Here is a 72,089-nt window from a genome sequence, read left to right as displayed (position 1 = left end):
TAAAACCTTTTCTCATCAGATCCAATGTGTATTTGCCAATTGGGTTTGCCATTTACCAGTGTTCCTGCTAGCTTTTGAAACTGCCAATCCTGGTGGACTGGCAACTGTTTACTCTAAAAATTACCAATCCATCCTAAGTTTTGTCAATCCCACTTTCAAGACATAGAAAATCGTATGGAAATTTAACTATTCAACATCATGTTCAATGCAATGACGTCATCTCTGAAGTAACTTAGTTAGATCTACACGTCATTCACACAAAGTACAGCCTCTTTTTTCTTAATATTTTAAGACAAATATAGCAAAATGTTATTAATTCTTTTAATTAAAAATAGACACTGGAAAATCCTGATAGTAACAGACAGGCTGACTTTGTTTAAAGAATATACTATTGTCAACAAACATTTATAAAGGACTTTATTTGCCAGTCCACAGGGACTGGTAGTCACATGAATTACTGGTCCATGCCTAATTCTACCGGCAAAAAACTGGTAATTATCGGAAAACGAGAACTTACTATAATAATTTACTATAATAATATCCTAATAATGTACTCCAACCTTACGGTTAATGCATCAATAGTGCTCAAGCTGCATGTACAAGAATAGCAGACAGATGCTTTAGCCATGGGTTTGTGGGCCACACCAGACAGTTTAAAGTGCCAGCTGTTCACTATAGGGTGATTGAAGGGAGCGTCATGGACAGATAAGAATTAGGGGTGAAGGGTCGAGTTGACACTAAGGGGTGAGTGTTGTAAACATGAATGAACTTTTAAAGCTGATATTAAAACTATATGTCAATCTCTGATGACAAATGCACATGTTATTTTAGGCCACAATACATAATTATTACATTTTCATCAGACCACTCGATCCACTCAGTCTACTTAGGACACGGACCTATAAAACAATATATGTTATACAAGTCTGTGCTAACGATCACCATAGGTTGCTGGGTACCTATTCCAACCTAGAATTCCCACAGGGTCTCAAATGTTTAAACAATTAAATACATATCAAGCACAAAAGCAAGTTACCTCTTTCAGTCCTGAAGTCCTGTTTTGCCCAAAATGTCTTGCGAGTATCTGCATCTGAGGAGCAGTCACTGCCTGATGATGCAGGACGGTCCAGGGGGATGGACTCCGATTCAGATGACCTGGTGGCAGGAGGGTAAGGTGCTGGTGCTGGTGCTGGTGCTGGTGCTGGTGCTGGTGCTGGTTCTGGCGCTGGTGCAGCTGAGACGTCAAAGTCAGAATCCAGTGACCTCCTCTCGACCTCATTGACAGGGGGTAGTCCTGGGAATGAACAAAGCACCATACTATGAATGGTTGAAATGAAATAGGACCTTTAGTGTGATTAGTGATTGCATCATACACAGAAAGTGGAAACACTTCGTAGAGAGAACAAGACAATGTCAGAACTAATAACATAAACAGCTGGGCAAAAGAAAGTATAAACTTGAAAATTCGATTTGACAAAAAAATAACAAATATTATAAAAAATTTGCCAGTTGCCAAAACACTGCAAACTTCAGTTCCAAACCATAACTTGGATAGCCATATCAAATCCATCATCATCAAATAGCCATTTCTTGTTTGTTTCCTCTGCTTTAGTCAGAATTACCATTATGTTTCCCAAACAAAATTTACACGAAATAAGATATAATAATAAACATCTACACGAATATACATGTGTTTATATTTCGACAGCATAATGCATTATAGAAACAATTATATAGTTTAGGATCCACAGGCTCTTTCTAGTTGTTATAAGATGTTTCCTTGAACCATGGATTCATTGTGTTTACCTCTGCTCAATGTCAGAATATTGTGGCCTTGGACTCAAAAATATCCTAACCAAGGAATATATTTTGACTGCTAGTTTAATGCATTGTTGTGCTAAAAAGAATCAAAATTATGTTTTCAAGTATAAAATAGGCTAAAACAGAATTTGAACATTTTCACCTCAAGCTCTGGCGTGCCCTGGCTGTTGTTTCAGCAGGTTGCTTTACTTTGTAACTCCCTGTACATGCACGTGCAGAGGTTGCACAATTTGATTTAGATGAGAAGTAAAGCCATGCTTCAGGCTTGTGCATTATTGTGTAAAGAGCCCCTGTGGTGTAAATAGATTTGCAGTCTGTGTGTCAGGGATATGGATTCAACCCTTGAGGCTCCATGTCCGTAAAGTGTCTTCTGGCACGCTACAAGAGCAGGAGATAATGGTGTTTTCATGTGACACTATCCAGCATTTACCTGTCCCCAGATGAGGCTGTGCATCTCTTCTTGGAGTCTTACTGTCTGCTGCTACTGGTGTCAGCTTGGTGTCTTGTCCCTCATCGGAGGTTTCAGAACTTGGCTCTTCAGGCAATGAGAGATGGTTCTCTTGGGCAGAATCTTGACTGTCTATGGCTATGGAGTAAATGGTGGTCTGGTATTTATGTTTTGTTCAATTCTGAGTGAGTGAATGTTGTTTCATGACTGAGTAAATACTCCAGCAATATCATGGTAACTAGACTTGCCCAGTTCTGTTTGGTTTATTTGTTGCTAATGCCACACTCAGGAATATTTCAGTTGTATGACGGCAGGCTGTGAACAATCACAACTGGGCTCAAACCAGTGGTGGATACTGAGCGACTGCCCTTACCATTTGACTATGATGACATACAAGCAGTCAAGTCTTTGAGCACCTGATCAATTTAGTCGCCTCTTACGACAAGCATAGGCCGCTGCATGCGGGGACAAATCTAACCCGGAACACCTCGGGGAGATTTCATCTCTGAATCTGTTTGACCTCTTTATCACACCAATTATAGTGGGAAGACCAGTGGGAGAAACTAACAGTTTTATAAGGACTATATATAGTCCTTATAATGATAGCACATAGTAAAACCCTTACAAATGGAACATTGTTACGAGTCCTCATGACACCTTAACTATTGGGCAGTTTGACAAGGACTACAGGACTAGTGGCAAATTCTAACACTGGATCATGCATCTTAACACCACTGTGAGGGCGTCTTTACACTACTGTGAGGGTGTCTTTACACTACTGTGAGGGCATCTTAACACCACTGTGAGGGTGTCTTAACACTATGTGAGGGCGTCTTTACACTACTGTGAGGGCGTCTTTACACTACTGTGAGGGCATCTTAACACCACTGTGAGGGTGTCTTAACACTATGTGAGGGTGTCTTAACACTACTGTGAGGGCGTCTTTACACTACAGTGAGGGCATCTTAACACCACTGTGAGGGTGTCTCAACACTACGTGAGGGCGTCTTTACACTACTGTGAGGGCGTCTTTACACTACTGTGAGGGCGTCTTTACACTACTGTGAGGGCGTCTTTACACTACTGTGAGGGCGTCTTTACACTACTGTGAGGGTGTCTTAACACTACGTGAGGGCGTCTTTACACTACTGTGAGGGCCTCTTTACACTACTGTGAGGGCCTCTTTACACTACTGTGAGGGCGTCTTTACACTACTGTGAGAGTGTCTTTACAATACTGTGAGGGCGTCTTTACACTACTGTGAGGGTGTCTTAACACTACGTGAGGGCGTCTTTACACTACTGTGAGGGCGTCTTTACACTACTGTGAGGGCGTCTTTACACTACTGTGAGGGCATCTTAACACCACTGTGAGGGTGTCTTAACACTACGTGAGGGCGTCTTTACACTACTGTGAGGGCGTCTTTACACTACTGTGAGGGCGTCTTTACACTACTGTGAGGGCGTCTTTACACTACTGTGAGGGCCTCTTTACACTACTGTGAGGGTGTCTTAACACTACGTGAGGGCGTCTTTGCACTACTGTGAGGGCGTCTTTACAATACTGTGAGGGCCTCTTTACACTACTGTGAGGGTGTCTTAACACTACTGTGAGGGCGTCTTTACAATACTGTGAGGGCCTCTTTACACTACTGTGAGGGCATCTTAACACTACTGTGAGGGCGTCTTTACACTACTGTGAGGGCGTCTTTACACTACTGTCTGTGAGGGCGTCTTTACACTACTGTGAGGGTGTCTTAACACTACGTGAGGGCGTCTTTACACTACTGTGAGGGTGTCTTAACACTACTGTGAGGGCGTCTTTACACTACGTGAGGGCATCTTAACACCACTGTGAGGGTGTCTTAACACTACGTGAGGGCGTCTTTACACTACTGTGAGGGCGTCTTTACACTACTGTGAGGGCGTCTTTACACTACTGTAATGGCGTCTTTACACTACTGTGAGGGCGTCTTTACACTACTGTGAGGGCGTCTTTACACTACTGTGAGGGCGTCTTTACACCACTGTGAGGGCGTCTTTACACTACTGTGAGGCCGTCTTTACACTACTGTGAGGGTGTCTTAACACTATGTGAGGGCGTCTTTACACTACTGTGAGGGCGTCTTTACACTACTGTGAGGGCGTCTTTACACTACTGTGAGGGCCTCTTAACACCACTGTGAGGGTGTCTTAACACTATGTGAGGGCGTCTTTACACTACTGTGAGGGCGTCTTTACACTACTGTGAGGGCGTCTTTACACTACTGTGAGGGCAGTGGGGTAGCCAAGTGGTTGAAGCCCTTGATGCTATTCCCCACATGGGTACAATGTGTGAACTCCATTTTTGGTGTCCCCTGCTGTGATATTGCTAAAACTGGTGTAAAACCATTCTCTCCTACTCACTCTCAAACACCACTGTGATCCTCTGCCCCCTTACCTTGCAGGCTCAAAGACAAATATCATGAGGCTTCATGTGGTTTGGTAAGGATAATGTGTAAATCTAGTAAGTGTGGTGGGGGGAGGTGTTGGTGGTGGTTCTTCAATAAAGAAATAACAAACATTCGTATGGAAATATTATTTCCCATTACACTTTACCCTGTCTGGACCAGGCGAAACCATCAAGATACCATGACATCCAATCAGCCAGATCACAGAATAGACCACCCAATCCTCATTTCAGACAAGCAGGAGGTACAGAGGAACTATTCTTCACACAATCAAGATATGAAGAAAATTACACAAAAAGTTGGTTGGTTGGTTTGTTGTTTAACGCCGCACTCAGCAATATTTCAGCTATATGACGGAGTTCTGTAAATAATCGAGTCAGGACCAGACAATCCAGTGATTAACATCATGAGCATCGATCCACGCAATTGGGATATGATGACATGCATCAACCAAGTCAGCGAGCCTGACCAACCGATTCCGTTAGTCGCCTTTTACAACAAGCATAGTTGCCTTTTACGGCAAGCATGGGTTGCTGAAGATCAATTCTACCCCGGATCTCATGGGTCTACACAAAAAGAAATACACTGTGTATACCTATTCCAACCTAGAATTCCCACAGGGTCTCAAATATTTAAACAATTAAATAAATATCAAGCACAAAAGCAAGTTACCTCTTTCAGTCCTGAAGTCCTGTTCTGCCCAAAATGTCTTGCGAGTATCTGCATCTGAGGAGCAGTCACTGCCTGATGATGCAGGACGGTCCAGGGGGATGGACTCCGATTCAGATGACCTGGTGGCAGGAGGGTAAGGTGCTGGTGCTGGTGCTGGTGCTGGTGCTGGTGCTGGTTCTGGCGCTGGTGCAGCTGAGACGTCAAAGTCAGCATCAAGTGACCTCCTCTCGACCTCATTGACAGGGGGTAATCCTGGGAATGAACAAAGCACCATACTATGAATGGTTGAAATGAAATAGGACCTTTAGTGTGATTAGTGATTGCATCATACACAGAAAGTGGAAACACTTCGTAGAGAGAACAAGACAATGTCAGAACTAATAACATAAACAGCTGGGCAAAAGAAAGTATAAACTTGAAAATTCGATTTGACAAAAAAATAACAAATATTATAAAAAATTTGCCAGTTGCCAAAACACTGCAAACTTCAGTTCCAAACCATAACTTGGATAGCCATATCAAATCCATCATCATCAAATAGCCATTTCTTGTTTGTTTCCTCTGCTTTAGTCAGAATTACCATTATGTTTCCCAAACAAAATTTACACGAAATAAGATATAATAATAAACATCTACACGAATATACATGTGTTTATATTTCGACAGCATAATGCATTATAGAAACAATTATATAGTTTAGGATCCACAGGCTCTTTCTAGTTGTTATAAGATGTTTCCTTGAACCATGGATTCATTGTGTTTACCTCTGCTCAATGTCAGAATATTGTGGCCTTGGACTCAAAAACATCCTAACCAAGGAATATATTTTGACTGCTAGTTTAATGCATTGTTGTGCTAAAAAGAATCAAAATTATGTTTTCAAGTATAAAATAGGCTAAAACAGAATTTGAACATTTTCACCTCAAGCTCTGGCGTGTCCACTGACCAATGATTGATCAGGAAAGCAACATCTCGGAGATGTCATTTGGTCTCACACAAGTAAGACCTCCTATGGAAGTCAGTATTAAAAAAATAACATATTTTTTGTGCCTCAGACTCTAACAAACTATTCCAAATTTTCAATGATGAATGATGTGACACCAGTTCCTCATGCTCTAACAGTGTTCGAAATAAGTGCCTGCCCTTAGGCCTGTGGCAAGTAGATCTCGTGTCAGGCAACTGAGTAGCAAATTTGTTTGGCTTCTTATGGCCTGCCATAGATTTATGTGTCGTTTCATTTGTCACAATAAGCTGCAGTTTTATATATGAGGGTGTGAAGGATTTATTCAGGGCCTGAAGCTTCTAAAGTCTGTGGGTCCTGTTGGCAGCCAAACAATTTCAAACACTGTTGATGCTGGGGGATGCTGGGTCCTTGAGGTTTGTCACATAGTATCTGAATCTAGGGAGCCCTACATCCTTAACATTAGCATAAGGGCAACAGCAAGGATCCCTGGACTTTCATCTCAAGCCGGACCCTGGCTGTTGTTTCAGCAGGTTGCTTTACTTTGTAACTCCCTGTACATGCACGTGCAGAGGTTGCACAATTTGATTTAGATGAGAAGTAAAGCCATGCTTCAGGCTTGTGCATTATTGTGTAAAGAGCCCCTGTGGTGTAAATAGATTTGCAGTCTGTGTGTCAGGGATATGGATTCAACCCTTGAGGCTCCATGTCCGTAAAGTGTCTTCTGGCACGCTACAAGAGCAGGAGATAATGGTGTTTTCATGTGACACTATCCAGCATTTACCTGTCCCCAGATGAGGCTGTGCATCTCTTCTTGGAGTCTTACTGTCTGCTGCTACTGGTGTCAGCTTGGTGTCTTGTCCCTCATCGGAGGTTTCAGAACTTGGCTCTTCAGGCAATGAGAGATGGTTCTCTTGGGCAGAATCTTGACTGTCTATGGCTATGGAGTAAATGGTGGCTTGGTATTTATGTTTTGTTCAATTCTGAGTGAGTGAATGTTGTTTCATGACTGAGTAAATACTCCAGCAATATCATGGTAACTAGACTTGCCCAGTTCTGTTTGGTTTATTTGTTGCTAATGCCACACTCAGGAATATTTCAGTTGTATGACGGCAGGCTGTGAACAATCACAACTGGGCTCAAACCAGTGGTGGATATTGAGCGACTGCCCTTACCATTTGACTATGATGACATACAAGCAGTCAAGTCTTTGAGCACCTGATCAATTTAGTCGCCTCTTACGACAAGCATAGGCCGCTGCATGCGGGGACAAATCTAACCCGGAACACCTCGGGGAGATTTCATCTCTGAATCTGTTTGATCTCTTTATCACACCAATTATAGTGGGAAGACCAGTGGGAGAAACTAACAGTTTTATAAGGACTATATATATAGTCCTTATAATGATAGCACATAGTAAAACCCTTACAAATGGAACATTGTTACGAGTCCTCATGACACCTTAACTATTGGGCAGTTTGACAAGGACTACAGGACTAGTGGCAAATTCTAACACTGGATCATGCATCTTAACACCACTGTGAGGGCGTCTTTACACTACTGTGAAAGTGTCTTTACAATACTGTGAGGGCATCTTAACACCACTGTGAGGGTGTCTTAACACTACTGTGAGGGCGTCTTTACACTACTGTGAGGGCCTCTTTACACTACTGTGAGGGCCTCTTTACACTACTGTGAGGGCGTCTTTACACTACTGTGAGGGCGTCTTTACACTACTGTGAGGGCCTCTTTACACTACTGTGAGGGCATCTTAACACTACTGTGAGGGCATCTTAACACCACTGTGAGGGTGTCTTAACACTACGTGAGGGCGTCTTTACACTACTGTGAGGGCGTCTTTACACTACTGTGTGGGCCTCTTTACACTACTGTGAGGGCGTCTTTACACTACTGTGAGGGCATCTTAACACCACTGTGAGGGTGTCTTAACACTACATGAGGGCGTCTTTACACTACTGTGAGGGCGTCTTTACACCACTGTGAGGGCGTCTTTACACTACTGTGAGGGTGTCTTAACACCACTGTGAGGGTGTCTTAACACCACTGTGAGGGTGTCTTAACACCACTGTGAGGGTGTCTTAACACTACTGTGAGGGCGTCTTTACACTACTGTGAGGGTGTCTTTACACTACTGTGAGGGTGTCTTAACACCACTGTGAGGGTGTCTTAACACCACTGTGAGGGCGTCTTTACACTACTGTGAGGGCGTCTTTACACTACTGTGAGGGCGTCTTTACACTACTGTGAGGGCAGTGGGGTAGCCAAGTGGTTGAAGCCCTTGATGCTATTCCCCACATGGGTACAATGTGTGAACCCCATTTTTGGTGTCCCCTGCTGTGATATTGCTAAAACTGGTGTAAAACCATTCTCTCCTACTCACTCTCAAACACCACTGTGATCCTCTGCCCCCTTACCTTGCAGGCTCAAAGACAAATATCATGAGGCTTCATGTGGTTTGGTAAGGATAATGTGTAAATCTAGTAAGTGTGGTGGGGGGAGGTGTTGGTGGTGGTTCTTCGATAAAGAAATAACAAACATTCGTATGGAAATATTATTTCCCATTACACTTTACCCTGTCTGGACCAGGCGAAACCATCAAGATACCATGACATCCAATCAGCCAGATCACAGAATAGACCACCCAATCCTCATTTCAGACAAGCAGGAGGTACAGAGGAACTATTCTTCACACAATCAAGATATGAAGAAAATTACACAAAAAGTTGGTTGGTTGGTTTGTTGTTTAACGCCGCACTCAGCAATATTTCAGCTATATGACGGCGTTCTGTAAATAATCGAGTCAGGACCAGACAATCCAGTGATTAACATCATGAGCATCGATCCACGCAATTGGGATATGATGACATGCATCAACCAAGTCAGCGAGCCTGACCAACCGATTCCGTTAGTCGCCTTTTACAACAAGCATAGTTGCCTTTTACGGCAAGCATGGGTTGCTGAAGATCAATTCTACCCCGGATCTCATGGGTCTACACAAAAAGAAATACACTGTGTATACTACTTACCAATCTGATCTAAATTAGAAACATCTATTCCAGAAAATGCGAAGTTTGGAGATATGGGGCAGACTTGCCGATCCTCCGAGTTGCCTGACTCCACCTCTGTAGCCTCTCCTGTATGGAGGGACTCATCAGGAGATGGTGCTGTGGGGGCAGACACAAGAAAACATGTGTTGCAGAAATGTACCCCAAAAAAGACAAAAGAAATCTGGTTCGGTTGGACTTTTAGAGTCAGGTGGTGATAAAAATATAACATGTTTCATGCTTATAACAGAACACAGCCTTAGATACTAGTATTTTATTTGTTTATTGTTTAATGCTGCATGCAGTGTTTTTTCCAGCAATATGGTCAAGGCCTGTAATTAAATGAGTCTTGACTGAGTGACCAGTGATTGATATAATGAGCAATGTCTCATGCTGTAGGTCACAATGACATGCAATCAATTAAGTCTGACCAGTGATCATCCTCTCCATTTAGTAGCCTCTTACAGCAAGCATAGGTTGCTGGGGACAACTGAACTAACCTGGAATCCCCATTGTGGAACTGAGTCTCATAGGAGGTCTTACTAGATAGTCACAGGAATTCTTTACTCATGCTCCAGACTGGTGACTTACAACACTAATACTTTCTGACATTAAAATATATACATGATTTATCAGAGTACTTATTGCTCACCAATGTAGTCATCAAGTGGAGAAACTGTCCCTGGAAAATAAACAAATGAAATAACAATGTTTGTATATTGTGGTATTATTCAGCATTTCTAAAGTCTATATCATTATGAGACACCTTGAAAGAGTTCAAACACATTTTTCATTTCAGAAAACAAAAAGGGGCATGACAGGGGTGTAATCCCCACATGTTAGCAGATGCCCATACAAGTGTTGCTTGTTGGAATGGTATTTGTGTGATGCTAGCCCCCTCCAATGACTGCAGTAGGGATGCTGTTCAAGTCTAGGGGCTGCTAATTTCTACCCCTGTGGTTCAATGTGATCCATGGCCATTGGTCTGCTGCCATTTCCAGCAGCAGTCTAGGTCTACACCTTGTAGTAACTCCTATTATGTGTTAGTCTACTTATAGACTGAAATACTTTGAAACATTAACAGACAACACCGTGTTTGAACCACTTGAATTGCACTATTTAGGGCTGGGTTAAGTTCTTAAGCGTAGAAAGATAAATATAAATTTGGTGCTGACACCAGGTAGCCTAATACATGGAGGCAGATCTATCCTGTTTCTCAAAAAAAAAACCGATCGGCGCGAATCTTACCTTCGTCTTCATGTCATATGAATCTAGATCTAGGCCTAAGCCTATCAACTTAGGCTCTAAGTTAAAGTTTTGTTCACTGCTAACTATTGCTTTGTTTAGCTTCATTTCTGATCTCATCTAATCATCTTAAATTTCTAATAATTTCTGCCTGTCGCTAGACTATGTACTTTTAATATAATATACGATAAGGAACGTTTGTTTTCCGTCTTTCAAATAAAACAAGCGGCCATCAGTGGGATCACCATCTCATCACACCAATCACAGATTTCTCTTCGTGACATGAGATTATAAATGCTGGGTTATCACAATAAAACACTTACCACCACAGCAAACTGGTAGACAACGCTTTTTACGCTTCTTCTTCGGCATAGTAGCGCCTGGAACAAATACTAGCGTTCACGCTGAAAAAACACGACTTGCCTTGGCTAGCGTTGTTCCCGCAGTAACAAATGACCTAGCACAGGGAGAGGTCATGTCGATATCAACCAATGAGATCCTTGCGTTTTGATCATGTGATATCTTCAGCGGTACTTTTAGACTTACCTCCCTTTTCTTGTCACAGGTCAATGCCACGTCATCTTGTTTCAGAAAAACGAACAGTTCGGATATTCGATGATTCGTACCCTCAGCTCCCCCATGGTGAGGTTTGGTTGCTTATAATATCAGCCATTGGTTTGTCTTGTCTAAACTTGATTATTTACAGCAGAGACCATGAAATGACGAACGTCTGCCAGGACTAGACAAGCCAGTAATGTGTATAAATATGACAAGATGGTGATCGATAGTAACCTTCAATAGGCAAGGAGTAGCATAGTCCAACTCTTCCCATGTAGGGATTTTGTTACTGTGTTGAATTGTTTCCCCTCGTGTATACGGCGATTGGGCGCGGGGTATAGGACTGATATCCATTTTAAGTTCGTCTGATAAAAATCCTTGGGATGTTGCGTTTATATGTAAAAGTGAAATTGTTAATGTAACCAATGAAGATGTGTTTCATTTAGGGGTTATTCAAGTGAAAGACACGGGCAGTAATTATTCAATTCCAATATACACATGTGTCTACGAATTAACTTCCGGTTTGTCTACGAACTCACTGTGAATTGTCTCTCCGAGTTGGGGGAGTCTACGAATTCACCGCATCCGATATGTCGATCAGCCAGATTACAGAGTGAGTGAGTGAGTTTGACATAACTCCGCTTTAGCAGTATTCCAGTTATAGCACAGCGTGTCAGCTTGATGTGTGAGGAAACCCGGAGTGATGCAGGTCTTAGACGTTTACCACGTTGATGAAACCTACGACCATGGGTATGGTGCTGACAAACCAAGAAACTCAATCGGGAAGAATCGGGATTCGAACCCACACTCCTAGGTTTCTGGCGTGCCCGAGGGACGCAGCTCTGCATGGGCAGGTAATTACGGCGCCTTGACTGGGCCACCCTGCCTCCGACTCCATCAGAACCCAGATATCCATTCATCTACTCAGCACCCGGATCTCGGCATCTCTACGAACAGTTAAGGGAAGTACAGAGCCCTCTTCTCCAGCCTGGCGTGTTCTTCCTCCGTCAATATACAGCCCACTACTTTTATAGGGGTAGGACGCTGGGAAATGAAGAGAACGGAAATTTTGTCAATTGCCAGCTGTGCCCTGAATGATGAAAAGTGGGATATTCTATATGGAGACAAGATATTATTCAACTACAGCTGCAAAACTGGATATTTTTTTAATTCAAAAATTGAACCTAAAATGAGCCTAAATATTTGTTTTCATAAAAAACAATAATTTGCAACAATGTATTTTTTGTGGCAGTTAATTTTTTTCACAACAATCGGACGCATTTTTTTTTTCAAGCATTTCCGAGGACAATATTTTTCCCCAATAAAATACCAAATTGTAGCTATAATCCAGCAACATCACGGCGGGGGACACCCGAAAAGGGCTTCTACTATTGTACCCATGTGGAAATCGAACCCGGGCTTTCGAGGTAACGAGCGAACCCGAGAAGATCCGGGTTAGAATAGGTCTTTAGCTTGCCGAAAGAGATGACTAACGGGTGGTCAGGCTCGCTGACCTGGCTAATGCATGCCATCGTATCCCAATTACGTAGATAGATGCTCATGATGTCAGTCTCTGGATTGTCTGGTCTAGACTCGATTATTTACAGACCGCCGTCATGTAACTGAAATATTGCTGAGTGCGGCGTTAAACAAACAAACAAACAAACAAACAAACCATAGGGTCGTGTAACCTTTTCCAAACAAATCAGGACAACAATAGGGTTTAAGTTGTAACATTTATATCATCAAAACAAAAGGCGGGGACGTTCAGTGCTTTGGCTATTGTAAAGCTAGTTTATTGATTGGTGTGCCTTGATTGAAGATGTTTCAGCTGCCCAGTAAAATAGGTGATGGTCAGTTAAAGATGTGCTTCACACTAACAGGTAACATTAACAGATATATCTATAACTGCATTAGCTCAACATACTGAACATAAAGTATTTGACACTTTCAAATAATAATCTTGGATATTCAATAATAACACAACAGCGTTGTACAATAGAGAGTGACATTCAGACATATATACTGGATATAAAGTAACACACCAGTATTGTAAAACGCACAGTTACTGGCATTCAAACATTTATCGGGCTTGTGCAAAAACATGCGAATCATTAAAAGGATAATTCACTGGGGCGTTGGTTTGCTTGATTGAATTGTTGTTCAACAATCTACATTGAAGTTTCGCAACCTTTGGGAGGGGCATGAAAAAATATACCAAATTTGTCACGACAAATTTCCCATTAAATTAGAATTAGATTAGTGGGAATTAGATTATAACAGACACTCTTGTGGAGACAAACGTTTCCAATATTCAATGATCGGCGTTCCAGAAGTTAATAGTTTCCTGTAATTACACATGGGCGATGCTTTAAGTTCATAAAGATGCTAGTAGACTTCACGTTGTCCATATCATTGTTGGTTAATCATGCTATGGTAATAATGATTTAGTTTAAAAATGCTCGTTTTTGTTTTTGTTAGCGGTTGTAAACATACCGATCATAGATACTTGCCTCCCTTGGAAAGGGAAAATTACCTCCCTTGTCGATGAGTAAATTTACTGTTTATAGACAAAGGGTGGTTATTAAGAATAAACAGTCGCATTTTAACAACAGAAAATATGGTAAGTTTATCACCATGTTGCAATCAGAATAATTAGCAAAAATTCTTAGTAGGAATACTTAATAGATTTGGAATAATAGCGATATCGCTTTTCATATTGTTCAGTTTTCGATCATTTCTGAGTATTATTAGAAGACAGGTATCTTCTTTCGGTTGTGAATTGCGGTATAACAACCCGATTACAAGTATCCATTACACATGAAGTACATATTACGATATGTTGTATCTACCTTTAAACTCACACGCCGAATTTGATTCCTATGCTTACCGTGATGTGATTTCAGCTAAGAGTAAGACTCTGGATGCGTGAGGTCGGCATTATTGTAGATATTAAGAGGGCCAGGTAAAAGAAGTAGTTGACAGAATGAAAAATGATCACTGCAGTCAATTTCGGCACTAGGAACTAACACTTTTAGTTCAATAGTCCTTTAATACAATGACAATATCCATGTGTTATTGGTTTTTGAACGCTTAAGAAATATTTGTTGTATTCTCACTAATCACATGAACAAATGTAAAACATCTCACTCACTTTATACGACAACTTTATCTTAAAGACAAGCCATCATCAGAGTATTTACAATGTCAGTGTGACGCCACACCCCATAGTGCGATTAATTGCGATAAACAGAGTTGTCTGAAAACGTATGATGTCCAAAAACATATAATAATGACATTACAGGCCTCAAAGTTGCGACTAAAATGGTCGCCAATGCGACCTAAATTTCAATTTGTCTACTGTCTAAAATTCAGAGGTAGCCAAATGGCTACATTGAAAAATATCTTGTGGTGACTAAATTTTATTGCTACACAGATGTACACACAAAAATAAACATGCTTGCTACTAATTGTACTCTTTAATAATTCCTCCTAAAGTCAACAATGAACTGTCATACATAAATATTACTATAATGAGTATTGGATTTTAGTTGTTTAATTGGATAAGCAAGGCTATACCTATACAATGCTATATAATATAGTAAAAAAAATTGCATCATTGTTCTTGTCACAAATAACAAAACTCAGATACAGTGTCAACTAATATACAATTCCAAGACTAGTGCTATGACTTGTACATGTAACAATTATTTGATAAAAGATCATTTCAAATGCTTTTGGCTACCTACAATATTGGCTTGACTTCTTGATTTTACCACTGGCTACCTGGAATAAAATACTTGTAGTTGTAGCCATATGTTGTACAATTTAAACTTTGAGGCCTGATAGTTATGAGAGAAAAACCCTAATATATGGCAAATTTCTGCCAGATATCTTGTCCTTACAATACCTCACCTCCCCCCCATTTGATCAAAGCATATCCTATATATTAACTCCCCTCCATTTGATCTGACAGGGGACTCCCATCAAGGACGTGACCATCCCGGACAACGCTCCCAAATCCCTGCTGCTTCAGAAACATGCAGACTACATTGCTGCATACGGGGCCAAGAAGGATGATTATGTAAGTTATCCACGTTCATGATGTTCAGACAAAATAGGACGTCCTACGTTCGTCCATCGCCCATGAATACAGAGACTGCTTTGCAGTGTAGTTACTATACAAATCAACTTTGGATTGGGATGATCAGATATGTCATTCTATTTAATAATAATAATAATGATAATGATAATGATAATAATAACAGTCCATTTATATGGCACTGTATATCCATGCATGAGCATGCTCTAAGCTCTTCAGACGTTATTACCCTGAACAATGGATGAGTATGCACTCAACAATCATTCTCAGCTCTTTTGGGAGTATACAACCCATGCTGCCTGTGAGGTGCAAGAAGATAAACAGTCACATTACCATCTCATCCTACCGGGTACCCATTCACTGCTGAGGCACATTTCGAACAAATCAGTGTCAAAGGAGACAGGACATGTGCTACATGTGTTTCACTGTGGCCCGTGACCGAAGCCCTAGAAACTATCAGGAGTCAAGCAACTGAAGACGGTCACCCATGCAACCGCTCTCCGAGACCAGTGTAGCTGAACTTCACCAGATCTGTGACCTTTGCGCTGTGCACAGGACCACAAGCCACCAGTTAGATATACACTTGATGTATGAGAATTGTGTATCATGGAAAAATAAATATATCTCTATCAAAGTAGAGCAGTATATTTTTTACCAACAAATGCAGTGACAACCAAGGTCCAGCACGAGGGAAACGGAGGGCACTCAATTGCCTCACACAAACGGCAGTGTTCCTTGAGTGATAGTGTTTGCATAGTGTCATAGCCTTGCTGCGTCTCCTTTTTGCATTTCTCAAGCACATGTAGCACATGCGATGTCTCCTTGGGCAAGTGACGTTTGAAATATTGCTCTGATCATGCAGCAGTGAATGGGTACCCAGAAGGATGAGAAGTGACACTTACCTTCTTGCGCCTCACAGGCGGCTTGGGTTGTTTACTTCCTTCTGCACGCTGATCCTTTGAGTGAGTGAGTGAGTTGGGTTTTATGCTGCTTTTAACAGTATTCCAGTTATATCATAGCGTATCAGCTTAATGTGGGAGGAAAGCCGGAAGTGATGCAGGTCTCGGACGTTTACTACTTCGGTGAAACCCATGAGCACGGGTACGGTGCTGACAAACCTAGAAACATATTCGGGGCGAACTGTGATTCGAACCCACAATCATAGGTTTCTGGCATGCCCAAGGGATGCAACTCTGCACAGCGAATCGCGGCGCCTTAGACGACTGGGCCACCCGTGCCCCCCACTGATCCTTTGACTGGGGGAATAATGCTACAGTGCTTCCATCATACACTTTGTATAGACTTATGCACTTAACAAGCAGATTCTTCTTCTTCTTCTTCTAGAATAGGTCTTCAGCAACCCATGCTTGCCGTAAAAGGCGACTATGCTTATCGTAAGAGGTGACTAACGGGATTGGGTGGTCAGGCTCTGACTTGGTTGAAGCATGTCATTGATCCCAATTGCGTGGATCAATGCTCATGATATCAGTCACTGGATTGTCTGGTCCAGGCTCGATTATTTACAGACCGCTGTCATATAGCTGGAATATTGCTGAGTGCGGCATTAAACAACCAACCAACCAACCAACCAACCAACCAACCACTAAAAATAGACACACATCACCACCATGTCGCATTACTGCCCAGTGTATTCACAGATGAAGGAGGAATGTAGAGCATACATACCTGCGAAGTATTGACGATATGCAGCGGGTATATTTTCATTCTGACCAACCCAAGTTAATTTGTTAGCATTGAATTTGTAAATTACAAAATGTAAAAAACGGTGGTCTAGTCTATTTTTGAATTTTTGAATTTCCTTCACAAGCCTCTGTCTTGCTTCTGTTTCAGGAATATATCATGACAGAGTACCTGCGAATGAACGGCATTTACTGGGGTCTGACGGCCATGTCTCTTGTTGGGCAGCTGGACCGAATGGAGAAACCGGAAGTTCTTGACTTTGTTAAACAGTGCCAGCATGAGTGTGGAGGAATCAGCTGCAGTGTTGGGCACGACCCTCATCTGCTGTGTACACTCAGTGCAATACAGGTAGGATGTGAGGACACTAGCTGTAGTGTTGGTGTTATGTTGATGTTGATGTTGTCTAATGGTGATGTTAATTGCAGATCCTCACTCTGTACGGGTCGCTGGACACGATCAACGTTGACCGAGTGGTGGCCTGGGTCCAGAGTCTGCAGCAGGAAGACGGCAGCTTCATCGGGGACAAGTGGGGTCAGTCAGTCTCCATCTTTGGGTCAGGGACAAGTGGGGTCAGTCAGTCTCCATCTTTGGGTTGGGGACAAGTGGGGTCAGTCAGTCTCCATCTTTGGGTCGGGGACAAGATGGGTCAGTCTCCATCTTTGGGTTGGGGACAAGTGTGATCAGTCTGTCTCGACCTTTGGCCATTCAATGTTGTAGTACTTGGTTAAAGAACCTACGGATTCTAAAAATCAGTAATTGGAAAAAATCGTAATTTGACTTTATGGAACGGAAATGAAAATAGAGAATTTTTCAACTTACAAATCCTATTTTAACACACAAGCTTATAATTTAATTTTTGAGTATTGACACTTTTATTATCTAATGCAAATATGTTGGAATAATTCAGCTGACCTCCTGATGTTTGTGGTTCTATTTTGTATGAGTGAATACCACATTTCCGTCACTACAGTGTGCATACAAGCATAATGGGAACCTCCTTGTTTGGGATGATCTGTTTTGGAAAAAAAAAGATCTTTTGAGTATTATTTGCATTAAAATGCTACATCAAATTGCTTCAGGTCAACAAATAGGAGATAACAAACTTTGTCAATGAAAATGTGAAATTTGTGATAAAACATCACTAGACATGAATACAAGATGTATATTTCCTCTGTGGTCTAGTGGATAGAGCATCTGCCTGGAAAGTGATAGGTCGTTGGTTTGATCCCAAGTTGGGACATACCTGAAGATGTTTAAAGATGGAACTTGTTGTTACCCTGCCTGGCATTCGGCATTAAGGGGACAAAACAAAGGCTGGTGGTCTAGGAGCTAGTGTACTGTGTCTGAGTGGGGTATTCATGTTAAACTGCGGCATGGTATCGCAGAATGGCATTTGTCTAGTACAAGCCGACAGACGGACTGACAGGAGAGACAGACATACGAGACAGACAGACACACCATGTAAGCACAACAGTCTTCAAATTACACCCCATTTCCCCTCATCTCCTTCAATGTTCCACTTGTATTGCAGGTGAAGTTGACACCAGATTCTCCTTCTGTGCTGTGGCCTGCCTGTCACTGCTGGTATGTACGAGAGATGGGAGATGGAGAGGAGCCTTGATTACCTGGGCCTTGATTACCCGAGCCTCGATTATCTCCCTTCTGGACTATTCTCAACCATAACTTCATTCCGAACCCGATTGGCACCAATCTCATTAAAATCAGATCTTATTTCTCTCTGCTGCTAAACAAAGATCTGAGGACATCCCATTACAGGTCATGTCAGACCGACCTTTCGCGAACTCTGACCGACCAATTGAATAACTGACAAGAAGTTGATATTAGCCAATCAGAAGGCAGCTTTCTCGTGCTTTACGGCACTAATTTCAAATTGGCGACTACGCTTCGAAACATATTTTGACAAATTCTCGCTTAAAAATTTGAAACCTGAACAAAAGAACATTCTCGAATGGATACAAGTTATTAACTTGAATCCTAACGTGCCATGGGTGTAACAAGGCAGTACTTGTAAGTTTTTCCATTCTCAGCCAGTTATTTACCTGATAAATTAATTCTGACTTCTTCTTTCATATTCTTGACAACCTTCTTCTTATGACATTTGTATTCAAGTTCTTCAAATATTCCAGAACATACAGGTCTGCTACTGATCCTACAGACTCAATTTAATTATTTTTGCCCAGGATGTTGTCAGTGTGTTTATTTCCAGGGCAAGCTGAACGCCATCAATGTTGACAAGGCTGTTGACTTCGTGTTGTCCTGCATGAACTTTGACGGAGGGTTCGGGTGTCGGCCGGGGAGTGAGTCACACTCGGGGCAGGTCAGTTGATTCATTTATTGACGATTGCGATTGATGGCGATTGAGTTCAGCATGGGGATGAGCAGTGTTCAGTATGGGGATGAGCGGTGTTCAGGATGGGGATGAGCGGTGTTCAGCATGGCGATGTGCGATTGAGTTCAGCATGGGGATGAGCAGTGTTCAGTATGGGGATGAGCGGTGTTCAGGATGGGGATGAGCAGTGTTCAGCATGGGGATGAGCGGTGTTCAGCATGGGGATGAGCAGTGTTCAGCATAGGGATGAGCAGTGTTCAGTATGGGGATGAGCGGTGTTCAGCATGGGGATGAGCGGTGTTCAGCATGGGGATGAGCAGTGTTCAGTATGGGGATGAGCAGTGTTCAGCATAGGGATGAGCAGTGTTCAGTATGGGGATGAGCGGTGTTCAGCATGGGGATGAGCGGTGTTCAGCATGGGGATGAGCAGTGTTCAGTATGGGGATGAGCAGTGTTCAGCATAGGGATGAGCAGTGTTCAGTATGGGGATGAGCGGTGTTCAGCATGGGGATGAGCAGTGTTCAGCATGGGGATGAGCAGTGTTCAGTATGGGGATGAGCAGTGTTCAGTATGGGGATGAGCAGTGTTCAGTATGGGGATGAGCAGTGTTCAGTATGGGGATGAGCGGTGTTCAGTATGGGGATGAGCAGTGTTCAGTATGGGGATGAGCAGTGTTCAGCATGGGGATGAGCAGTGTTCAGGATGGGGATGAGCGGTGTTCAGCATGGGGATGAGCGGTGTTCAGCATGGGGATGAGCAGTGTTCAGTATGGGGATGAGCAGTGTTCAGGATGGGGATGAGCAGTGTTCAGCATGGGGATGAGCAGTGTTCAGTATGGGGATGAGCGGTGTTCAGCATGGGGATGAGCGGTGTTCAGTATGGGGATGAGCGGTGTTCAGCATGGGGATGAGCAGTGTTCAGTATGGGGATGAGCAGTGTTCAGGATGGGGATGAGCAGTGTTCAGCATGGGGATGAGCAGTGTTCAGTATGGGGATGAGCAGTGTTCAGCATGGGGATGAGCAGTGTTCAGTATGGGGATGAGCAGTGTTCAGCATGGGGATGCGTGGTGTTCAGTATGGGGATGAGTGGTGTTCAGCATGGGGATGAGCAGTGTTCAGTATGGGGATGAGCAGTGTTCAGCATGGGGATGCGTGGTGTTCAGCATGGGGATGAGTGGTGTTCAGCATGGGGATGAGTGGTGTTCAGCATGGGGGATGAGTGGTGTTCAGCATGGGGATGAGTGGTGTTCAGCATGGGGGATGAGTGGTGTTCAGCATGGGGATGAGTGGTGTTCAGCACGGGATGAGTGGTGTTCAGCATGGGGGATGAGTGGTGTTCAGCATGGGGATGAGTGGTGTTCAGCACGGGATGAGTGGTGTTCAGCATGGGGATGAGTGGTGTTCAGCACGGGATGAGCAGTGTTCAGCATGGGGATGAGCAGTGTTCAGTATGGGGATGAGCAGTGTTCAGTATGGGGATGAGCGGTGTTCAGTATGGGGATGAGCAGTGTTCAGTATGGGGATGAGCAGTGTTCAGCATGGGGATGAGCAGTGTTCAGGATGGGGATGAGCGGTGTTCAGCATGGGGATGAGCGGTGTTCAGCATGGGGATGAGCAGTGTTCAGTATGGGGATGAGCAGTGTTCAGGATGGGGATGAGCAGTGTTCAGCATGGGGATGAGCAGTGTTCAGTATGGGGATGAGCGGTGTTCAGCATGGGGATGAGCGGTGTTCAGTATGGGGATGAGCGGTGTTCAGCATGGGGATGAGCAGTGTTCAGTATGGGGATGAGCAGTGTTCAGGATGGGGATGAGCAGTGTTCAGCATGGGGATGAGCAGTGTTCAGTATGGGGATGAGCAGTGTTCAGCATGGGGATGAGCAGTGTTCAGTATGGGGATGAGCAGTGTTCAGCATGGGGATGCGTGGTGTTCAGTATGGGGATGAGTGGTGTTCAGCATGGGGATGAGCAGTGTTCAGTATGGGGATGAGCAGTGTTCAGCATGGGGATGCGTGGTGTTCAGCATGGGGATGAGTGGTGTTCAGCATGGGGATGAGTGGTGTTCAGCATGGGGGATGAGTGGTGTTCAGCATGGGGATGAGTGGTGTTCAGCATGGGGGATGAGTGGTGTTCAGCATGGGGATGAGTGGTGTTCAGCACGGGATGAGTGGTGTTCAGCATGGGGGATGAGTGGTGTTCAGCATGGGGATGAGTGGTGTTCAGCACGGGATGAGTGGTGTTCAGCATGGGGATGAGTGGTGTTCAGCACGGGATGAGCAGTGTTCAGCATGGGGATGAGCAGTGTTCAGCATGGGATGAGTGGTATTCAGCATTTAGCCGAAGATTAAGTGGGCAACTGGGAAAATATTAGGGCTGGGATGATACACCAACTGTGCACTTATTAGGGCAAGTACAGTATTTTGTTGTCAAAGCTCCATCAGAATTGGCATTTATGAGGCATTGTTCGGGGATGGACAGCTGTATTGACCGATACTAACAAACACTTCTAGTATCAGCACAATAGTATCACATGGACACTAAGGTTGTCTGGGCCTAAAGATGCTGATGGTTCCTGATACTGATGGAAGGGAGATAACTGTGTTTCAGATCTACTGCTGTGTGGGGATGTTGGCGATTACGGGGCGACTCCATCACATCAACGCCGACCTGCTGGGGTGGTGGCTGTGTGAGCGACAGCTGCCTTCTGGAGGTCTCAATGGTGAGAAGACGACATTACACCATCACACTTGATCATGTTATTGCTAACAATGCACAGGTGACACAGCTACTTGATGCTATTCTCCACTGAACCAGTGTTTTCCTCATCCAGGTCCAAGTATCAGACAAGATAGACACAATTTTATAGATAACAACTTCTTTAATACTGTGAAAAGAGATTTTTCGGTATAGATCCTTATACCGTTGTCAAGCAAGACTGAATGAGGGACATAATACAGAATATATATAGTAGGTGGGGGTTAACAGTAGAGGATTAACAGTAACAACAATTGCATACATGAGTGGGATAACATTGGTGGGTGTTGACAACAAAGGGATGATGCTGTCACAACACGATGGACAGAAAACACATAGGTGGAAGCCAATAGGAACATGAAGCCAATAAACAGGATAAGTGATTATTGTTTGATGAGTTCATAGTAGGCAGATGGGATGAAATAGCCTTGATCTCTGTTGATTGATGGCTTGTGGCGGCGAATGTGGACTGCTTCTGTTAGTTTTCTTTCAGTAAAATCATGGAGGTTGTTGGTGATGATTTGGACGTTGTCCCAGTTGATGATGTGATTGGGACAGTTGCTGATGTGGTCCGAGATGGCTGGTCCAAGTATCCCTGTATCATGCTTTTCTGACACCCCCAAACAAATCTCGGCGGATACAAGCCAGACACCTTCCTATGTACAGGTCCTACCCATGAAGATCAGGGGTAGAATAGGTCTTCAGCAACCCATGCTTGTCTCCCCGTGAAGATCCGGGGTAGAATAGGTCTTCAGCAGCCCATGCTTGTCTCCCCGTGAAGATCCGGGGTAGAATAGGTCTTCAGCAACCCATGCTTGTCTCCCCGTGAAGATCTTGGGTAGAATAGGTCTTCAGCAACCCATGCTTGTTGTAAGAGGCGACTATGCTTGTCGTAAGAGACGACTAATGGGATCTGGTGGTCAGGCTCGATGACTTGGTTGATGCATGTCATTGTATCTCAATTGCATAGATAGATGCTCATGATGTCAGTCACTGGATTGTCTGATCCAGACTTGATTCTGTACAGACCACCATCATATAGAGGGAATATTGCTGAGTGCAGCATACCCTGGCCTGTATCAGCTACATCTGATTGTTGATCAGTTGATCACTACAAGAAGGGAATCATGTCTACAGTCAATGATTTGTCGATGCGTGATGTGTCTTCTGAATTAGCGACAGATGTGTCAACACATATTACTGTATTATTTGCTCACAGATTTGTTGATGCGTGATGTCTTCTGGAATAGCGACATGTGTCAACACATATTACTGTATTATTTGCTCACAGATTTGTCGATGCGTGATGTGTCTTCTGGAATAGCGACATGTGTCAACACATATTACTGTATTATTTGCTCACAGATTTGTCGATGCGTGATGTGTCTTCTGGAATAGCGACATGTGTCAACACATATTACTGTATTATTTGCTCACAGATTTGTCAATGCGTGATGTGTCTTCTGGAATAGCGACATGTGTCAACACATATTACTGTATTATTTGCTCACAGATTTGTCGATGCGTGATGTGTCTTCTGGAATAGCGACATGTGTCAACACATATTACTGTATTATTTGCTCACAGATTTGTCGATATGCGTGATGTGTCTTCTGGAATAGCGACATGTGTCAACACATATTACTGTATTATTTGCTCACAGATTTGTCGATATGCGTGATGTGTCTTCTGAATTAGCGACAGATGTGTCAACACATATTACTGTATTATTTGCTCACAGATTTGTCGATATGCGTGATGTGTCTTCTGGAATAGCGACATGTGTCAACACATATTACTGTATTATTTGCTCACAGATTTGTCGATGCGTGATGTGTCTTCTGGAATAGCGACATGTGTCAACACATATTACTGTATTATTTGCTCACAGATTTGTCAATGCGTGATGTGTCTTCTGGAATAGCGACATGTGTCAACACATATTACTGTATTATTTGCTCACAGATTTGTCAATGCGTGATGTGTCTTCTGGAATAGCGACATGTGTCAACACATATTACTGTATTATTTGCTCACAGATTTGTCAATGTGTGATGTGTCTTCTGGAATAGCGACATGTGTCAACACATATTACTGTATTATTTGCTCACAGATTTGTCGATATGCGTGATGTGTCTTCTGGAATAGCAACATGTGTCAACACATATTACTGTATTATTTGCTCACAGATTTGTCGATATGCGTGATGTGTCTTCTGGAATAGCGACATGTGTCAACACATATTGCTGTATTATTTGCTCACAGATTTGTCGATATGCGTGATGTGTCTTCTGGAATAGCGACATGTGTCAACACATATTACTGTATTATTTGGGTGATGTATTATCAATTAACATCAACATTGTAACAATCAATCATTACTTGTAATAAATGATCTACAATGCAGCATACATTGTAATGCAAAGTACTCAATGATGGAAAGGCTTTCGGAGAAGGTCCCCCTCTAACAGACATAGATTTGATAGGGAGTGTGGTATTTCTCCAGTAGGCATGGGGTAAAAATAATATATCACTAAAGGGATATCATGGAATTTTTTTCTGTGGAAGACAAACACTTGTTTATTGCTAATGTAGGGATTGTGTATGCGCTAGTGATGTATTTTATTCTGATTTGCTTTATAGACGGGGTATATAAATTAGCATCGATTTGGCTTTTACGGGTGATCGCTTTAGGCAGGGTCGTTATAGGCGGGGTCGTTTTAGGCGGGGTTGTTATAGACGGGGTCGTTATAGATGGCGGTATATGGTAGTCTGTCCACTGATGTGAAAGTCTTTCTCTCTTCATCCAGGCCGGCCAGAGAAGCTTCCAGATGTCTGCTATTCCTGGTGGGTGCTGGCATCTCTCAAGATCATCGGGAAACTGAACTGGATCGACAAGGTAACAATCCTAAAGAGAGCTGTAGCATGTAAAGACCTGTAAAGATCCGGGGTAGAATAGGTCTTCAGCAACCCATGCTTGTCGTAAAAGGCGACTAACGAGATTGGGTGGTCAGGCTCCCTGACTTGGTTGATGCATGTCATCGTATCCCAATTGTGTGGATCGATGTCCATGATGTCAATCACTGGAGTGTCTGGTCCAGACTCAATTATTTACAGACCATCATCATATAGCTGGAATATTGCTGAGTGTGGCGTTAAACAACAAACAAACAAACATAGAAACTTTTGATTATACTTATCTAATCCTAATCTGACACACAGTGATTTAACTGAAATACTGTTCAAAGCCATACTCACTCCCTCACTCACTCACTCACTGTTTACATTGCAGGACAAGTTGATTCAGTTTATCCTGGCGTGCCAGGACGAGGAGACGGGAGGGTTCGCTGACCGCCCCGGAGACATGGTGGGTATCTCCAGACTCTGCCGCCAGCAGGGCAGTGTTTCCAAACTCACACCGCCAGTTGTAAACTTGGAAACTATAATGTCAACAAAGCTAAACTTTCAGATGATCCAAGCAATACTGTCTCTTAAAAGAGCTCTCAGAACTGCACGCTGCTTTAAAAATTGCTGCCATGTGAATAAATTGTCCTTTTTGACCATTGCCTAAACCTTTCTACATGTAAAATTTTGAAATTTGATATACAGTAAGCATATGCTGCGCTTATAATACATTTTGGAGCATAGTTATCTTTTCCACTGCTATGACCTCTGACCTTTGAACCCTCTTGTTTTTCCCCCGGGATCTGGTCTGTCTGTCCATCTGTCTGTCTGTATTTTGTTTCTGGAGCATACCTTGAAAATCGTGAAAGTTTTTACATCCAAACTTGGTACTTGTATAAACAGAGGCTGAAGTGGTGCCATTTGCTTTTGTGGGCCCGAGGGGGGTTGTGATCTTCTCCTGACCCTTGTTTCATTGAGTTTAAACTTTGTGTATGATCCGATCTCGGAAAATAGTTCACCACACATGACAGCTGTACAGCTGGAAGTGTCATTATAGGGACAGGACATGTATTGTAGGAGTCTTAGGCCTGTATGATATTATAAGGGTAATGCTATTTTTCAGGGCATTATCATTTGCAGAAGCCTGAGGTCTTCCATTATCTGCCCAATGAAGGAGGGCAGTTGAAAAGACTGAGGGCTTCTGCAAATGATGATGCCCTGAAAAATAGTGTTACCATTATTATAGCTAAAATGGATAATATTTGTTATCAAATAAACAATATCGGTTTTGAAGCATTTACTGCAATCAACACACAACGAATGTCACTGACCCACTTTTACAAATATGGAAACGTCATAGAACAAACCAGATGATGTCACTATAGAACATCAATATGACGTCACCTACCAACGGGCTTGATAATGGCCTGTCGTCAAGTAATATTAGGGCGTTATTAAGTTATGATAATTCAATCCATTTTAGCTATAGATGCTGACACAAACACCACCACATCCCCATTTTATACATTTATTCTTGATCCCCCTTTCAATGCACATCATCTCTGAACCTCACTGGGGCGGTTTGGTAGCCCAGTGGTTAAAGCGTTCGCTCGTCACGCCGAAGACCCGGGTTCGATTCCCGACATGGGTACAATGTGAGAAGCCCATTTCTGGTGTCCCCCGCCGTGATATTGCTGGAATATTGCTAAAAGCGGCGTAAAACCATACTCACTCACTCACTCTGAACCTCACTGTTCCTTGAACTAAAATGTCCTCCTCGTTGATTCCTGGTGTCTGGTTTCAGGTGGACCCCTTCCACACGCTGTTCGGGGTCGCGGGATTGTCCCTCATGGGGGAGACAACAATCCGCCCGGTCAATCCGGTCTTCTGTATGCCGGAGGAAACAGTCAGGAAGCTTGGGATCCAGCTGGATCTGTTATGATGCTCGCATTCCTCGTCTCACAAACATGTTAATACCCGGCCTTGTTCCACAACACGGTCGTTGCGACGAGTGGTAGAAATATGTTCTCAGTCGTAGCACTATCATCATGGATATGGGACCAGTGCCCTGTTCCACAAAGTGACCTTAGTGCTACCAGTGTCGTAAGCATGTGTTAAAGTAGGGGAGTTATGATGACCTTAGTGCTGCCAAGTGTCCTAAGTCTGTGTTAAAGTAGGGGAATTACGATGACCTTAGCACTACCAATTATCGTAAGTCTGTGTTAAAGTTGGGGAATTATGATGACTTTAGCCCTACCAATTATCGTAAGTCTGTGTTAAAGTAGGGGAGTTATGATGACTTTAGCACTACCAATTGTTGTAAGTCTGTGTTAAAGTAGGGGAATTACGATCATCTTAGCGCAAAGATTACTTTGTGGAACGGGACCCTGGTATTTAAGTTGTGAGAGTTATTTGATTGGACAGCTTTTTTTAGCATCACATAGTTTGAACAGGGCAAAAAATGAAGCTGTTGTAGCGAATGGGTCCAGGGTGTTCATCATCAACAGATGATGCCCTGGATAGTTGCGGATGCTGCTGTCTGTTGTCCATCTTCCCGAGGCAAGTGAGTTAACTGACTGTAAAAGTCCAGTTTCCACCCTTGCCGAACTAGGCTGGTATTATGGAGTTACATTTTGGCTGGACTAACGAGTCTATGCATAGTCCAATCAAAATCGCGCACCGAAATCGAAATCCGGTTCGTAAAGTGTCATGCATAGTTTCGGTCAACTGCAGGATTTGCAAAGCATGGCACCGCTAACTCGTCAACAAATATTTTCTAAATCCTTTCATGTTTTTCATCAAGGTGCTCACGGGATTTGATGCCATTTGATGTAAGACTCGTTTGATCACAATATAGATCTTGATTATTGATCAGATCGTCTTGTTTGACCATTTTGTTTGAAGCAAATGCAAGTGATACGAGAGGTTGAATCTGATTGGTCAGTAGGAGAGGCATAGAAAGGACATTACTCGTAATAGCCACTGGTGGCGCTACGATCGAGCCCAGGAATTCCAGTCTAGTTCAGCAAGGGTGGAAACTGGACTTTAAAAGTCAGTTAACTCTCTTGCCTCAGGAAGATGTCTGTTGTCCTTCTATGCTTATCATGTTAAACTTGTACAAACTTCCTCATTTCATTCTAACTTCTCTGTCAATAATCTGTGCAGATGTTTATGTAAAAAACTTGTTTATCATACAATAAAACACTGCAGGGAGAATAAACCATGTGGGGTGCAACCCTGAACGGTATATTTTCCCTGCAGTAAACATCCAAGAATACAATCCGACCTTGGCAATGTCAGACGAGTTCATTTTATGAACAGGGGGGTTAAGTTTGGTATTTCCCAGATTTTTTCATAATTCTCACGTTGATTATCGGTACCTCCCATGACCAATTGCCACTTTTGGGTGCAATCATTTGGCCATTGTGTTTTTCTGTGTTGCCCAGATACTTCTATGGGTAACAACTCACCTCCCTCCCAAAAATAATGTTATGAAGTTGCAAGCACATGTTCGAATCTCCAGAAATGATGTCATGATGAAACAACGTTTTATCATGTAAAAAACCATGCTTCGTCTTCATTCTTCTTTACTGCACAGCTATCTAATATTTGATGTTATTGTGACTCTCACATGTTGATTTTTTTGTGCTAAAAGATACTATTGGATTGCGGCATCAGGGAAAGCACTAAACTGGTCCATGAATTAAGATCAGGGTTAGAAATTGGCACTAGTCCTATAGTCCTTGCCAAACTGCCCAAGAGTAAAGGTATCCTAAGGACTAGTCGAATTTTGACATTTTTAAAGGTTTTGCTATTTGCTATCATTATTAGGACTAGTGGACTGAAACTGTTAGTTTCTACCGCTGGAGATTCTGACGGCCTTGTGACAAGCCAGCTTTTACATTGTGCACTAATGATTGCTTGAACAGATCATTTGTTGAAATAAAGACCAACACATAATTGTACATTTGGGAATATTTATTCATCTGTTCATACATACACCAATAAATATACATATTTACAAATATGGTAGTGTGTGCTCTTTCTTGATACGGATGGGTTGGAAGAAATGTAAGTCATGAAAACAGTGATTTACAGAACACAATACTTTAGAAACTTTATGAAAGCATTTGTAGAAATATACAAAATTTTATGTAAAATGGTTCTCATTACCTTGTATGAATTTACTCTCAAAAGTTTAGATAAATATATCTCAAATAAAAGGGGCTAAATCCTCAACAAGTTGAGTTTTAAATATAAACTGTTACAAAAGATTGGACGGAGTGTGTAGAAGGAGGGTGAGGAGGATGGAGGGCATCACGCAGTGGGCTTGGCCGTGTAGCCCACGTACTCGTCCCAGCCCTTCCTGCACGTCCTCACGATCCAGTCGTGTTCATCATCATCTGGAGGGAAACGATTGGTGTCATTATCATACACTGTTGTGTCATTATCATACACTGCTGTGCCATTATCATACACTGTTGTGTCATTATCATACACTGTTGGTGTCATTATACACTGTTTGTGTCATTATCATACACTGTTGTCATTATCATACACTGTTTGTGTCATTATCATACACTGTTGTCATTATCATACAGTGTTGTGCCATTATCATACAGTGTTGTCATTATCATACACTGTTGTGTCATTATCATACACTGTTGGTGTCATTATCATACACTGTTGTGTCATTATCATACACTGTTGGTGTCATTATCATACATTCATGTAAAGTAAAATGCCTCGTGTCTCACTTTTTTGGTAAATGTGGATGAAAATCTTATGATATATTGTGGTCACATTTTCCCACCAATCCAATTGCGAGACCCACTCCTGATTGTTTTACAATACTTCTTAGCAGAAGATGGACTTCAGTGACTTTTTTTTTTATTTTTCCTAACATGACAAGACTAGAATAACTCTCTTGAAATTACAGATTACTGGTACAATACACTTTCAGTACATTCTTTGAGATTGTCAAACATTGAAACAACTCACCTGCATTCCTTAAGAACTTTTGGTTATAATCAACAACTACACGAGATACTGGATTGTAGAAGCCATCGCCACAGTCGTAGCAGCCCTCGGGGATGTCTCGTGGGGGGACACGGTTTGTCAGCTGAGATCGACCTGCAATGGATTGTATGTTAATCTGCTGAATCTGATTTTGATTAATCCAGTCAGCGACTATAGCCACTAGTCCGAAGCACGATGCCAGTAAAATTCTGTTCAATCCATTAAATTCAGCTAATAAAGTCCATTTGACAACACTAAAATCTAATTAGATGATGTTAAGAGACATGTTCAAGCTGGTTGGCCAAATGTTTTTTTTCATAGAATGTTATTCTCATTAAAACATCTTCCCGAGGCAAGAGAGTTAACTGACTATAAAAGTCCAGTTTTCACACTTGCCGAACTAGGCTGGTATTATGGAGTTACATTTTGGCTGGACTAACGAGTCTATGCATAGTCCAATCAAAATCGTGCAGCGAAATCAAAATCCGGTTCGTAAACTGTCGTGCAGATTTCGGTCGATTGCAGGATTTGCAAAACATGTGCATCGCCAACTCGTCGTCAGCAGATATTTTCCAAATCTTTTCATGTTTTTAGTCAAGGTGCTCACGTGATTTGATGCATTTCGTGATGTAAGACCTGTTTTATCACAATATAGATCTTGATTATCGATGAGATCGTCATGACTGGGTCCTACCATTTTGTGTGAAGCAAACGCAAGTGAAACAAGAGGTGGAATCTGATTGATCCATAGGAGAGGCTTAGAAGGGACATAACGATTGAGCCCAGTCATTCCAGCCTAATTCGGCAAGGGTGGAAACTGGACTTTTAAAGTCAGTTAACTCTCTTGGCACGGGAAGATGCATTAAAATGAAGCAGTGACTTACTGTTTTGAACAGTATTTCAGTTATATCATGGCAGGGAGAGGAAGAGTTGCATCCCTTGTTGCTCTCGAATACCGGTTTGCCGTGATTATGTTTCTAGGTTTGTCAGCATCATACTCGAGCTCATCGGTTTCACAAAAGTGGTAAACCTCTAAGACCTGCATCACTTTAGGCCTGTCACAATGACATGCTGTGATATAACTGGAATACAGTTCAAAGCGGAGTTAAACCCAAGTCAGTAAAGTCATTCCCTCACTATATCACAGTGTGTAAGTTGTGGGAGGAAAGGTGAGGTGAAATGGGGTTTAATGTCGCATCCAAGATTATTGCACTTATATAGCGACGTGTATGCACGTGTATATGTGTGTGTGTGGCTGCTTATACTAGTCCGGACTAATGCCGATTTATAGTGCTAGCTCACTGAAATACCATGCCGCAGTTTAACATGAATACCCCACTCAGACACAGTATACTGACTCCAAGCCGACCAGTCCTTGTTTTAGCCCCTTAATGTTGAGTGCCAGACAGGGTAACAACAAGTACCATCTTTTAACGTCTTTTGGTGTGTGGGAGGAAAGCCCGAAGTGATGCAGGTCTAAGACGTTTTCCACTTTGGTGAAACCCATGAGGATGAGTATGGGACTTACCTGCAGGCTTGAGTCCATTGCAGATTTCAGTGTAGAATCTCCTGTCATAGCCATCACAATACTCCCACTTCTCTTCCTCGTACCCCAGGCCGTCCGAGAACGTGTACTTGCCCTGTGGTGTGGGGAATACTTATACTGATAGAACACTTCCGGAGTGAAAGGGAACTGTTAAACACGACAGTCACCAATATTCCAACTACATCGTGATATATAAGCCTGTCCTCTGTCATGCAGGGGTTGAAATGACTGCTGGCCCATTGGCCTGTGGCCAGTTACAATTACAAAGGGCTTGCTGAAACGTTAAGTAGAAAGCCTGTCTGGCTAGTCAAAATTTCAGCCCTTCTCCATGGGTGTTTAAATTTTTAATTTGACACTCAGTGAATCATGTAATTTTGATGAAAACATATTTATTGGGGATGAGGTCTTGTGAATGGTTAACTCATAAATCACCACAAAAAAATGAGGCAAATGGAATCCACAATTTAATTTCAGACTGATGGAAAAGACGTTTCAGGAGTTTTAAAATTTCCAAAGCCCTGCCAGGTGGCGACGTGTCCTCGGGTTCAGCCCCTTTGTGTCCTCCCTGCTGGCTACATACCAATTTGTTGTTAAATATACTTCTACTCCTAAATTAAGACTAAAGCACGACAAAGTCCATGCCTTGCATGAAGCATGAAATTGGCCTAGTAGCAGAACTTGGCTAACAAACAGCAAAAGGGTACCGAGATATCTTTTGATATTTTTGGTCCCCGCTGGCTGAACACTTAGATAGAATTATGTGTTAGATTGTATTGGCAAAGCCAGTATTTATATATAAGATTATTTCAGGTGATATTTACATTACACTGTGGCATATTTCCTTCCAATACAACAGGGTTCAGTATATTCTAGGACACTGACTTGAGTGTTTTCCATAATGCCATAAAAATTCTTTTAAAATTTTGTAATATGGAAAATGTCCTTTCAAAAAATGTTAAAGTCATTAAATGTCATCATTCCATATGTGTGTTGCACATGACAACTCACCTCTACAGCATAGCCATTGTCCCATGTTGCCTCGTACTTGCTGCCGTTGGTGAAGAACAGCGTTCCCTTACCATGGAACATGCTGTCTTTCAGTTCACCCTCGTAACGGGTTCCAGTGGGGAACATATACATTCCCTTACCCTCCATTCTGAAAATATATTTACCATTTCATGATTTGACTTTAATCTTTAAGAAAAACAAAATAATAATCATGTTTAATTAATTCCTTGTTATAAAATTTAATAAATAAAACCAGACCAAAACCTGTAGGCAGGAGGGAAAACAATTGATAAATATACAAATTATTTCTAAAGATTAAAATCAATGACGAAATTAATTATTGCATTTTGACTGTTTCTTGTTTTAAATGAGCAAAAACTTGGTTAGAATTACTTTTTATGTCTTTTCACACACGAACACAAACACACACACACACATCCCAATGTAGGGCTATCTTACCATGGTTACCAGTAGATGTAATGGTGCTAACGTTGGCCTTAAACCTCATGCTGCTAGATCAGTTGCAAATTTGGCAGAAATGCATTTTACATCTGTCATTTTGGTACAGGATCTGCACAAGCTCCTTCCATAGTAATGGTTTCAAGTAGATTGCAGTACTCCGGATATCTTTCGCCATTTTGGTAATGGGTGTGAGCGAGCTCCTACCTTAGTAACTGTTTTAAGTTTTTCAGCAGCCATTTCTAGCCGTCTTGCTTACTTAAAAGGGGGTTGGTTAACACAAGTCATTGTAATAAAAGCTTTTCAAAGTAAATATCATTCTCGGTCACCATAAGTTAATAAAAATCGCTACATGTTTGGTTTAATGTGACCCTGACGAGTTGCCTCATGCCAGTATGGAACTTCTATTTTCGAGTAATTTTTCAATGTTGATGTCTGATTTTCTAAGGAATTGCTTTCATCTTCAATTTTGTGGTTAAATCACATTAAACAATACAAATGAATACGGGGTAACTTGTTTTTGCGTATTTTCCGCTTTATTCCCCAATTTTTCAAATGGACATTCTGTCGCATGGAAGCATCAAACAAATATGGCTGACATAAAAGGTAACATTGCATTTTACTGGCACCTATCCACTGTGTTTGATGCTTCTCAAATAACAACACAAAATCAGCAGAAAAAATCTGTTTGTATTTGTATGAATAAACATCAAAGATGAAGATCCAGGCTATCCATAAACATTGAAAATTAATGTCAACATCAAAAACTTACTCGAAAAGAGTTCCATAATGACTTGCAGTAACCTATTCACTGACATCCATCAGGGTCATATTTCCACTGACACGTAGCATTTTTCATGAACTTTTGTAACAAACTTACATTTACTTATGGAGGCATTTAGTCTAATTCAAGGCGTTGTGTTGGAGGCAAGCACCTCATTTAGTGAGGCAGCTGAAAAACTTAGAAACCATCCAACTTTCAATGTTTATGGATTTTAATTTTCATTGTTTATTCATTAACAAAACCATACAAATGCAAACAAATTATTTTTCTGCTAATTTTGAGTCTTATCGCAATGAAACGTTACCTAGATCTACCCCAAGTTCCCAAAATTCAAATTTTTCGCGTGTCCAACTCTACACCTAATATACAGCCCCCCAGTATAACTTAAAATATTATTTGCTTAGAAAAGGAAAACAGAACATAATCCCATTACTAAAATCGTACATACCTCCATGTATCATTGATAGTCATTTTTACAATCTTCATGGTGTGTTGTCAATTTGTCAAAAACGGTAACACTGCCAAATAATCAGCTGATAATCGTTTGTTGATAATCTAAAAAGATCTTTTTCACGTGCATCACTTGACGTCATTTTAAGAACAGGTTCACGAAATGACAACTCGGGGAGCTGTTGTTCGAACTAATACACACGTTCACAAAACACTTGTATCTCTATTCTGTTTGAATTAACAGAATTGTAATCAATATTTACCGTCCATTTTCATGGTCTCCCTTGTAGCTGCTGCCCGTGTACTCCATCTTGAGGCTTCCACTGTTGTCATAGCAATCTCGCGAGAGTTCGCGAACTGTAGTACATGAAGCGCGATTAAGGGAAGCTACTCTAAATATGAACCCTCATTAAAAGAAGCGCCTTAAAATGACTTTTTAAAAATATAGAACAGGTTCGCTTGGTCTACTGATCTTTATTTGATATGAATATGATGTTTAAAATTAGGACTAGTTTAGGATACTGGATTACACACAGTACTTCGTTCCGCGGCGGTTCGTTCGAAATTGTGTGATAAAATAGTGATAAATAAAATAAAGATCTTTCCTCTTCGTTTTAGTACAAATTGGATGAAATTATATATATATGAAGAAAAGATTGATAATATATATATATATATATATATATATATATATATATATATATATATATATATATTATCAATCTTCTCTTCAGTATTCAATCACAAGTCATAAACAACAGAATGCCACGAAATAGCTATTATCAATCTTTTCTTCAGTATTCATTCACAAGTCATAAACAACAGAATGCCACGAAATAGGTGAAACAAAAGGGCGAACGGTAGGCCAAGGGCTGAGCAAATATAATTTTAAGATTATGAACAACAGTTGCAAATAAGTGCGGTTAAGTGTCAAGATTTGTGTTAAGGTATATACTTATAGAAAAAAGAGAGTTCAGTGACCATAGCAGATACAACACATTAACACCAAGCCCCGTGTTTACTCAAATATAATTAATAACACAATAAATGTATGCCTGTCTATATCATATCAATATGAGCCTCCTCATTAGAAAATAATATTATCCTTACGATACGTAAAGGGGTTCCAGATGCTATGTCAAGCTGAACATATCTGAAAAAAGAGCATTTAAACGATAAACTTTCGTACACAATTCGGAGTGTTGAGGGCGACCGCGATCACGGTATAAGGGAGATAATTCCTGTCGTCAAAATGATGTCACGTGCTCACGGGAAGGAAGCAAGATGATTGGTTATAATATACCTTCATCTTCATCCTTGCGTTGTCGTCTCAGGTTAGGCTTCCGGCTTTCTATGCGCGTCGTAAACTTGTATTTGTCTAGGTAAAGGCCACCCTTTTTAATTAAACGCTCAGTCCGTCTATTTGACGTCACATCCGGCTTAGCTTTGTTGGACTCTATATTGAGGGTGCACGGGTGGCCCAGTCACCTATGATTGTGGGTTCGAATCCCGGTTCGCCGCGATTATTTTTTTAGTTTTGTCAGCATCATACTTGTGCTCATGGTTTCACCAAGGTGGTAAACGTATGAGACCTGCATCACTTCTTGATGTCTTCCGACATTAAGCTAACGCGTCGTGTCGTTTTATCAAAACAGTTCATAGCGGCGTAAACCCCTCTCCCGCTCCACTCCACTCCACTCCCTCACTCACTGTATTGACGTCGCGCTGAAAGATCCGAGAACTAGATTCTAGTTTACATGAAATGCCAATGCCAATGCAAGATGCGCTAACGTTAGCTTAACGTATAAATAAACATATTTATCATTTGGCCTTATATAAAATGATGGGAACCGCCTCCGTGGTCTTGTGGTAGAGCGTCCGGGGTTCGATCCCCGACCGCGTCACAACAAAAGACGTTAAAAGATGGTACTTGTTGTTACCCTGTCTGGCGCTCGGCATTAAGGGGCTAAAGCAAGGACTGGTCGGCTCGAAGTCAGTATACTGTGTCTGAGTGGGGTATTCATGTTAAACTGCGGCATGGTATCTCAATGAGCTAGTACTATAAATCGGCATCAGTCCGGACTAGTACAAGCAGCCACACACACACACACACACGTCCATGCACATCGCTATGTAAGTGCAATAATCTTGGACGCGACGTTAAACCCCATTTAACCTCACCCCACAACAAACACCATCCTAAATGTTATATCGTTGTAGTATTGACAAAGTATCTCTCTTCTGCATCTGCACAGACAAAACACACGGCTCCCATTGAATGATAACGTTACTGGCGGCAGAGCACTGAGATTTTGTCTTGAGACCAGACATTTTCCCCCGCAAAACCAGATATTTGTCTAATCATAGCAATGAAACAAACTATTGTTTTCTTCTAAAAACACATTGCAACAATGTAATTTGTGTGGCAGACAATTATCTGCCAACAATATAAGGCATAACTATAACTTAAAGTTGCTTTTGCCTTTATAAGAATTTACAACAAAAGACGAAACTCTGCGAAACGGTCCAAAACATAACTATGAGACCCATATCAATTACATCACCATAAATCGTGTGTTCGTTTCTTTTTTAGCCACCATCATACATAGATGTATACTCTCTGTTGCCTGGCAGTACAGATTACAAACGTAACTTTTGCCCCAAATGTATTTTATTAAATAGAACAGATGGGAAATCATTATTATTTTAATATCAGGCAAAGGAATTCAGATGGGAAATCATTATTATTTTAATATCAGGCAAAGGAATTCATATGCAACAACAATGAACGTTTGCCCTAATAAGCTGGCAAGGACTGGCACTTCCATATCTGCGTTATACAAGCTGGTGTGTGCTGTTGACAGCTGATTGTGTGTATCTCGGCTACACGGAGACCGTGTCGTTAGCTCAGTCTCTGAAACTGATATGACACGGTCTGTTTAGACGCCGTACACCTGATTATAATGGGCATACTCTGCTGTCAACAAGCACACTGCCCGACAATGACCTCGGATGGTGCGTGGCTGCACGTTCTCACCGTCTCCTGCCTCCTTGTGCTGTCCCTCGGGCAGAGTAAGCTGTATGTGGGGGACGGGGCTTTGAGGCTGGGTGGGGAGAAGGTGTATCTCTCAGGGGTCAATCAGGCTTGGGTCAACTACGCGTGTGACTTCGGACAAGGACACTACAACAAAACTCGGCCTCGGCTGATGAAAACGTTGGATAGTATTTACGATAATGGCGGTAACTCGTTGCGTAAGTATTTGTACGTGTCTGTTCAGCCTGGTTTGATTATTTCAATTTTTGCCTTTAAAGTTCTATTACAATGTACTTGTTCTACTAATTATTCCAGAAAATATATTTAAAAATGTGCAAAACAATACTTGTTTAAAGAAGTGTCTTAATATTACAGTCGGAAGCGCGAAAGATCAAATATATCACACCAGTTAAAGCGAGACATTGTTAAAGCTAAGCATCGGGTGATGACGTTGATGCATGCCATCGTATTCCAACTGCGTGGATTGATGTTCATGTCAATCACTGGCGTGTCTGGTCCAGACGATTACTCACCGACCACCGTCATATGAATGGGAAATTGTTGAGTGCGTCGTTGAACAATAAACTGAAAAATAACCCTTATAAATTTAAATTTTAATTCACATTTATAAATTTAGGGTCGACATATTCATAATAATAATGAATACAACAAACGCCTAAACACTCTCGAGGACAGAACGCTTGTCTCATACATGTAAAAGATCCTGTGTAACCGCGTGTGTCAGAAACGTTTTGGTCCTCGTGAACCAGTTTGTCAGAGTACGAGTTGGATTGTTACATGTCCGAATAATTGACCCTTTCAAAACGGAAGTTGGAACAAGAAGTAGGTCAGGTGACTCCGGGTTGTATTTCTCTCAGCGCCTGTTGAGTGAAACTGAAACTATATTGCACTTCCTCTGTGTGTGTGCGTGCCTTACAGAATAACGCGCACCTAGAATACATTTAATGGGATTCATCGAGCACTCATGCCTGAGCGGAGGCGGCGAAGTAGCACATAGAGGTTAAAGCGCTCGCGCGTCGCGTCGATGACCCGGGTTCGATTATCGACATGGGTACAATGTGTGAAGCCAAATTTCTGGTATCCCCCATCGCGATATTGATGAATATTGCTAAAAGACGTGTAAAACCATACTCACTTACTATTTTGTAGGCTTTGAAGAATCTATAAATGGTTTTATCATCGATATTTGTGTCTTTGGACATTTTGGGTTCACTACCAGCATGGATTGTCATAAGTTAGTAATTTGTTGCCATCACGACAGAAGAGTTACAATGGCGTACAAATCAGCTCAGGCATTGTAGACGCGTACCAAATGTGAACCATTATGCTGACGTCAAGCTATTGTTGTCGCAGTTGATTCTGAGCCAGGAATTAACTTGACATTCCGAACGTTGTTTGTTTGTTGTTTAAAGCCGCAATCAGAAATATTCCAGCTATTTGACGGTGGTCTGTAAATATTCGAGTCTGGAACAGACAATGAAGTGATTGACACCATGAACATCGATGTTCGCAATAGGGATACGATGACACGAATCAACCAAGTCAGCGAGCCTGACCACCCGATCCCGTTAGTCGCCTTTAACAACAAGCTTAGTCGCCTTTTACGGCAAGCATGGGTTGCTGAAGACCTATTCTACCCCGGATCTTCACGGGAAGGACCTGTATATAGGAAGGTGTCTGGCTGATAATGTTACATAAAATGGGGGGTGTCTTTTACGACAAGCATAGTCGCCTCTTACGGTAAGCATAGTCGCCTCTTACGGCAAGCATGGGTTGCAGAAGACCTTTTCAGATCCGGGTCTTCACCATTATGAGCGTGTATTTTACAAGTAACACCGACGCAACTATAGGTCATTATGCAAAAGTATAGATAAATTATAAATCAACCAGAAAAATGGTTTATGTCGGAGAAATCACACGAATGTGTTGATTCCGAAGTAGAATCAACAGATTCTCACGATTGGTCCACTACTTTGTACACACCGCGTTAGTCAGCACCATACCCGTACTCGTGGTAAAAGTGGTAAAAGTCTGAGACCTGCATCACTGCGGGCTTTCCTCCCACATGAACCTGACACACCGTGATATAACTCCAATACTGTTCCACAGTGGTGTTGAACACAACTCACTGACCCATACCGCGTATTTTCTGGATATGAAAATATATTTTACGGTCGCTTTGGTTAATATTATTTCTACTTCACCTGATAGATGGTAGCTGTTCCCAATTCCATTGCTGATGGAAGTTAGCGTAAAAAATGTATGCAATAAATAGAAAATAAAATGAACCATGTTTCTGTACATGCAGGGATGTGGCTCCACATCGACGGCTCGTCCACACCGAATTTCAACAGCTCTGGCTATGTGACCGGCCTTGACCGCTACCTCATCCATGACCTGACCGATTTCCTGAACGAGGCTGGGAAGAGAGACATCCTCATCACCTTAGTGTTGTGGAACTGCGCCATTAAACCTGGTAATTTTCACACAGCACTGATCCTAATCTCGAAAGCTTCTTTTCTGTAAGTTCGTGATCACTGCCTGTGTCTCAAGTTTGTTCGTTTTCCAAAGGTTACAGACCCCTGCATATTTCACAGCAATTAGTCAACTGACTGACGTTCTTGTGGGTACATCTGTATGCCACCATGTAATGCCCACACAATATTTCACTTTTACACAATTACTTCTATGTGAGGCTCAGAACCTAACGATCAACTATGGAAGCTATGATACAACTCCAGAAAAAGAAGAAAAAGGGTTTTGGGACGGGGGCTCAAGATAATGGTCAGTCGGGAAAACACAGATTTATTTTTGGACATTAGCTTTAACAATTCCCACTGTTGCGGTCTGCTTTTTATTAAGTCAGAATACCATGTTATTCACATTAAACTGTCACCCGTATACCAGGCATATGGAAGTGTTAAACAAATTACAAAACGTCATAAAAAAGTTACTTGGGTGGAAACAGTCACCAACAAACTGCAAACTGAACGTCCAGACCACTTCCATATTCTTCACGAGGCAAGGGAGTTAACTGACTATATTTTTCCCGAGGTAAGGGAGTTAACTGACTATATTCTTCACGAGGCAAGGGAGTTAACTGACTATATTTTTCCCGAGGCAAGGGAGTTAACTGACTATATTCTTCACGAGGCAAGGGAGTTAACTCACTATATTTTTCCCGAGGCAAGGGAGTTAACTGACTATATTCTTCCCTAGGCAAGGGAGTTAACTGACTATATTCTCCTCGAGGCAAGGGAGTTAACTGACTATATTCTTCCCCCAGGCAAGGGAGTTAACTGACTATATTCTTCCCGAGGCAAGGGAGTTAACTGACTATATTCTTCCCGAGGCAAGGGAGTTAACTGACTATATTCTTCCCGAGGCAAGGGAGTAAACTGACTATATTCTTCCTGAGGCAAAGGAGTTAACTGACTATAAAAGTTCAGTTTCCACCCTTGCCGAGTTAACTGACTATATTCTTCCCTAGGCAAGGGAGTTAACTGACTATATTCTTCCCGAGGCAAGGGAGTTAACTGACTATATTCTTCCCCCAGGCAAGGGAGTTAACTGACTATATTCTTCCCGAGGCAAGGGAGTTAACTGACTATATTCTTCCCGAGGCAAGGGAGTTAACTGACTATATTCTTCCCGCGGCAAGGGAGTTAACTGACTATATTCTCCCCCCCCCCCCCCCCCCAAGGCAAGGGAGTTAACTGACTATATTCTTCCCGAGGCAAGGGGGTTAACTGACTATATTCTTCCCGAGGCAAGGGAGTTAACTGACTATATTGTTCCCGAGGCAAGGGAGTTAACTGACTATATTGTTCCCGAGGCAAGGGAGTTAACTGACTATAAAAGTTCAGTTTCCACCCTTGCCGAGTTAACTGACTATATTCTTCCCTAGGCAAGGGAGTTAACTGACTATATTCTCCCCGAGGCAAGGGAGTTAACTGACTATATTCTTCCCCCAGGCAAGGGAGTTAACTGACTATATTCTTCCCGAGGCAAGGGAGTTAACTGACTATATTCTTCCCGAGGCAAGGGAGTTAACTGACTATATTCTTCCCGCGGCAAGGGAGTTAACTGACTATATTGTTCCCGAGGCAAGGGAGTTAACTGACTATATTGTTCCCGAGGCAAGGGAGTTAACTGACTATATTGTTCCCGAGGCAAGGGAGTTAACTGACTATATTCTTCCCGAGGCAAGGGAGTTAACTGACTATATTCTTCCCTAGGCAAGGGAGTTAACTGACTATAATCTTCCCGAGGCAAGGGAGTTAACTGACTATATTCTTCCCGAGGCAAGGGAGTTAACTGACTATATTGTTCCCGAGGCAAGGGAGTTAACTGACTATATTCTTCCCCCAGGCAAGGGAGTTAACTGACCATATTCTTCCGAGGCAAGGGAGTTAACTGACTATATTCTTCCCGAGGCAAGGCAGTTAACTGACTATATTCTTCCCCCAGGCAAGGGAGTTAACTGACTATATTCTTCACGAGACAAGGGAGTTAACAGACTATATTCTTCCCGAGGCAAGGGAGTTAACTCACTATATTCTTCCCGAGGCAAGGGAGAACTCACTATATTCTTCCGAGGCAAGGGAGTTAACTGACTATATTCTTCCCGAGGCAAGGGAGTTAACTGACTATATTCTTCCCGCGGCAAGGGAGTTAACTGACTATATTCTTCCCGAGGCAAGGGAGTTAACTCACTATATTCTTCCCGAGGCAAGGGAGTTAACTGACTATAAAAGTTCAGTTTCCACCCTTGCCGAACTGGGTTGGAATTATGAAGTCTGACGAGTCCATGCACAGTCCAATCAAAAACGCGTAACGAAATCAACACCCGCTTCGTCAACTGCATATTTCGGTCGATTGCAGAATTTGTGAAACATGTGTACCGCCAACTCAGCGTCAAGAGATATTTTCCAAATCTTTTCATGTTTTTAATCAAGGTGTTCACGTGATTTGATGCACTTCGCGATGTAAGACCCGTTTTGTCACAATATAGATCTTGATTATCGATCAGATCTTCTTGAATGGGCGCCGCCATTTTGTTTGAAGCAAATGCAGGTGATATGAGAGATGGATTTTGATTGGTCAGTAGGAGGGACATAGAAGGAACATAACTCGTAATAGCCTCTAATGGGCTACGATCAAGCCCAGAAATTCCAGCTAAGGCAAGGGTGGAAATTGGACTTTTACAAGATGCCATCATATCCGTATCAAATACATCACCATCGAAAAACCATTTCTTGTTTCATTTTCAGCCACCGTCAAACCTAGGCCTATACTTTCTTTTACCCGGCAGTTTACTTAAGGAATGTCATTGTACTTAAACATATGATAAACCATGGTTTACCTTTTGTGTTCTGTATCAGGGCACAGATTGGGCGGCCTTCTGTATGACGACTCCAAGCTGCAGTCGTACATAGATAACGGGCTGAGACCGCTCGTGAAGGCCCTGAGGAACAACTCAGCTTTAGGGATGTGGGAGATCGTCAATGAACCGGAAGGATGCGTGGACGTCGGTGAGCGCCTTTACTGACTTCAGTATTTTGTAGTCGCTTTGCCGTCACCATATAGTATTATTCATGTTAAAATGAGGGGCGGTCGGGTAGCCTAGTGGTTAAAGCGTTCGCTCGTCACGCCGAGGACCCGGGTTCGATTCCCGACATGGGTACAATGTGTGAAGCTCATTTCTGGTGTCCCCCGCCGTGATATTGCTGGAATATTGCCAGTCTTATGAACCTCCACCGTAAACTTGGTCAGAGCATATGTGGGACAGTAAGAAACAGATCGCGATCGCTGTTACCTTGTGAGGAATGATGGTGCCCGATGAAGCGAACGTAAAATATTGCTTTTCCTGTGTGTTCGGCAACGTCTCCTTACTCACTCTATGCTGCCTAAAAGTGCGCCCGTCTGTGTAGTACCTTTATCATACTACTAAATAATTTCAATTTTAAAGGATTTAATAGACTTATATCATGATTTTTAAAGTCCATACGTAACATTTAAGTCCTTTTTCACGCTTCGAGCACACAATAATAAATCATACATGTCTTTATATAATCTTAATTTTTGCTGATTCCTCCGAATCGTTGATCGACCATGTGGTCCCTTCGCCGGTAGCCTTCCCCATACCTTCCAGTTTCAACTCTTAGGGGAGCTACACCACATCTGCAAAGGGCCAGTGCCCTTTTATGTGGATGAGACATGTTACAATTTACATAAATTTCACAACCAAATTCATATTTAAATGTATTAAAGGTATTATGTTAAAGGTTCGCAGTATGTTACCACCTCTTCCAGTTTTACTGCCTGCTCGCGACACTTCATGTTTCATTTATGTACATAATCACAAAAACTAACGTGTAACGTATGTGTGATACAACATATACGATATAATAATCAAAGTTTATGTTTTTAATATGAGCTAAATTAAGGTCATGAAATCTGTAATTCCAGTTACGTTTTTTCTTTTTCATTACTCCACATAAAAAAGTGGAAGGTACTCCATTACAATCTAATTTACACAAGCGTCTATAAAATCTTGACACACTTCTCCACTGATCAACGCCATTTGGCGGCCAACCCATATCGCCGATAACACCATTGTTCGCTTCATACTTGCGTAAGCCTAAAATGAAACGCACGACACGATTAGAAACAGCATTATTGAAAGAAAAATTATAAGTGCCACACTAGCCTATACAATAGAATGATACAACCTAGAGTGAGTGAGTGAGTTGGGTTTAACGCCGCTTTTGACAGTATCCAGTTATATCACGGAGTGTCAGCTTAATGTGGGAGGAAAGTCCGAAGTGATGCAGATCTCAGACGTTTACCACTTCGGTGAAACCCACGAGCACGGGTATGGTGCTGACAAACTTAGAAACATAATCGGGGCGAACCGGGATTCGAACCCACAATCATAGGTTTCTCGCGTGCGCAAGGGACGCAACTCTGTAGGTGAGATATTGCGTACCAACTACGAATTTTCGTTTTGCTTTCCGTAGGCCTAGCGCTCTGTTTGCCTAACATGATTCAGCTTTTGTCATACGACTAAAGTGTTCTGTTGAAAGCATCTTACTCAAAACACGTATTTTTTCTTTGAAAAGAGAAGCCAATTGCAAACTTATCCAGCGAAAAATTGTTTGGGGGCAAAAACAGGGGACAAATGATTGTTTTCCAATTAATTAACAATTATTTTTAAAAAAAGAAAGAAAATACCAGCTAATGGGGACTATGGATTATGGAGTACACGCTAATGACCGATTCACCAAGATGCACTTGTGGAGTACTAAAACGTATTCCTGCTCTTGTTCTTCCAGACCACGCTTCCAGCGAGACCTGCTATGACACCACGTCTCTCAATTTCTTGGACTTCGCGGATTGGACACACGCTCACGTTCCGTTACAGAGACTCCTTGTTTTCATTGGACGACAGGTGGCGGCCATTCACGAGGAGGATAATGAGGTGAGTGAGTGAGTGAGTGAGTGAGTGAGTTGGCTTTTAAGCAACTTTGAACATTTTTACAACCTAATTTTAGAGGAAGAAACTAAGTAAATTCGTAGACAGAAATCAGTTGGGTAAAACCGCGAGTTGTTGTATGCTACGGACAAACCAGGGATCATAAACAGGAGGAATCTTGATTAGCGGATCCTGACGAAGCTCTGCACAACGATTTGGTGCGCGTTAGATTGATCACTGGTTGCCACCCGTGCTCTCATACTGCATTATCTATGCCCAAGTGCCTTCGTTACCTAAACCTCAGAAACGTGTAGATATCATACTGTATCACCGATGTTAAATTCTCAGATCTTCACACTGTATTACCTATAATCCAGACACTGGTAGATATCACTCCTTATTATGCCTTGAAGTGAGATTGAACAATCAGAGAGCAGAACTTCTGACCCCATACGAGCTTGTATACTGTCAGTAAAAATCAAAGATGGTTGTTACGGACCTAATATGAGACCGTATACCGTCAGCAAGAGCCATTTTGGATTTTCCAACACCCACCTCACATATTTCACATGAAAATTCTGGTACAGAAATTCGTTATTCGACACTGTTTTGTGTTTTAATACTGTTATTTTGACGTGTAAGGACATTTATATTTCTTGTAGATCACGTTCGTGACTTTTTTGATAAAGATAGTTAAAATTATCAACAAGGTTTGGCCTCTAAGGTTTGAAGAGTAGTCTCCCTTTGACTCTTAACGTCAACGGTTGTAAGTGTCAAGTTTTCATTTTGAAATGAAATGTGCGATATGAATACCAGATAGTGTAAACATTTCGGCAGAATAAATTCGGTATGGTGTCTTTAGTAGCTGTATACGGTGTCATATTAGGTTAGCAGAAACATATTTTACTAATGTGACACCATTTACGGCAAATACAGACACCATAACTAATAGGACTACCTCTACTCCATTCCCTGGTAGATATGACACCGTATTACCTCTACTCCAGGCTCTGGTAGATATCATACCGTATTACCTCTACTCCATTCCCTGGTAGATATGACACCGTATTACCTCTACTCCAGGCTCTGGTAGATATGTCACCGTATTACCTCTACTCCAGGCTCTGGTAGATATGACACCGTATTACCTCTTCTCCATTCCCTGGTATAATATGACACCGTATTACCTCTACTCCATTCCCTGGTAGATATGACACCGTATTACCTCTACTCCATTCCCTGGTAGATATGTCACCGTATTACCTCTACTCCAGGCTGTGGTAGATATGTCACCGTATTACCTCTACTCCAGGCTTTGGTAGATATGACACCGTATTACCTCTACTCCATTCCCTGGTATATGGTGGATATGGTGGATATGACACCGTATTACCTCTACTCCAGGCTCTGGTAGATATCATACCGTATTACCTCTACTCCAGGCTCTGGTAGATATCATACCGTATTACTTCTACTCCAGGCTCTGGTCACCGTGGGGTCGTGGACGTACAAGTCGGTCACTAATCAGTTTGCAAGACGCAACTTCTACTCTGACCACTGTTTACAGCTAGCCAGCGGTCAAAACAACAGCGGCCTTGACCTTTATCAGATACACACCTACTCAACACTGGGCATTTACTGGCCAACAGATCCCTTTAAAGTGAGTGGAATAAACCTGCATATATTGATCTGTTTCTCAGTTGCATCATATATTAACTATAGCAACAGTTTCTTATGCAATCAAGTAATATTTAACGTTTTGAATTATATTACATACGTATTTTTGTGTTCAATGTGCTATCGTTAACGAGCTCAAACTAGTTACAATTACATCTTTTACACCAACACCATAACTCTTAGTGTAAAGATCCGAGGACATCTACGTGGAGGGTCTTGTAAGGTGACTCCTTGGCGGACCTTGAAGGTTCTCCAGCCAATCAGATGTCCGCTTTCTTAATCGATTCGGCTTAATTTCTTCAACACCTCAATTCGGAAATTTTGATCTCATTTTCAAAGGCGCTCAGAAACGACAGGGTGTGTAAAATAATGTACTTGCACGACATGCAATCGGAACTAAATTGTATACATTTTCGAGATACAGAAATAAGATATGCTTGTCTAAATGCTTCAGAAGCTGCGAAGTGGCGATGGGGTAGCCTAGTGGTTAAAGCGTCCGCTCGTCATGATGACCCGTGTTCGATTCCCCACATGGGTACAATGTGTGAAGCCCATTTCAGGTGTCCCCCCGCCGTGATATTGCTGGAATATTGCTAAAAGCGGCGTTAAACCCCACTCACTCACTCGGTGCTTATTGGCTCATTTGAAAGTTCACCTGACAGAACAACAGATCTTCTCGCAGAGAGAAAAAGGTCTGATGTTAATGAGATTGAAACCAGATGAAAACCATTTTGAACGGAACATTGTTGCAGGGTAACATTATTCGACTATTGTAAGTCTATGTTAAAGTATGGGAGTACGGTCGTCTCAGCGCTAAAACGCTTTGAGGAACGGGGCCCTGGATACGTCGAATTTTGGTATATATGATTCAGTATGAACACATATGATTCAGTATGAACACATATGATTCTGTATGAACACATATGATTCTGTATGAACACATATGATTCAGTATGAACACATATGATTCAGTATCAACACATACGATTCAGTATGAACACATACGATTCAGTATGAACACATATGATTCAGTATGAACACATATGATTCGGTATCAACACATATGATTCAGTTTAAACACATATGGTTCAGTATCAACACAAATGATTCGGAATCATTACATATGATTCAGTATGAACACATATGATTCAGTATGAACACATATGGTTCAGTATGAACACATATGATTCAGTATGAACACATATGGTTCAGTATGAACACATATGGTTCAGTATCAACACATATGATTCAGTATGAACACATGATTCGGTATCAACACATATGATTCAGTATGAACACATATGATTCAGTATGAACACATATGATTCAGTATCAACACATATTGTTCAGTATCAACACATAATTCGGTATCAACACATGATTCGGTATGAACACATGATATGAACACATATCAACACATATGGTTCAGTATGAACACATATGGTTCAGTATCAACACATATGATTCAGTATGAACACATGATTCGGTATGAACACATATGATTCAGTATGAACACATATGATTCAGTATGAACACATATGATTCAGTATGAACACATATGATTCAGTATGAACACATATGATTCAGTATCAACACATATGATTCAGTATCAACACATATGGTTCAGTATCAACACATATGATTCAGTATGAATACATATGATTCAGTATGAACACATATGATTCGGTATGAACGTTCCACAGGTATCGGCGACAAAATACGCCCTGGACAAGCCTGTCATCATCGGTGAGTTCAGTCAGAAGAAAGGAGCCGGACTGTCCGCGGCCCAGCAGTTCAGCTGGGGCTATCACCATGGTTACAGCGGCACGTGGGGATGGAGCGTCAGGGGAGGCGACCCTGCTGCCGACAACTTGCACGTGCTGGAAACAGGCATGCGCGAACTCCGCGGACAAAACAACCAATCAGCAGGGGGCATTGTAAATTTTGCTATTCCATCTCAGCAAAGCGATAGTTGGCACATGTATCCAATACGATTTTTCATGTTTTTGTATTCCTTTTTCATGAATTAATAAAAAAAATGAATTAAATAATGAATATAATTAATGAAGTCACTAAAATGGCGCGCCATTAGCCATAACCAACCGACCGCCTCCGTGGTCTAGTGGACAGATTGTCTACCTGGAGATCAGTGGTTCTATCCCCGTCGCGTCATACCAAAAGACGTTTATAGATGGTATTTGTTGTTACCCTGCCTGGCGCTGGCCTTTAAGGGCATAAAACAAGGACTGGTCGGCTCTGAGTCATACTGTGCATGAGTGGGGTATCCATGTTAAACTGCGGCATGGTATCTCAGTGGGCTAGCACGTCTCTATATAAGTGCAATAATCTTGGACGTTAAACCCCATTTCACCTCACCTCACCTCACCGCAGCCAACTTGCTGACATTTCATAATGGTTAAGGTGTCATTGTTGACATTCTGAAAAACTTGACTACGGGTCCGTTGTTTATGATGGAGCCTGTAAAAACAATATGAAAAAATTAAACACCACACACCACCATGGACTAAGACTGTCTTGGTGCGTTTGGAACACATTCTGTAGCCATCTTGTACGTGAAGGTGAGGTGAAATGGGGTTTAACGTCGCGTCCAAGATTATTGCACTTATATAGCGACGTGCATGCACGTGTGTGTATGTGTGTGTGTGGCTGCTTGTACTAGTCCGGACTGATGCCGATTTATAGTACTAGACCATTGAGATACCATGCCGCAGTATAACATGAATATCCCACTCAGACACAGTATACTGACTCCGAGCCGACCAGTCCTTGTTTTAGCCCCTTAATGCCGAGCGCCAGACAGGGTAACAACAAGTACAATCTTTTAACGTCTTTTTGTATGACGCGGCCGGGGATCGAACCCCGGACCTTCCGCTCTCCGGGCGGACGCTCTACCACTAGACCACGTAGGCGGTCGCTTGTACGTGAAGGCTGTCATGTCTGTGTCCTTCAGTGGGGCACGATGACAGGTGTGCGCTACAAGGATGACCTTCTGTATGTGTACGTGAGACGGTAGGGTGGTGCAATCTGATCGGACTTCATCCTCATGGACGATAACGCAGGACCTCATCGTGCCAGGGTCGTTGATACCTTCTTAAAGCTGGAGACCATTGTCCGCATGCAGTGCAATTGCCAATTTTGTCCAGTTGCAAGATTTAGAAATTTGGATATAATTTTATTTCATTTATTTATTTTCTATTTTTCTATTTTTATTATCTATTTTCCTAATTATGTCTATTACAATATGCCTTCTTGATACCAGGCAATAATATTTTTGATTTGTTTACAGACAATAGGTATCGACGTTCAACAAACTATTAGGCCTTGACCCTAAAATATAAACGTTGAAGAAATCAAATTTGGGCAAACCAAGAATGCACAGGGCTTGGCATGACCAGCTAATAATAGAACCGGGCCATTTTACCTTCCATCCGGGTGAAGTAAGGGTCGAAGTGGTGTATTGACACAGGAACACTATTCCTGCAACCAGTGCCCTCAATTACCAGACTACCTTCCTCCAAGACGTGGTAACCCACATGTTTCCAAATTCTTACACGTTCCTGGGCTCCCACAGGGGATAGTGGTAGAACGCCTTTCTTCTTTGGCAAGGTCCGGCGTCTGAGGTATTGTCTCTAAACAGTGTACTTAGGTAAAGATCACTGCGAGGGGAAGGTTTACATTTTTTCTTACTGAATAGGTTACGGTTTACCACAGTGGGGTTGAGTCGAGCACACTGGACACAGTAAACTTCAATGTTTTATTTGCAGTACTGAAAAGGCATAGTAAATATATACATATAGTAGCAATAAGTGCAATAGGAATAAATACATCGTAAATAGTATCACATCTATGATGCAGAGGATCTGATGTTCATTGCATGGTATATATACATTGCAAGATATTTTGTGACTGTTTCAGGTTGAGATGACACGAGGATATAAAATTTGTCTATTCTAGGATTCAGATAAAAATATTTATGTATGTATTCTTTTCTGATATTTGCATACAATGGACAGACCAGCAAAACAGGATATTTATCTTCAATAGCATGGAATATTTACACAATCTGTTTTCCCTTGATATCGCTTCGTCTCTACCCTTTGTTATTAGAAGATCATGGGAACTACATCCGAAACGGGAAAGTGCCGTTCGGAGTTTCTTGACATTTATGTCCAAAAGATATTATTCAGTAAGAATGCATGATTTAAAATAAGAGTCATGATTTAACTTATTGTGTAAACATAGTCAAGAGTACCACTTTTGAAAAGACACCTTTTAGCCTTCGTCATAAATTATGTATGAAACGATCTGGTATTTCTGTTAGCGGAGTCAAACACTTTGGCAAAATCAACAAATATCGCAAATATTTTTTCTCCTTTTCGTGCTAAATATCTCTGCAATATACAAACTCAATTGTGGAGTATCCATTCCTGAAGCCAGCTTGTGCTTCATCTATGCTATTAAAGGAATCGGTCCAAAATACTAAACGTTTGTGTATAATACTGGTAAAAATCATACCGAAAACACTCAAAAGAGTTATACCCCTATAATTGTTGGTATCATTAGTTGATCCCTGTTTGTGTAAAGGAATTACAATCTCCAAAGTCCACTGTTCTGGAAATAAAAATATCTTTTCAAGCATAACGTTAAACAGCATTTCAAGCCAGGTGATGAGAATTTCAGATGGATATTTAAAAAAATTAGGAATCGGGAGGAATCTTCTCCAGCTGCTGTATTCCTTTTAAATTTGCTTTCTGAAATTTCATTTCTTGTTGCAGGTGATTCAAGAATATCTTAAGTTAGCTGGCAAAAAAGAGTTAAAAAATGCATTCGATTCGTCGATATCAAAACATCTTTCCTTGTTCTCCATAGAGGTTGAAAATAGATTCTTGAGTTACTGAGTAAGTTAAAGTTTAACGTCACAGATCCTTGAAATAGTTAAATCTATCATCAATTGGAATATTGTTTTGTGAATAACAGTTAGTATTTAGCCCTTTAAGAGTGGTCCAAAATTGTTTAGAATCGCGTATACAATGTACAAGTGTTTTTGCTTCCCTTTGAAAAAAGCGCTTTCTTTTCTCTGCATACACTGTTATATTTATTTCTAATATAATCATACTCATATAATGAGTTATTATCCTATATCCTAAAATTGTTTAAATATTTACATCATTCTTTTTTAAGTAGCTCACATTCACGGTCAAACCACTGTTAAAGACTACATGTGTTAAACGTATAGGCTCTTTTCTTATCTTCTAGGTTTGTCAGCACCATACCCGTGCTCGTGGGTTTCATCGAAGTGGTAAACGTCTGAGGCCTGCATCACTTCGGGCTTTCCTCCCACATTAAGCTGACACGCCGCGATATGACTGGAATACTGTTAAAAGCGGCGTTAAACCCTACTCACTCACTCACTCTTTTCATATCACTTGCTGCCGCCTACAAGGCCTCTGACACTTGTCTTTATCTATATTGTCTGACACTTCGTCAACAGCCTTTTCTGATAAAGAATAGCATTCACTGATCAACAAGTTGTTCATAAATTGGCAAGCTTTATCGTTGACCCAAACACACGTCGAAGCCTTCTTATTACTATGGGCTTGCACGGGGTCAGTCTGCACAGAAGTATTTGAGCTAGCAAGGACAGGAAGATGAGAGGATTCCGTGCGTGAAACTATGTTGAAATTACAACATACGTCAAACAACCCAGATGAACAGATAATGTAATCTATGACGCTAGCTCCTTGATTGCCAATAAACGTGTTGTACCCAACTTCTGAGTCTGACCCACGTCTGTCATTATTACATTATGTGTGTCGTGGAGAATGTTTACCGAATCCCTTGGTGTAACTTTCTTCTTGTTGATGAACCTGCCCTGACGAGCTGAATCGACTGCGCCACAAGATAAATAACAACATATAAGTCCAGGGTACACTTCTCTTTACTTGTTTGTTTGTGTGACTGAGTAGAAACAGTATTCACTTCAACTCACATATCGATTTTCAACTCATATATCGCGTTTTGGCCAAGTCTGTTTACTTTAAGATAAGGCTCACTCAGGATCACCTTCAGACATAAATCTCCCTAGCCCGACAAATCTTCTCCCTTTTCTCTTCTCAACTATGGTATGCAGACTGGCGAACTTCAACAGAGTTGCAAATGTACACCCAGTCAATATTTTTATTATTTTCATGAACTCGATGTTCACATATTTTTCGACATTTATGATTGAGGTTGCAAATTTTGATCCCGGATCATCTAGTCGATTTAATTTTTTTTATCAAATCATTTTAATATATAAATGCGAATCTGTTTGATTACAAGACTTAGAAATTAGGAACTTACGTAATGCACAAATGTGCATATCAATTAGTAGTCTTAAAAGATATCTATTATGGTCGCTCTTGTTACACATTCGGTGATAAGTCTGTCCTGTCCAGAAAGCTTAGTAGGCGGTCTCCGGGCAGACGCTCTGTCCACTAGACTACGGATGCAGTCTCCGGGCAGACGCTCTGTCCACTAGACTACGGATGCAGTCTCCGGGCAGACGCTCTGTCCACTAAACCACGGAGGAGGTCTCAGGGCAGACGCCCTGTCCACTAAACCACGGAGGCGGTCTCAGGGCAGACGCTCTGTCCACTAAACCACGGATGCAGTCTCTGGGCAGACGCTCTGTCCACTAAACCACGGAGGCAGTCTTCGGGCAGACGCTCTGTCCACTAAACCACGGAGGTGGTCTCCGGGCAGACGCTCTGTCCACTAAACCACGGAGGAGGTCTTAGGGCAGATGCTCTGTCCACTAAACAACGGAGGAGGTCTCAGGGCAGGCGCTCTGTCCACTAAACCATGGAGGCAGTCTCCGGGCAGTCGCTCTGTCCACTAAACCATGGAGGCAGTCTCCGGGCAGACGTTCTGTCCACTAAACCATGGAGGCGGTCTCAGGGCAGACGCTCTGTCCACTAAACCACGGAGGCAGTCTCCGGGCAGACGCTCTGTCCACTAAACCACGGAGGCAGTCAACAGAAGAGATTGTTTAGATACAAAAGGCCACGTTGTGGAAAGCAGCGACGGGACCTAGATCGAGCAAAGGGAGATAACTCCCAGCAGCAGTGAAAACCATGTGCCCTCTCCTGTACAGCTGATGAGCTATATGCATTTGTGTCCACCCACGGAAGCATGAGGGCTGGAATGGGCTCCCACTGTACAGGCAGGCAACCGAGCATACGAGCGAAACCTAATCGGTCCAGCTTCCGTCCAAACCTTGCCACACCTGACGAGATGTAATAATATAAGACACTTATCAGTGATAAACACTAACAACATTTATAGTATTTGACGTTTAAGATGCAATGTGCATGAAGTTGCGACAAGAGCAAGGAAAGGGATGATAACTGTTTTCTAAATATACAGCGTATTGTACGGAGTTACAAGATGGCGAAGTGAGTGTTTGTAAAATGACGTCATATATATGACGTCATAATATGACGTCATTTGAAAAACGATTAACAAGCGCAAGTGTTTGTTTGGCAGCAAGGCCACGTGTTGTCGTTATGGTTATTGCGTATCACAAATGGTATGACAAATGGTATGAGTTAAATTATTACAGAGTGTATCATTATATTAATGAGTGTAACTTAGGGACACTCTGCAAAGTTGAATACGGGTGTGTGTATGAATGGAAGAGTGTGCACCTGTGTGCATGTGGATGAAAGTGAATACATGAAGCATATAACATACTTTGATATGCTTGGGAGTGAAATTAAGATCATAAGCTAAGGTATTTAGCAGACCAGTAACACGATGTGGCTATATATAGCGAAAAGACATGTGATCAAATTTTAGGGTCAACATGCTGATGTCATAAAATACAGCGTCACAAACCAGAAAGGGAGATAACTGTGGCGAAGATCAAAGGTCGTAGCGGGGCAAACACCAAAATATACCAAACAAATAAAGGGTACATTCAGAAATATTGACACTTTGAAATGGGATTCGAAATTTGTGAACACATTCCAGAGACATGACTCTAATCATAGATAGATAGATCTTCTTTATTTCCCCCATTTCATGAAGAGTACAAGGTATACAGTGAAAGGACAACATCTATAGTATTAGTGTGCACACACACATACATATGTATATTACATATATGTCAGAAGTAGTTCATATATTTCAGAGACATGACTCTAATCATATGGGTTTCATGCGCCTTCAGAAGAAATGTCGAAAAGACTATGTTAATAAGAAACACACTACGACACGTCGCGAAATACATCTACACTTCCATGACTTACAGTCAAGAGAACTACAAAGATATCAACTTATTTTTATGCTTGGCTGTTTTCTGCATTGTCGCTGATGTTAACGATAATTCTCTGGGCTGTTTCTTCTATCTAGCTCCATGTATATGTTACTGCGCTGGGAGATAGGAGCCTTCAGAGAACTCTCTGTTTGTGTCGGTGGAGCCGGATGACGTTGTGTGCAATCATCCTTAGATGATTTCATCTTCCTGCGCCTGCAAGAAACGACGACGTCCTTCAAAATGACGAGCAAATTTAATCATTTTCTCTGTCAAAAAAAGGATTGATAACAATGCTGTGATGTTATTATGGTTTAATTGTTCGTAGTTAATCATTCCAAAGGAAAACTGCATCAAAGTGGTTGAAGGCACTAGGACAGATTGAAGGTAGTTGTGGGTTTGTCACAAGACGTCTCCGAACGCGATTTGTTTCAGTCTGCCTACTTTGTGTCTCACTCCCATACCACCCACCACACAGACAACCACAACAGGATGTAATACTTACACATAGAGAACATATCCGATGAAACCGACCAGCAGGGACACAATGATCATCCCACAACACACTCCCACAATCATCGCAGCGTCTGGAAGCAAATAACAAATCAATACCACAAACTAAACTTTGAAAACTTTATAGTTATCCGTCACCAAAAGTCTTTGGGGTTTTGTTCTAGAATGGACATCACTTACATACAAAGCTTAATGTCTCTAAAAACATTTTAAAATATATTTTCTGTACATTTCATTGATGTCAAGTATGTTCATAGAATGTAGTTTCCTCAAAGTGTTTAACCTCTATGACTGTATCACTTCGGGTTTTCCTCCCACCCCAAGCTGCCAGTCTGTGATTTGACAGAGATACTGTTCACTCAATCATAGAATGAACAAATTGTGAATGTAAAAAGGACAACGCCATGGACATTACGGAAACACAACAGTACTTGACTGATATCTGTGCACCCATGTGCAGTTGCACTCTCCGTCCCAGGCTCATTTAATATATTTTCATGTCAATGACCCCACGTTTGGTGGCATGCATCAGGTTCTAGGGTGTTCACACTTGTGTTGAAGCAACTGTTGACAGCAACAAATAGTTCCATAACGATAACTCACACCAACATGTTCCTGAAGGAACGTATACGTGTGAATTGATGCACATTGGTCTGAACCTAAAACTGAGTTTTTTAATGTCGCTAATTATATGTAACACAATGGTTGTACATTGACAGAGGTTCTACTTATACAAGTCACTTACTGTCATTAAATAGCGGACCTTGCAGAGGTGTTTGACCACTATTCGTTGGTGTCGTCTCTGAAAAATATGAGCAAATATTAATTGATACTGAGTTGATACCATGACTGCCAATATAAATGCAACATATTTCTTTAATTCCTTTTTCCTGATTTTCGTAAAAAAACAGCGAATCTCGGATGAATCATAAAAAGTAAACAAGCCCAAGATATGTTTTGATATTTGGAGTAAATCTTCCATTCATTGTCCTGCAAACGTTTTTATCACGAATATCTAGTATGTACACTGACATAAATGGCTTTGTGGCTATACTTACGTGAGTGAATGAGTTAAAATTGTACGTCAAATCGGTAATATTTAATCCCAAAAAATTATGCAATAATGAGAAGTATATTTAGACTGTATAAAATGATATCGTCGAAGGACAGTAAAACTGGTTTGAGAGCATGATAACACAAACTATCATTCAACTACACAATATAAAAACGGGCAAAAGATCACCAGCAACTGAAGGCGGATCACCATATTAGGGACCATGGGGACTTACAGTACTTTTTCTACCTGCATGGGCCTCAGCGGTATTTATATCATCCCTTCAGGTGTTAGCAAATTATTGGCACATTAAGCCGAACATTTAAAGAACACGTATTCTACGATTATTAACGTGGTAGGAATAAATCTACTTTGAATGACTGTGGTCTTATATCCCCTCTCCAGGGGACAATCCCTTTACACTACTTCAACCCCCTTTGAGGATACAGCCACTAACAATCTCAGTTATCACATTTTTGTCTACCAATTATAAAAAAGTCATTTATTTCATACACAACCATACATCAATCACAATTAAGGTAACAATTCAATTTCTTTGAAAAAAGAAGAATTAAACTTAGTTATACTTACGTGTAGGATTTGGCAATTTAAAACTGAAGCCTCCATTGTCGATGTAATAATAACTGTATCCCAGGACACTGAAGGAGGTATTTGAGTGGATGAACACAGATCCAGAGAAATCACGCATGGAGTAATCAGTTACTGTGCATGTTCCTACTTTATATCTTGTCCCTGGGATCAGTGTCCATTCCACGTAAATATTGTTCACTGTAGATCCGTAGAGACGTTCAACGTTCACTTTGTTATTTCCTTTGTCTGTCAGTATTTGTAAAGTAACATCATGGCCAAGTGAACTTAGTGTACTTTGCTTTGAGTTGTATGTAACGGGTAGTAAGACTGTGAACAAACCTTGCTCGAAGATCCCGCCAGGTCCTGAAACAATACACAGTGTTGTCATAATTGGATGTGTGGTGTTGAAGTAGAGATGCGTACGGGGTCCATAACGCTTTTTGTACACCCTTGTGTCACCAACAGATACTGTAGAGCCGTCATTGAACCTGATCTGAGTGTCACTGTGGTCGGTGACGACCTGGAGCTGGTATGGCAGGGAACTGTGATACTCTTCCGGACTATTATCACGAATTGCAACAACATATTCATGTCCATGATGGATGTTCGGGAGAAGTTGTTCATAGGCAATCAGACTAATGTAATAAGAAGCTGTATATGTCGCACTGTAGACGGCGATAGTCTCTTCGGCAGCTACTACTGTTCCAGTGAGATCAGATGAACTGTTGATTGTGAAAACTTGATACTCCATTAGTGTGAGGCTGAGCGTGTCTCCATGAGTGTACGTTTTGTTGTCATAAGTTACGTTACTGTCCAGTCTAAATGTGATATCCACATTCGTCTTCTTGCTGTGTGTGGCAATCACCATTAAAGACATGTAGCCACCAGAAGGATGGCAAGAGGACATGACGTATTTTGTCCCTAAAGCGGAGATGGGGAGTGGAAAGAAACGAGTGAAGCCGCTGAGTCCTCTGATCCGAATATCAACACTCTCTACATGGACAAGCATAGTTTTATTTTGAATACCATTTGTTGTGTTTATAGAATATTGGGGGTAGAAATTGTCAGTGTTGAATGGTTTGACTTGTCGAGACCAGATCTTCCCTGTGTACGGATCTTGTACCTGCCATTGTCCTCCTTCCTCTCCAGCTGATGCAAGTATTAAAGGGGTGTGTTGAAAACTTGGGAGTGCCATCAGGTATGTTCGTCCTAAATACACACCTACTCAGGAAAAAACAGGAAGGGCTGTCAAATATGACTTATCATGTAAAATGTGTTAGCATAGCATTTCATATGCAGTTGGATTTTTCAATAAAACAACCAGAACCGACTGATGGTGAAAAGGGTCTCTGACCTTTGGTACTATCTCTACCTCTCTTTGACTCGCATCCAAGCATCACAAAATGTTACATACAAAAGTGCATGACTGTTATCAGTGCACTTTATGAAGTGTTTCATTGTAAAGCTAACGACATAACTGATTTGCTCTAGATTGAAGAGACCTATGAAACTGTCTCATATTTAGATCTATGCATAAGGGTTCAGAGTGACAAAAAAATCCACAAAACTATGACAAGAAGGAAGACTTCAATTTTCCAATAGTCAACTTTCCCTTTATGTCGAGCAAAATTCCATCAGCGTCAGGGTCTTTCGTGTCCACATTTCACAACTTTTGAGACAACAGGTTTCAAAGAGCATCACACGGCTTTTGATTTAAAGTTGTCTGATCAGGGTTAAAACATTCAAGGCTTCAGTGAAGCTTCCAAAAGTTTATGGTACTGATGTGAAAGACATTTCCAAATTAGCCGTGTCAATGCCAAAATTGATATTTGATGCAATTCTCTATTTTGACTTGAACCATACGATCCTGGTTTTTTTCAGATGGACAATTGACTTACCTTTGCATGTGTTTATGATGGATACCAAAGGGGGAGCAGGAAACGCTAACCTTTTCGCGAACACCTGGAGTCATCACCATTTGGTAGTCATTCATGAACACATGCTTATGACATAGTCGGAAATCTACAGTGGGCTCCTATGGTTTCTTATGATTATGGAAAAAGGTTTGTCACTTTTATTCACTTATATAAATAATGCGACAAACCTCTTACAATAATCGTACAGTAGCATCTGCCAAAAGAAACCTTTAGACGAATACCCTCTGTTCCTCCTATGTTATGTCAAACAGGAGCTGTCAAACGAGGGTACAGAGGATCCCCATGCTTATGATATAGCTGGAATCATACAATGAACTCTGATTTTAGCAGATATTTCTTTTGATTATGGAAAGGGCTCTGTCTCTTTTATTGTATTTTCATCTGGATTCACACTTTCTCTGTAGCAAATTACATGTATGAACTGTTACTCCTCATCAGGAAAATAGGTGCACAACAGCTTAATACAGAATAAAAGATAATAATGATATGAAATATTTACTGAAAGGAAACTTTACAATTCCGACTCTATCGTAAGAATGTGCTTATGATTAACTATCAAATATTGATAATACAGTACATGTCAAATTAAGAAATTGCTTTGGACATTTTAATACAGCGTAATATACATACCTCGGAAAGGCTTTGCTGCTGCTTCCTCCAGTGAGAAGCTGTATCGGTAAAAGTAATAATAGAAATAGTCATTTGATCTAGTATTATATGTAAGGACTGTAAAAGGGTGGTCATAGGAAATGAAGGTATATGATCCGTATATAACTGCCGATGTTACAGTTCCTACTTTGTATCCACTGCCTGACATTTCCTCCCAGTCAACCGAAATGCTGTGTTGGTGCTTTTTCTGAATCACAACTGAAGCTGTCTTCTGGGTACAAATCTTAAGACCGCTCTGCTGCACATACACGAATGTGTTATTGACATACGATTGCACAGGTGGAATAGTAGCAAAGACACTCTTCACGCCATCTCGTCTAATTAGTGTCACCATAACCGGTCGCGTGGCACTTACATGAAGACTCCTGTACAGCGGTCGCTGATAGAAACGTTTCTCGACAAGGGAAATTGCTGCTCCACTATTGAACTTGATCTGCGTGTCACTTTGCTCTGTGGTCACCTGAAGTTGGCTATATCTTGCAGGAGTATCAACAGCAACAACAAATTCTTGGCCGTAATGTTTGACAGGAAGTAGTTGATCATATGCTGTATATGTGTTGTTGTAAATTATCCCAGCATAGACGGCTATGCTTTCCTTCGCACTGATCACAGTTCCATTGATATCATACTGGGTGAGTATCGTCAGTGTTTGATAGGAACCGAGGCCAATGGAAACACTATCGCCGTTATCGTAGTATTGACCGTTCACGTTTACTACATACCCTTGTACAATTCTCAAATTTATCTCCACATCGGTGCTTTGGTTGTGTGTTGCAACCACAAGTAGTTTCTGATACTCCAAAGTATACTCAACATCAGAGGGCACTATGTACTTGGTTCCTAGTGCAGATATTGGTAGGGGAGAGAACCTAGTATCACCAGTAACCGTTATTTGCATATCAGCATCGCTGGCACTTATAATAATGGCCATGGGTTCAATAGAACTTTCAATCTTCATTTTAGCATCAATATAAAACGACCTAGAGCTGAATGATCCAAATGCTTGGGATGTTCTATACCCGAAGTGTGGATACTGTATCTCTACCAGACCTCCATTCTCTCCAGCCGTAGCAATCACATAGGTGAATCTCGTCTTGTATGCCACAACTGCCAAGAAGTCTTCACCTGTTGAAGTTAAAACAAGATGACAAAGCCGCGTATATTCCAACCATCCTGTACAGAAGGAGGTGCTCAAAGAACCAATAAAGGATAAAACGAAGTAGGATAAAATGAAACATGTGTAACCAAGGCGCTTGGAAATAAATAACCCGATATGACTCCAGGATAGAAGTGGTCCCAGTAATCTCTGTGTACAACAGACAAGGATCGATGACTTGGGTAATAGTGATCCATCGCGCCCCGACTATATTGTGCCTCAGCTCGTAATATCCATCACGTGTTTGCCTGGTCCAGATTCGATTATGTACAACCCAGTGTGATATTTTTGATTAATGTATGCTTACTGCGGTGGTAAACAACATTTACTCACTGTCAAAACCAATATTTATTTTGGACACAATGAATCAAGAAGGACTTTTGACCAGATAAAAATCAAAATACGACTTCGGAAATGTTTAATAACTAAATCTAATTAGTCCCTACAATGATATTACATGACAAACTCGCTACGTATATTGATCCTCCCAATTGATCTTTAGTTATATAACGTCAACGCCAGAGAATAACGAGTCTCAATTATCTGCCATAACAGATTTCACTGGGCTCTTTAAAGGAAAAACCCCAGTGAAGACACCAGGTTTAAGCAAAAAGGGCACGCATGTCCTGTCCTATCAGTACCACCCGCCACAAAATTTGCATAACAAACACGTTTTAGCTAGCACATGTCAAACTAGATATACTGAACAACAAAAGTTCCTGTGACATTGAATAAGATTTAATGCAAAGTTATGTTTTTTACCAAATCTGAAATCTGAAACAGCAGCCTGTAAATGATCTGAATCTGAATCGAAAAGAGTCTGAAAAAGATAAACCAGTGTCTGACCATCCGATCCACTGATACGACTTTGCTGGGGCGAAATCTAACCAGGTGAAAAGGTGATATTAGTAGTTGCACTTGGACGCTCACATTTTTGCACTTTCGCAAAACAAATTAGTTTAAAACGCAGACAATTATGCACAAAGTATGATGATACATTAAATTAAATTCAATTCACATTTAAATTTCAGTGAATATCTTTCTTGAATATTAGTTCTGCTCTGTCATTTCGTTTCAAAGTTTACAGGAGCATGTTCTATTTTTCAGATGAGCTACATGGCCTTACTTACCACTGACACAATGTATTGCCAGAAGGAGCAGCGCCAAAGGGAACATCTTGTCAATCATCCTTGCAACACATCCGAACACACGACCAGCACTCGACAGTTCCCCTCGGTAACAATGTTCTGTGCAGCCAAGCACGGGTAGGTGGTTTGAAATCTATCGTAGACACTCTCAGAAGCAGCGAGGAAGAAAGTGAGAATTCATACCGACTCAAATTTACTGCCTTAGCCTATTGCTTCCTGGTTTAAAATAACCCAATGATCGGCTTTCAACGTACACAAGCTGTTATGATAACTGCAGATATGGTGTTCTATATAGCCCAACAATCTTGATTATGAATGTCGAGCTACTGTTGATTGACCGTTCATCGTGACTCATCGCATACATGTACATCTATTCATAACTTATTATGACTGGTAGCCCTGTCGTCTCACTACTGGCAATTTGCAGTAAACGCAGTGAACGGTTGAGCATTTCAACAGTCGGGGTGAACACACTGAATTAACTTCATATATTCATAAATCAGGCTGTGAATCAGCCGCTTCATCCACTCGATTACACCGCTTCACCCTTAAGGGTATGATAATAATGGTTCCCGTGCACCCTAATCGTATCAGGTTATTCATAGGCCCTGATTGGCATATATCACAAAATGATCTCAATAAACCAAGCCACACACAATGACTGCCGTGGTTATCTCCCTTCACTGACAGGTGCTGCATCTGTCGACCGCCATTGGGTGTGTGTAAAGTCTTTGTCTGGGAAGCTGACAAGAGTCATTGGTAAGCATGCCATAATATCGCTGTGTACAAAGGAGAACAGTAGAACATTTTAATAATGTGTGTAAATTAATGTTCAATTCTTCCCCGCCATGGAAACGGGGAAGTATACGGGAAAGGTTAATTTTATAGCATGTATGTCGACATGTTGGTGTATTTGAAATTTCAAGCCATGCAGTTACCGAAACGAAACGAGGGGAAGATAATAATGGTTCACGTGCACCAAAATTTTATCAGGTTATTCATTGGTCCTGATTGGCACACATCACAAAATGGTCTCCGAATAGACCTAGCCACACACAATAAGGCAGTCATGAGAGCACCTTTAGAATACAGTACTACAATTTCTCGTGAGGACGATCTCTGCCGTAGGTCACATGTCTCAAGACAAGCAACCAGTTTTTTGAGAATCCGTCGAACGCGAACCCGCGACCTTCTGATTGTGAGCCCGACAGCTAACCGACTGAACTATGTCCACACTGTTAAACTTAGTGCAAATGTTCCTGGTCGTGCCTATGACGTAACGGAAATGAACGAAAAGGGTCTAATAGGTCAGACGTCTAACTCGCGAGTACGCACGAATGATATGGTATTTAATAATTCGTCGGGTGATTTTTGTGACAGAAAAGTGTGGTAGGGAACACTGTAAGGATGATGTTGATAATAGTAAGGAACGAGGGAGGAATAAGCATGACTAGTGACGACACAACGGTGAGTTAGCTTTTGAATCAGTACTGAAAAAATGTAGCAGGTGAAAGTGGCTTGTGTGAATGTTCCACGATCATAGGTTTCTGGCGTGCCAAAGGGACGCAACTCTGCATTGCGAATTGCGGCGCCTTAGATGACTGGGCCACCCATGCCCCCTTTTAAGATAAACATTAAAATGACAAGCAACTTTTTTTGCACTACTCCTGTTTGCAGTATAGACGTTGATTTCCGTAGCATTTCATAAACGTTATTTACGGTTAAACAAACATGAGTGTGATACCATGGCCCCAACAAACACGCAAGTATACAATTTGTGCACCGTGTATGAACATGCACCTAAAATTGTTAATCATGACTTGAAAATAAACTTGTTCATTTGACAGATTTATTGATATGACAATGGTATGTTTCTATATGTGTTTGTAGTACCATTGCACAACTGGCAACACTCACTCACTCACTCACTCACTCACTCACTCACTCACTCATCTACCCACCCACCCATCCACTCACTCACTCACTCACTCACTCACTCACTCATCCACTCACTCACTCACTCACTCACTCACTCACTCACCCACTCATTCACCATCTTAATCACTCACTCACTCACTCACCCACTCAACTCACACACTCACTCACTCACTCACTCCTGTTGCTCATCTGATATATTCCAACGACGTGGGTGGTTGTTAACGTTGTTAGCCATTCATTCAATACCTCAATGGTACTGACGTTGGGAAAGTGGGCGAAAGTGATGTGTTTCCATAGTGTCCATTACACACCGGATGTGACAAGTATAATTTTTCGCAACATTAAGACACGTGCCTTGAACCAGTACGCTCGTGTTTATCACTGTAAATACCATTTAGCACATAAACAAAATACACTTGAATCGGCCTGCACTCGGCTCGTGTGACCAGAGTCTAACAAGAGTTAAGTCCCTTGGTATCTAAAACACCATCTGAACACTCAACATGGAAGGAAACAAAAAACCCATTTCAAACCAAACTAATATAGCACTAGAATATGTGTAGAATATCAATCATGTTCATCATAACGTTTACATTCTTTTGTAACAAACCCTAATCCAAACCCAAGCAGGGAAACTCATGTTCAATACGAAAACCGATCTTGAATCGCTCTTCAAGTGCTGCTGCATCAGCTATTTTGTATACTTTTTAAATGAGAGTTAGTGAGTAAATTAGTTTGAAGTATTTTCAAACTGGTATTTGGCTTCAACGTTACGCCTGAGGGACGCTCCTGAGACGATGTAGACGATGTGGCCACTCATTACCAAGTTCATCATATATGGTCATAATATTGAGTGAGTATGGGTTTACGCCGCTTTTAACACTATTCCAGGAATATTACACCAGAAATGGGCTTTGTATTCCATGTCTGGAATCAACCCCACATGGGTAACACTGTACGAAGCCCATTTCTGGTGTCCCCATTTGTGATATTGCTGGAATATTGCCAAAAGCGTTTACGTTTACTGAGTCGTATCTGAGAGTGAAGCGCGAGTAAAATAGGGGACTATTGGACACCTGCTTGCATTGTATACAGTGACAGCCGTTATGTGCATGTCTGGCTCTGAAGCTCCTCCGACTCTGTTGATCTTGTGTGTGAAGCCACATCAGTTGTCGTATATGTGTTTGGTCACTTCATTGATGTAGGTATACGTTTCGTGCCAGTTAAACATTAAAACAAAAAGTAAAGTAACGGATTAACCAATGGAATTACAAAATTCTTCTTCTACCCATGAGGTATAAAAAACCTCATGAATAGAAGAGTGAGTGAGTGAGTTGGAATTAGCGCCGCTTTTAACAGTATTCAAGTCATATCACGGCATGTCAACTTAATGTGAGAGGAAAGCCTGAAGTGATGCAGGTCTCAAACGTTTACCACTTCGGTGAAACCCACGAGCATGGTTATCGTGCTGACAAACCTAGAAACATAATCGGGGCGAACCGGGATTCGAACCCACGATCATAGGTTCCTGGCGTGCCCAAGGACGCAACTCTGCAAAGCGAATGGCGGCGCCTTAGACGACTGGGCCACCCGTGCCCCCTCATGAATAGAAGAATCTTTTAATTCTAATAGTAATTTCATTGGTTAATCCGTACCACGTGACGAACGATACCTTTCATTGTAGAACCCCAGACCATGTGTTGGTTGGTTGGTTGGTTGTTTTACGCCGCACTCGGCAATATTCCAGCTCTATGACGGCGGTCTGTAAATATAGAGTCTTGACCAGACAATCCAGTGATTAATATCATGAGCATCGATCCAATTGGGATCGATGACATGCATCAACCAAGTCAGCGAGCCTGACCATCCGATCCCGTTAGTCGCCTCTTACGACAAGCATAGTCGCTTTTACAGCAATCATTGGTTGCTGAAGACCTATTCTACATCGGATCTTCACGGGTCCCCAAATCATGTGACTAACACTGACTCGTCAAAAGATCAGTATTGACCTGTCACGTGATGAATATTGACTCGTCTGGAAGTAAACAAGATACTGGTCCTATCATTTCTCGGTTCGTAGCACTCTCCTATTCAGAGTTCCATGCGGCCAGCGATGCGTCATATGTTACACTGTCCATTCAAAATATTGCATATATTTTTCGTCTGTTTCATTTTTGACACGTCTACATATCAAGATAAACATGTCATAGAATGGTGAACTTTCATAGAGAAAATATCCTAAATCGTTAAAAACTATTTCCATTTGCGTAGTTGTCTGTTGTTTACGTCGGTTGTACTCCACGTGCTGTTATCGAAGCCCTAGTGAGAGCGTGCGATACGGCCACTATAAATATATGTGTACAGATATATTGTCATGCACCTCGCTGTCGCAGTTATATATATATGTACACAAAACTGCATGTAAAGCGCTCCGATAGACCTTGCATTAGACCAGTCTGTTCTGATTTCAGAAGAAGCGTGTTCGTTTACAAACACGCCCGGTCACGTGATATGCAGATTTGCCTGTGGCAGTGGTGTGACGTCAAGTCACCACAATGTCGGAGTGTCGACTCACAGCTAATATACTACAATGAAACAGGACGCTTAAAGGCTTCATGAACTTTAAAGTGAATTTCGGTATAACAAAACGACTGATTACTCTTGACAAGGTCAATATTCGAAACCAGGGACCCTCGGACCCGACCCACTCGGCTGCTGACCGGGCCTCTGCCGGATCCTGTCAGACCATCTCAGAAGTAGGGTCCTCGGTTTCATGGTTTTGCATATTGCCTTGGTCAAGAGTAATTATTTGTATAATATTGATTGAGGATGAATACCCTGATCTGTTAAGAGTGAGTGAGTGAGTGAGTATCGTTTTACGCCGCATTTTTAGCAATATTCAAGCAATATCACGGCGGGGAACACAAGAAATGGGCTACACACATTGTACCCATGTCGGGAATCGAACTTCGGCGTGACGAGCTAACGCTTTAACCACTGGGCTACCCAACCGTCCCTGATCTGTTAAGAGGGTTCACGAACGAGGAAAATACATACCCACGATCGAATGACCACAGTGCAGGAAACTCACCTGAATGTAGACAATGATATCTGCAGGCCACAAACAAACGTCACACAGCAGTCCTCCTGCCATGCAACGGCGGCATGTAAAAAAACATACAATCATGTGATCGATAAACAAGACAATCAAGTTATACCACAGCGCATATACTGATTATGCTGAAACTAAAAACGATATGTTCAGTTTTATTTTTAGGCTTATTAGTAAGGAAAAACGTTCAATAAATAATTTCGTTTTGCAAACATATTTTGGGGTGTAATTTTAATGTCTAGACATAATTATTCATTTAATAGCTGAGTCAGCATAACTGAGAAATGCCACTGAGCTCACGGAGGACCTCGAGGTCCTCAGTCTACCAGCAGAACCATCAACCAAGTCAATAGGTAACGTCAACGCCAGAGAATAACCAGTCTCAATTATTCGTCGAAACAGATTCCATTGTCGTGAAAGGCAAAATAGGGGTGGGAACTACAAATATGGATCACTGAAAATCATTGATAACATTAGGTGTTCACGAAAATGGCAGTCATGTCCCGTCCAACACAATTGCCACTCACACAATTTGCACAAAAATGTGTGTTTGTTGCTTGAGGCCGCACAGTACTCGTGCCATGCGACGGCAGCCTGTAATCCTCAGTATCCTCGTTGTTAGCAACTGCCCCGTGGGGATCTGTGTTTGGTCATTGAGGAGGCGACATTGGATCGGGTGTCAGGCACAGTGACTTGACTGTCATCACAACCCGACAACATGGGACGATGATCATACCATCGACAATAAATGTGATAGATTCTTTCAAACTAACCTACATACACATTATAAACAGTTTATAATATATGTACATAATGTTTGAAGCAGGGATAGCTTTAGTTCCCACATTCCAATTTCACAGTCAAAGGGCCAAAACTCGTTCGAGTTGGCACTTCACAGCTTGTTGGGGTGACTGCGATATTGTTCAGTGTCACCCTGATTTCCACAAACATGACCGAAACCTTTTTCCGAATATTAAATGGCCAGCGCCTTGCTTTCAGCCTTAAAGACTAATGTTTTAAAAAACCATATTAGCAACATATTTAGCACCTTATCTTTTGTCCAACATTTGTCCCCATTTTATCCTTGGTTGACAGTGTCAGTTGGATACAACAGAGGAGGAATAGAGGGTATTCGTCTGGACATTTCTACTACATCATCAGAATGGGTTTATGAATGAGTGTCAAACTGTGATGAGACGAGGTGTTCACGGAAAGGTGATCGTATCCTGTCCCACAGGTGGCACCCATCTCACTAACATGCAAGTCTGTTGTTCACCTAAAACAATACAGCAACGTTTTCTTAAAAGTTTTCTCATTTTGGCTGGAAGGTTTTGTAGAAATTGCAGCTTCCCGTGGTATTCTATGGTCATAGTCACATTTATTCAACTTATTTATATGTGCTTTTGATTTCATGTAGTGAATGTTTGTATTCATTGTGATGTGACGGATCTCTCAATATTATTAGTCATGATTGGCTAGGCACTGACTTGTCGGCTCCCTAGCATATTTAGTCATCATGACGTCATAGTGTTCGAGGTGACGTCATTTGCATGTCCTGCGAAAACTGAAGCTGTTGGAACCTACAATACTACAGGTCCACACGTGGTCATTTTCTCGACCATTTTTGTCATTCAAAAGTTTTTCACTGAAGACAAGTCTTTGTAATCTGTGACTTGGCAATGATAAGTCGTTATGATTCTTCATAGGGGGTTTGGTACTGGATTATACAAGCTGAACGTTTGTACGACTCGACATTCCATTTATTCCGCTAGTTTGTTGTACCCTGGTGTGTCCGAACCCCCGCAGAACGCTAGGGATAAGCCCACAGTGAATGTGTCTTACAAACGTGTTTATCATTTACCATAATTTGAAAACAAACGGAGATTGAAATGTGAAGCGATTGTTTATCCCCATTGCAAGTCGGCAGTTTGTTGATGTTTAAGTTCTGTGCATCGTGTAATCTAAGTATCAACACATATGGTTCAGTATCAACACATATGATTCAGTATCAACACATATGGTTCAGTATCAACACATATGGTTCAGTATCAACACATATGGTTCAGTATCAACACATATGGTTCAGTATCAACACATACGATTCCGTATCAACACATATGATTCAGTATCAACACATATCATTCAGTATCAACACATATGATTCAGTATCAACACATATGGTTCAGTATCAACACATATGATTCAGTATCAACACATATGGTTCAGTATCAACACATATGGTTCAGTATCAACACATATGGTTCAGTATCAACACATATGGTTCAGTATCAACACATATGGTTCAGTATCAACACATATGGTTCAGTATCAACACATACGATTCAGTATCAACACATATGATTCAGTATCAACACATATCATTCAGTATCAACACATATGATTCAGTATCAACACATATGGTTCAGTATCAACACATATGATTCAGTATCAACACATATGGTTCAGTATCAACACATATGGTTCAGTATCAACACATATGGTTCAGTATCAACACATATGGTTCAGTATCAACACATACGATTCAGTATCAACACATATGATTCAGTATCAACACATATCATTCAGTATCAACACATATGATTCAGTATGAACACATATGGTTCAGTATCAACACATATGATTCAGTATCAACACATATGGTTCAGTTTCAACACATATGGTTCAGTATCAACACATACGATTCAGTATGAACACATATGGTTCAGTATGAACACATATGATTCAGTATCAACACATATGGTTCAGTATCAACACATATGGTTCAGTATCAACACATATGGTTCAGTATCAACACATATGGTTCAGTATCAACACATATGATTCAGTATCAACACATATGGTTCAGTATCAACACATATGGTTCAGTATCAACACATACGATTCAGTATCAACACATATGATTCAGTATCACCACATATCATTCAGTATCAACACATATGATTCAGTATGAACACATATGGTTCAGTATCAACACATATGATTCAGTATCAACACATATGGTTCAGTATGAACACATATGGTTCAGTATAAACACATATGGTTCAGTATCAACACATACGATTCAGTATGAACACACATGGTTAAGTATCAACACATATGGTTCAGTATCAACACATATGATTCAGTATGAACACATATGATTCAGTATCAACACATATGAATCAGTATGAACACACATGGTTCAGTATCAACACATATGATTCAGTATCAACACATATGATTCAGTATCAACACATATGATTCAGTATGAACGTTCCACAGATATCGGCGAAAAAATACGCCCTGGACAAGCCTGTCATCATCGGTGAGTTCAGTCAGAAGAAAGGAGCCGGACTGTTCGCGGCCCAGCAGTTCAGCTGGGGCTATCACCATGGTTACAGCGGCACGTGGGGATGGAGCGTCAGGGGAGGCGACCCTGCTGCCGACAACTTGCACGTGCTGGAAACAGGCATGCGCGAACTCCGCGGACAAAACAACCAATCAGCAGGGGGCATTGTAAATTTTGTTATTTCATCTCAGCAAAGCGATAGTTGGCACATGTATCCAATACGATTTTTCATGTTTTTGTATTCATTTTTCATGAATAAATAAAAAAAACCGAATTAAATAATGAATATAATTAATAAAGTCACTAAAATGGTGCGCCATTAGCCATAACCAACCGACCGCCTCCGTGGTCTAGTGGGCAGATTGTCTACCTGGAGATCAGTGGTTCGATCCCCGTCGCGTCATACCAAAAGACGTTAATAGATGGTATTTGTTGTTACCCTGCCTGGCGCTGGCCTTTAAGGGCATAAAACAAGGACTGGTCGGCTCTGAGTCATACTTTGCATGAGTGGTGTATCCATGTTAAACTGCGGCATGGTATCTCAGTGGGCTAGCACGTCTCTATATAAGTGCAATAATCTTGGACGTTAAACCCCATTTCACCTCACCTCACCTCACCTCACCGCAGCCAACCTGCTGACATTTCATAATGGTTAAGGTGTCATTGTTGACTTTCTGAAAAACTTGACTACGGCTCCGTTGTTTATGGCAAAAATGATATGAAAAAATAAAACACCACACACCACCGAGGACTAAGAATGTCTTGGTGCGTTTAGAACACATTCTGTAGACAGCTTGTACGTGAAGGTGAGGTGAAATGGGGTTTAACGTCGCGTCCAAGATTATTGCACTTATATAGCGACGTGCATGCACGTGTGTGAATGTGTGTGGGTGGCTGCTTGTACTAGTCCGGACTGATGCCGATTTATAATGCTAGCTCACTGAGATACCATGCCGCAGTATAACATAAATACCCCAATCAGACACAGTATACTGATTCCGAGCCGACCAGTCCTTGTTTTAGCCCCTTAATGCCGAGCGCCAGACAGGGTTACAACAAGTACAATCTTTGAACGTCTTTTTGTATGACGCGGCCGGGGATCGAACCTTCCGCTCTCCGGGCGGACGCTCTACCACTAGACCACGGAGGCGGTCGCTTGTACGTGAAGGCTGTCATGTCTGTGTCCTTCAGTGGGGCACGATGACAGGTGTGCGCTACAAGGATAACCCTCTGTATGTGTACGTGAGACGGTAGGGTGGTGCAATCTGATCGGACTTCATCCTCATGGACGATAACGCAGGACCTCATCGTGCCAGGGTCGTTGATACCTTCTTAAAGCTGGAGACCATTGTCCGCATGAAGTGCAATTGCCAATTTTGTCCAGTCGCAAGATTTAGAAATTTGGATATTATTTTATTTTATTTATTTATTTTCTATTTTTAATTTTTTATTATCTATTTTCCTAATTATGTCTATTACAATATGCCTTCTTGACACCAGGCAATAATATTTTTGATTTGTTTACAGACAATAGGTATCGACGTTCAACAAACTATTTGGCCTTGACCCTAAAATATAGCGTTGAAGAAATCAAATTTGTGCAAACCAAGAATGCACAGGGCTTGGCATGACCAGCTTATGATAGAACCGGGCCATTTTACCTTCCATCCGGGTGAAGTAAGGGTCGAAGTGGTGTATTGGCACAGGAACACTATTCCTGCAACCAGTGCCCTCAATTACCAGACTACCTTCCTCCAAGACGTCGTAACCCACATGTTTCCCAATTCTTACACGTTCTATCC

At 41.6% G+C, this 72,089-nt stretch overlaps 4 protein-coding genes and 1 pseudogene across 4 annotated transcripts; 2 read left to right on the top strand and 3 right to left on the bottom strand.

The window, feature by feature from the left end:
• LOC139477051 (serine/arginine repetitive matrix protein 1-like) overlaps positions 1 to 11,033 on the bottom strand; it is a 12,797-nt pseudogene extending 1,764 nt beyond the window's left edge.
• A 2,722-nt stretch (positions 11,034 to 13,755) lies between these two features.
• LOC139476993 (geranylgeranyl transferase type-2 subunit beta-like) lies at positions 13,756 to 28,503 on the top strand. Its single transcript, XM_071259546.1, has 10 exons — positions 13,756 to 13,842; positions 15,196 to 15,303; positions 17,173 to 17,370; positions 17,448 to 17,553; positions 18,554 to 18,606; positions 19,250 to 19,360; positions 21,978 to 22,089; positions 24,935 to 25,023; positions 25,417 to 25,491; positions 26,833 to 28,503. Exons 1-10 carry the CDS (start codon positions 13,840 to 13,842, stop codon positions 26,968 to 26,970), a joined length of 993 nt encoding a protein of 330 aa, XP_071115647.1. The 5' UTR covers positions 13,756 to 13,839; the 3' UTR covers positions 26,971 to 28,503.
• Positions 28,504 to 29,003: 500 nt separating this feature from the next.
• LOC139476994 (MORN repeat-containing protein 5-like) lies at positions 29,004 to 34,614 on the bottom strand. The gene is made up of 5 exons (XM_071259547.1): positions 34,558 to 34,614; positions 32,602 to 32,749; positions 31,576 to 31,687; positions 30,030 to 30,161; positions 29,004 to 29,431 (listed from the first exon to the last, which is right to left on the bottom strand). Exons 1-5 carry the CDS (start codon positions 34,602 to 34,604, stop codon positions 29,346 to 29,348), a joined length of 525 nt encoding a protein of 174 aa, XP_071115648.1. The 5' UTR covers positions 34,605 to 34,614; the 3' UTR covers positions 29,004 to 29,345.
• A 2,581-nt stretch (positions 34,615 to 37,195) lies between these two features.
• LOC139476992 (mannan endo-1,4-beta-mannosidase-like) lies at positions 37,196 to 48,613 on the top strand. The gene is made up of 6 exons (XM_071259545.1): positions 37,196 to 37,546; positions 39,658 to 39,825; positions 42,734 to 42,883; positions 44,687 to 44,832; positions 46,307 to 46,486; positions 48,207 to 48,613. Exons 1-6 carry the CDS (start codon positions 37,258 to 37,260, stop codon positions 48,531 to 48,533), a joined length of 1,260 nt encoding a protein of 419 aa, XP_071115646.1. The 5' UTR covers positions 37,196 to 37,257; the 3' UTR covers positions 48,534 to 48,613.
• Positions 48,614 to 54,882: 6,269 nt separating this feature from the next.
• LOC139477056 (uncharacterized) lies at positions 54,883 to 61,916 on the bottom strand. Its single transcript, XM_071259616.1, has 6 exons — positions 61,871 to 61,916; positions 59,546 to 60,709; positions 56,979 to 58,199; positions 56,079 to 56,135; positions 55,326 to 55,407; positions 54,883 to 55,036 (listed from the first exon to the last, which is right to left on the bottom strand). Exons 1-6 carry the CDS (start codon positions 61,914 to 61,916, stop codon positions 54,883 to 54,885), a joined length of 2,724 nt encoding a protein of 907 aa, XP_071115717.1.
• Positions 61,917 to 72,089: the final 10,173 nt, after the last annotated feature.

This window comes from Haliotis cracherodii, unplaced genomic scaffold (assembly GCF_022045235.1).
Source record: "Haliotis cracherodii isolate W230 unplaced genomic scaffold, xgHalCrac1.p SCAF_30, whole genome shotgun sequence".
In the NCBI taxonomy this organism is placed as follows: domain Eukaryota; kingdom Metazoa; phylum Mollusca; class Gastropoda; order Lepetellida; family Haliotidae; genus Haliotis; species Haliotis cracherodii.
The sequence above is the reverse complement of the archived record's forward strand: the minus strand, read 5'-3'. Positions and strand labels throughout refer to the sequence as shown.

Excerpts from the sequence above, each read along its gene's own strand:
- LOC139476994 (XM_071259547.1), bottom strand. The coding sequence starts at position 34,604 with ATGGAGTACACGGGCAGCAGCTACAAGGGAGACCATGAAAATGGACG. Across the intron at positions 30,162-31,575 it reads CAATGGACTCAAGCCTGCAG|GTCGATCTCAGCTGACAAAC; the intron begins GTAAGTCCCATA and ends AATCCATTGCAG. Across the intron at positions 29,432-30,029 it reads AAAGTTCTTAAGGAATGCAG|ATGATGATGAACACGACTGG; the intron begins GTGAGTTGTTTC and ends GTTTCCCTCCAG.
- LOC139477056 (XM_071259616.1), bottom strand. The coding sequence starts at position 61,916 with ATGTTCCCTTTGGCGCTGCTCCTTCTGGCAATACATTGTGTCAGTG. Across the intron at positions 58,200-59,545 it reads AGCAGCAAAGCCTTTCCGAG|GTGTGTATTTAGGACGAACA; the intron begins GTATGTATATTA and ends TTTCCTGAGTAG. Across the intron at positions 56,136-56,978 it reads TAAATTGCCAAATCCTACAC|AGACGACACCAACGAATAGT; the intron begins GTAAGTATAACT and ends CATATTTTTCAG.
- LOC139476992 (XM_071259545.1), top strand. The coding sequence starts at position 37,258 with ATGGGCATACTCTGCTGTCAACAAGCACACTGCCCGACAATGACCTCG. Across the intron at positions 44,833-46,306 it reads TTCACGAGGAGGATAATGAG|GCTCTGGTCACCGTGGGGTC; the intron begins GTGAGTGAGTGA and ends CTTCTACTCCAG. Across the intron at positions 46,487-48,206 it reads GGCCAACAGATCCCTTTAAA|GTATCGGCGACAAAATACGC; the intron begins GTGAGTGGAATA and ends AACGTTCCACAG.
- LOC139476993 (XM_071259546.1), top strand. Across the intron at positions 17,371-17,447 it reads GTACACTCAGTGCAATACAG|ATCCTCACTCTGTACGGGTC; the intron begins GTAGGATGTGAG and ends TGTTAATTGCAG. Across the intron at positions 18,607-19,249 it reads TGGCCTGCCTGTCACTGCTG|GGCAAGCTGAACGCCATCAA; the intron begins GTATGTACGAGA and ends GTTTATTTCCAG.